Source organism: Meriones unguiculatus, chromosome 7, assembly GCF_030254825.1.
Source record: "Meriones unguiculatus strain TT.TT164.6M chromosome 7, Bangor_MerUng_6.1, whole genome shotgun sequence".
Classification (NCBI taxonomy): Eukaryota; Metazoa; Chordata; class Mammalia; order Rodentia; family Muridae; genus Meriones; species Meriones unguiculatus.
This window is the reverse complement of record NC_083355.1, coordinates 103,324,357-103,396,445: the sequence shown is the minus strand read 5'-3', so window position 1 is coordinate 103,396,445 and position 72,089 is coordinate 103,324,357.

Here is a 72,089-nt window from a genome sequence, read left to right as displayed (position 1 = left end):
ATCTCTTTGATCATGATCTTCTCCCGTGTCTTTCTATTATCTATACAAATGACTGGACTGAGCTTAACAACTGATTTTACCACAACTTTCTCCACTTTAATCAATAAAGGAAACAAACTCTAATTATTAAGGGATTTAATAAGCTTATTTATTTTTTCTGGTCTTTTTATCTAACTGAAACAATAATGCTTATTGTTTTTATCACTAATTTGGCTGTAGTTCTTTTCAACTCTGAAACTCATATAACTTCAAATTAAAGTAGACAAATTTAGAAAATAAAGGTTCAAAATGCCCAGTTATATTTCATTTCAAGTCAGCAATACGAGAGTTTTAGCATCAGTGTTCTCCCTCCAATATCTGGGGCACACTGTGACTAAAATTTTTGTTATTTATCTGAAATTCAAATTTAATTGGATATTTTGTCTGCTGACTCTGAAATGTATATCAGGATTTGCAGCCATTGCTGTAACAATTGCTTGATCCAGAAATATCAGTAACAAGACAACTCTAATCTATTACTCTTTGAAAGTTTTTCTACAGAGAGCTGTCACATTGTGGCCTGGTTCTCTGAGGAGATCACACAGTAAAAAAACACATCTGCAATCTTTTGGTCTCTTCTCTTTGAAATAATCCACAGGGTAGCAGAGAAAAAGTAACAATTTTTGTTTCATGGATGAAGGGAGTGTTACCAGCGTTGCTTAGCTTGCTCATTGTTATGTAGCTGAGAATCTCTGTCTAACTTTGGATATAAGCTTTTTATACTAAACATAATTTTTAATCTTTGTTTTTATTGAAGTGTGTGTGTGAGGTGTGTGTGTGTGTGTGTGTGTGTGTGTGTGTGTGTGTGTGTCTGTGTCTGTGTGTCTGTGTGTGTGTAAAAGATTGTAGGTACACAGAGAGGCCAGAGCAGGAAGTCAGATGACCTGAGTTTGCCCGATGTGGATGCTTGGGTAACTGAACTATAGATTCTGGAAAAAAAATGAGAGCAGCAACTGCTATTAACTGTGCAACCCACCCCACCAAAAAATAAATAAATAAATAAAGACATTTTAATTAAGTCATACATAGTAGCTTAAGTGTCCAGTGATTTGCTGACAGATCACTGGAAATTTAGAGAACTGTCAAATCAGAACAAACAATGGAAAACAATCAATGCTTCCCTAAGAAGGAAGAAAATTGATGTCAGAATATCCATCTTAGATCTCAAACAGGGCACCCTCAATGTCTCCCTTCATTGCATTCTCCTTACTAAAGAAGACTTTGGATTCAAATGCTGCAGAAAGCTGTCTCCTGGCCGTAGGTTAGGTCAGTTTCACATTCCCTACCTTTATCTCTAAGTTTCTGGGAATGGAATTGTCTTTCTTGGGTCTGTAAAATTAAGAATAAACATATTTAATTGTTGTAGAAATTAGTTAGGTGGAAAAAAATCACCAGATATTTAAACATATAGCAATATTCTACTGCTTTACCTAACTTGATTTGCATCTTTCTTGGAAATAAAGGGAGAAGCTCTGGAGAACAAGGAGAATAGTAACAACCTTTAGAATTGAGTGAAATACAATGTAGAGCTCTGAGATGTCATTTTTGACATCAGAACTCATCCAGAAGAGGAATGTTTTTGTGTAGCTTCTATGTTCTGTGCATTCAGGAATTTAATTTTCATGTGCCCCTTAAAAGCTTCCCCACTAAGAGGCTAAAACTAGGTTACATATTACCTCACTTTGCATGTTTATGGTTGCTAGGCCGTGCTCTTTTCCATTCATTTGAACACTCACCATCACTCAGGTATGGGATGATGGATGGGTTCTAAGGAATCAGAAATAGCCTTTCAATTTATTACAATTTTGAATAAGATTTCCTATGAATATTTCTACATAAGTATTAGCAGTTCTAAAAATGTATATTCACAAAGGAGTCTAATGAAGAAAACAGCCTTCAGTGGTATAAATGAAGCCAGGGAATTAAATGCCTTTCCTAATTTCAAACAATTTGTCTCTTAACAGAATCAAGACATCCAGATCCAAATATAGCTCAGGAAGTTACTTGAGATTTGTGTCAATTATGAATATACATTTTTAGGGCTGCATCTAGAAACCTCATCTTCTTATTACATAGGCCTTTCACTCTGAGGACCTCAGTGACATTTGTAAGCTTGAGCCCTTGTTTTGGCTTCTCTGACCAAGAAACAACTGAACAGACAATTTTGGAAAATTGACATAAAGTAATAACAATATACTTTGTACTTTGTATTTTGAATTTAAATGGGTTCTTAATATCTCCCACTTGTCACAGTGTCATAAACATTAAGGAAGATTTCCTCTTTCACTTTGGTTGACTTTGTAGCCATCTTTGTTGGTGAGCCTCACTTGTGATCTAGATGGAGGAACTCTAAAGTATTAAACTATTAAACTATTAGCTTAATATCATGCTAATATTTAAGGAGCTAAATATTTTCTCTTTGCAAAATGTCTCTAATTTTAAAACTCCTTGCCTTAGTTTGTTAGGTTTTTTTTAAATAAAATAAAATTTATGAATAAAATATATTTGTTATAGTTCTAAATTTATTTATTTATTTATTTATTTATTTATTTATTTATTTGGGGTAGGGAGAAGTTGAGACAGGTTTCCTCTTTGTAGCCTTGGCAATCTGGAGTTGCTTTGTAGACCAGGCTAGCCTTGAACTCACAGAGAACCAGCTGCTTCTGCCACCCTGAGTGCTGGGATGAAAGGTTTGTGCCTACACACCCAGCAAACATAAAAACTTTAAAATGAAGGTACCTTGATGTTGATTCACATAAAGAATGTGTCAAAGATTTCCTTGAGTTTTTTGTAAATGTAAAAATAACACTTATGAGTACTCTATCATTAAGACTGACCTCATTATCTCTCATATGCCACACCCCCTAATCTTATCATCCTAGAGGCTCAAATTTCAAGGCATGTATCTCAGAAGATACAAATGTTGGGTTTTTAACATTCCTTGAAACTGACAAAATTCTCTACACATAAAGGCAGGGGCAAGTTTATTGGAATTACGATTTATGAAGAAATGGAAATCTAGGAACTTGAGGATTAAGACAAAGTGGAAAAACAGCAAGTTGTATTAGCTACTTTTCTTGTTATAATAAAATGCCCCAACAGAAGCCCCTTCAGGAAGAGATGGTTTACTTTGGCTTGTAATTCAAGAGAAGTCTTAGTGGCAAAGGCAGGAGCAGGTTGGTCACATTATTTCATCAGTCAGGAAGCAGAGAATGATGAATGCTGGTGCTCAACACATGTCATCTTTTCTTTCAGCTGTGGCCCTGCCCATGGAATAGAACTGTCTACACTTAAGATGGTTCTGCCTGTTTTACTTAACCTGATATTCCACTTGGGCATGAACAGAGATTTGTTTCCATGGTGGCTCTAAACTCCAGCAAGTCTCAATCAAGATGAACTATCGCACAAGTTAATGCAAAATGGTCACCAGGCTGCTGCCAATTCAGGAGAAGCTGGAAAGGAACATGGCATCTTTGGGAGCATTTACCCCTGTTGGGTTCTTCCGGGCACATAACACACACAAACCACACACTGTGCAGGGGAGAGAGAAGGGAAGGGTGATCTCCTCGGTCCTTCTCATTTTCTTGTTTTCCATGGACTGAAGTTTACCCATTGGGAATTAGTGTCCCACACTGCATAGGGCCCCACGGACAGCTCTTCTCCAGGTACCATATGCAGCTCTGTGATGGGAACTAATTGAATCTACAGTGTTGCCTCCTCTTCAGTCACTTAACATAGCTCAAAGGCTAGAAAATGTCAGCCAGTGGCAAGAAGGAGTGGTTTAGGAAGATTTTTAAGTAACTTGGGTTAGGGGAACTTTAAACTTTGTTTTCTCCTGAGTTAGTTTGAAATGTTTAGAAAGTGAAATTTACTTTTTATTTACCTCTTATTTATTCGCAGAAACATGTACAAAGTGGAGAAATGAACCCTTTCAAGCAGTGCTTCTCAGCCTTCCTAATGCTTTGACCCTTTAATACAGTTCCTCATGTTGGAGTGACCTTCAGTCATAGAATTATTTTCGTTGCTACTTCAAGATTTTGCTACTGATATGAACTGTAGTATAAATATCTGATATGCAGAATATATGATATGTAACTCCTGTAGGAGCCCTGACCCACAGGTTGAAAACTACTGCTAATTATTTATTTATTTTGATGAAAAACTGTGAACATTGAAAGTTTCCAGGATGGATCTGTGTGCAGTTTGTATTCAGATTTCAGCATGAGTAGACATTTTTCTTTAACCTGGTAGATTATTAATGGGCATCATCACATCACTACTATGTATACTATATGGCAAAACAAAAAACAAAAACAAAACCCACTAAAGCATTAGAAATATTTTTTGCTAATTGCATAGATTTATGTTTCCCATTGTTGAATTAAAATTCTTACTGGAGTTTTCGCTCATCAGAATTTCATAGTTAATTATTTCATACCATTGATATATAGAGGTGCAAAACAGCCATGCTTTCTTGCATGGATTTTGATATGTAAACAGAGAACTCAAGTCTCCCAAGTGTCCACACTAAAGGAGAATTGGAGTATTAGGTGATTGATCTTGACAATGTGGTTATCTTATGCTTTGATGCAGTTAGATAAGTGTTTCCTGATGAATTAAAGCCAGAGAGGAAAAAAAGAAGTGTCTTCTATGTTAAATTATCCATTCTTCATGGAGAATGAAGGTGAGACATGGGTCAAAGTTACTGTCTTCAACCAAGTCTCTTATGCCAGCTCTGAATTCCTTGGGCCTGGGAACCATGCCCAGACAGGGGAACTGTACTCTTCATTTTCTGCTACCAACTGTCAGGCTCTTCTTCAACAGTGTGCTTTTCTCTTAGTTGGACTGTGTCTCTTGCTTTGTACCTTCCAGGTCTCTAATATGTCTCATGATTCTTGGACACCAATGAAATGGCAACCAATTCACCATCATATAAGAGCCAATTTAAAGTTCTTCAAGTCATATTTTGGTTCCTGTGTAACTGGAAGAACAGTTGTTTACAATGGCAGGAGACATCTCTCACCACGAGGTAGAAAGACACTCTCTGAGTTAAAGAGCAGAGACTCTGATGCTAGAATTGTAATTCTGAGGAAGGCCACAATTTTTATTGGGTTGCTACCATGTCCTGTACATTGTTGTAACTGAGGTATAACAGACAGAAAATAAATAAATAAATAAAAACCCCTGCTTTTATGAGTAGACTTTAATGAAGAACTTAATAGTGAGCAATTACACTTAATGAAGAATCTAAATGTGAAACATGTAAATTAATAGATATGTGCATATATAGTATGTTAGATGATGGTGAGTGATGATGAGGAAACAGAAAAAAGGCATAGAGTCTTGATGTTTTAGGGTAACTAAAAAAAGTTTCCTGGAGGAGGTGTTTGGTCAGGAGCAAAGGCATGTGCAGCATTGCTGAAGCTGATGCCCGGTTTTTGCCTACCCCATGGGAACCCATTGCTGGGGACTTTGCCAGTGTTTGAAGGATCTTAACTTGGTGCACTTCACTGTAAATGCACTCTTTAATCTGAAACTCACTATCTATGGGACTGATTCGGTGGCATCGCTCCTCAAAGTTTTCCCAGGTGTGAAATGGAGTTAATGAAGTCTTAGGTGTACCCATGAGGGCTGTTAGAAGGCTCAGAGAAAGTGCTGGACATAATGGCATTTGTTACTGGATTGGCAACAGGAAAGGTGCTGGACTACTAGCCTCTTAGGGATACGCTTTGTGTGGTTTTGGGTTTTCTGCCTATTTACATTTTAGGAAGATTTTGCTATGCTCCTGCAGTTTTCTCCGCCTATTTACGTATTTATCCATCTGTTTTATTCATTTATGTAATCAACAGTCTGACTTATAGTTTCACCATCATATTTTAAAAGGAAAATGTTAGTTATTACTCATTTATTTTGTATGTGTTTAATTCCCTGGGTTATTTATTTATTTGCCATCATACTTTTTTTGAAAAAAAAAAAAAAAAACTACTAGAAATCAAAATACTGTGATTTAGTTGAGTTCTTTATTTTATTCAAGGCTGAAAAAAAAGAGGGAAAACATGATGTGGCCAGTATATATTTACATGTATATATTTATTTAGACTCCTGGCTAGGAGTATGTGAAACAAACGTTATTAAATTCATGTTTTAGATGGAGACAGAGAGACTCTGAAAGATTAAATAAATTGCCTACTCACTTAGCTCACAGGGCAGAACTCAGATTCAGGCATAGATATGTGTATTTAAAAATTGATACCTTTCTATGAGTTTCGAGTGAATAAAGATCATCTGCAGAAATGAATTATTCATAAAGCGGAGGTAGCATTCTTATCACTCAGACTTGACCTAAAGGAAATTAATTATCAAAACAAAGCATGGCATTTACATATTGCTACCTGGCCCATTAAGGACTCAGAGCAGAGGAAATTTGTAAAGATAAGAGCAGACCTAAATTTGATGCTCAGGCTGAGTCATCATCAGTAAGTTTAATAAGTGCAAATAAACTAAGAGCATTTTCTGAAGAACCTTTAGGAAAGAACCTGACCTGATGCCACTGAGGGGTCTTTACAAAATCACTGTCCTCTCTAGAGTCTACACTTCAATCCAACATCCTCTCACAGGAATTGGTGCCTGGGAGCCCAGAGACAGGAGCCTTGCAAGCAGCCTACCCACGGGAGAAGGGCTATCTTCCTGCGGCAGCTGGTCTAGTACTGATTCCCACGGTGGAACCATCTGTGCTTTAGTCTCTAATGCCAGCCTTGTCCTGTTGAAGCCACTGGAGCTTGTGATGACCTTGTGGAGTCCACCTGACTGATCTTGTTAATGTGGTCATTAGGCTTGATGAAGAAGGCCGCTCTTCGGGAGCTGAGCTAGAGCAAAGAATGCAAAAGCAAAATCAGCATTTTAAGATTTTTTTTTTCTTTTAATTTGAGACAAAGTCACACTGTGAAGCTCAGGCTGAATTCTGGGAATCTTCTTCCCTAAGTGTCCTGATGTTGGAGAAGTTGAGCTGATAGTCATATGCCACCATGCTAATCCAAAGCAAGTATTTCTAATACGGCATAAACATCTCTGTAAAATACTGTCAGATTATTGGCAAAGAGAAAAAAAATAATGCCAATCTTTTTTTTTTCTTTTTGGAGGCGGGGTTGGAAATTATTAACATTAAGGTTTTTGTGTAATAAAAGTGCTTGAATCAAAGTGATTATTAAAATAAAAATATTATTAGGCTCTCCTACCCTTAATTTGTTTTTAAGGTTTCCTATATTTCAAACCCCCAATCTGAAACTTGACATTGTTTTAAAAGAAGTAAAACATTTCAACAATGATAGAAAACAATTAATGAAAAGAACATGAACTCTGTTAACAACTGTCAGTGAAAATATCATTCATAAGGATGTGCTTTTAAATACAGGGGAATTATAATATATACTATACAGAGAAAATAGTGATTTCCATTTTCTAAAGATGGGGAACCATGAAAATCTAAAAAATAAGCTGAGAACAGAATTTGGAAATTAGTCCTATATATCTCAAGATGGTCAAGGTTATAGTCATGTTGAAACAGAATAAATAATTTATGTTAATGTCAATCATTTTTTTTTGTCTCTGTGTGTGACCAGTAAGAACTCTAACTACAGGTTCATCCTTATAGAGATGAGCAAATGATGATATTGAATATTTTTTTTAACGTTTCTGTAAAAAGCCGGAGCTACCAGTGCCTCTTTAGCAAATGAACTCTGGCCATCTGCAGAATGCATTTTTATCTTACCCTGCATTGCTAATAGGCATGAGTTATGGAATCAGGGTGAATTAGGCTTGAATCCCACATCACACTGGGCAACTGTAAACAAGCTTATTAACACTCTTGTTATATTCAAGGATGACTTATGCGATTATATAAATAGAATATGCCAATGTAACAAGGTGGGGGCTAGAAAAAGAAGGGAAAGAAAAGAAAGTTGAATCCTGTCTAATTAGGTTCCGGCATTTCCAGCCTCCTCCTGAGTGTGTCTAAAGATAGCTATTAAAGTAGCCCAACACCTGTGCAGGGGTTCTAGGTTATCTCTATGCATGGTCCTTGGTTGGAGTATCAGTCTCAGAAAAGACCCCTAAGCCCAGATTTTTTGGTTCTGTTCTCCTTGGGGAGCTCCAGACCATTCCAGGTCTTTTTATCTCCCCCTTCTTTTATAAGCTTCCCTGCACTCTGCCCAAATTTTGACTATGAGTCTCAGTATCTGCTTTAATACCTTGCTGGGTAGAGTCTTTCAGACCATGCATGGAGATAACCTAGAACCCCTGCACAGATGTAGCCTGTGGCAGCTCAGTGTCCAAGTGGGCTTCCTAGTAATGGGAACAGGGACTGTCTCTCACATGAACTGATTGGCCTGTTCTTTGATCACCTACCTGTGATGGGAGAGCAGCCTTACCAGGCCACAGAAGAAGACAATGCAGCCAGTCCTGATGAGACCTGATAGGCTAGGGTTAAAGGGAAGGAGAGGGAAGGGGAGGAGGACTTCCCTGATCAGTGGATTTGGGGAGGGGCATAGGAGGATATGAGGGAGAGAGGGTGGGGGGTACAACTGGGATACAAAGTAAATAAATTGTAATAAATAAAAAATTATACTAAAAATAAATAAATAAAAAGGCAAAAAGGTGGCCCAACACAAAATCATACATGTTATCTAAAAAACAAGATTTTATTTAAATTTGTAACTTGAATTGATGCCCGTGTTGTGTTGCAGTGTAAAAGGTTTGACACACTTGCTTGTTAACAAAATTGTTCTTGGAACAATATTATCTTGCTGACCAAACAGGTGTGGCTGATATACAACAAAGACAGGACGGACGTGTGAATGCCTTTCTTCTTCCTTGGTCCCTCAGCATTTGGTTACTTAACCCATCCTGACTCCTTTGGGCTATATAAGTGCTTTGGTCTTTCACTCCGGTGATAATACCTTATACTCAGCCCTGGCATTTCCATGGCCTTGTCATGGTAGCTGTTCAAACTGTTTTTGTCATTCATTTTGCATGTTCTCATGCAGCCTCCACTACCAAATAATCACTAATGGATCTGACCTCATCACCCCTATAGGTTTTTTTGGGTTAATGATGTGCTTACACTATTACTAACAGATGTATGAGTATTTTCGTTGGGCTAAAACAGGACTTCCATCTACCATATAAAAAGAAACTGATCTGGGAGTAAATTTGTGATGGTTGGGAGGTTAAGGATTGGGGTAATGGAAAGTTAACTAAAATTTGATTCAGAAAACAGTCAACTTAAGAAATGAACATGTAACCAAATAAAAGTTCTCCAATTTTAATTTCACTCAAGTCTTGATTATGCCCCAAATTATTCATATCAGCATTGCTGTTAGCTTTAGCAATGCCCATCGTTTTATTTGGGAATTGTTGGGTTCTCTGGTAAATGCATCTCTTACAGATGTATGCTCTACCTGGGTTTTGCATCTCTAGGGGCTTTAACTCTGCACTGCTGTAGTTTTGAATTCTGACAGACTGATCATAGGTTGATAATCTCTAAATTTCTGCCAGTGAATTAGGATTTGAGAAGTTGGTTAAGATTCAAGTGTTTCCCTTTGACATTGACTTCTGGGATTTGTTCTCCAACTTTGCCACCAAAGTCTCCTCATTTTACTTCTATTTGGTTCCCCAATGAGAAAATCAGAGCTAAGAAGATGGCTCCAAAGGTTATGCACTTGTTGGGCAAACATAGAGATTCATAATGCCAGCACTTAAGTAAAAAGCCAAGCGCAGTAACACCCACTTGTGACCCCAGCACTGGGGAGACAGAAAGATGGGGTGTCCACAGGGGCTTGCAAGCCAGCCAGGCTAGCCAAAATGATGAACTCCAAGCTCAGTAAGAGACCGTGTCTCAGAAAATAAGATGGAGCATGATAGAGTAAGACATTCAGTATTGACTTCTGGCCTCTGTAAGTGTGTGCACAGCTTGAACAGGTCCACCCCACTCCACACACACAAGTATCCTTGCACAGAAATTTAGTCTGACAAATGAGCAAAATTACCCTTGTTTCACAGATTATTTCTTTCCTAGGGTCTGAGAGTTGAATGTCTGATCTTTAATGGACTACTATGTCTCCCCTCTTATTTGTGTGTGTGTAGTCAATATTTTTTTTACTACTTTGAACTTATACTTTACTTTTTAAAGTGCTGACCCATTTAATTCTTTTGTGGTTTCTGAAGTTAGAATAGATTTAGTGAACAATACTTAGTAATTAACAGTAACTAAATGCTGCTTTTGCTTACTATTGAATCATGTTAAGGGTTTTATTGATATGATTATACTTCAGAGTCAAGAAAATATGTATTTATAAAACTGTATCATTCGTAAGTAATCATGTGCCTATTGAAGGAAGGCAGGTGGGTTTGGACATAGACAGATAAAATCAAAATAATAAAAAGGATCATCACATTAATAACATTCTATATTTGTAAAGTTATTACCACTGTCAATTCCAAGGCTGTTTTCTCATACATTTACCTAATTTGATACTTTAAAGATGGAAGATAATAAATTATTAGTCTCATTTAACAGTTGAGAAAGCACTATTCCAGAGTGGCTACGTGATTTAACCAAGGTCATATACTTTGTATATAGTGGAGCTGTGAACAGAGCTTAAATCTTCCCAGGACAATTTTATAATACCTAAAAACCAGGTTATGAGTACTAAGAAAAAGATTACAGTTATGTGAGAGGCTCTGAGATGTATTCCAATATGGATTGCCTTCATTCCTTTTAGAGAATTGCTAAATTCTCTATTGCTAAACTATACAGCTTTCCAGAAGAGGATGGTCTTTCCTCAGCTGAGGCCACTTTGTCTTCTCATAACTTTCTGCACTAAGTAGAAGACATGCATCCGCTGTCCCCTTATTTTGACTCCATCTGTTCTTCTACCTGGAACAGGATGTGAAGACTGAAGCTCCATCTGGACTGTGCTCTTGAGGTTCCCACATGTGGAAGGGTACAGGGACAGCTAGATGTGTCCCAAGTTCATAAAATCATACCAGACCTGCTACTCCTTTCTAAACTATCTTGTTTATGCTACGATTGTGTCCGTTTTCTACTGTAACCACACTATAAACTTTGATAATATGGAATGTAATACAAGTTTTGTTTTCGAGATGATAGAGGGTATGTAAATCTGAAAACAGAAGAAGCTGGACAAATACTTTAAAAACCGGAAGGTTGACTTGAATGCCTTTGAGGAAGTCATGTGAGTTACACTGCTGAGGTCTGGGTACTAGACAGCTGCCAGACAGCCTAGGAAGGGACCTATGCTTCAATAATGGGCAGAGTGAGCAGATTTCCCATGCTTAGGAGCACTAAGATATTATTGAAGTTTATACTCTGCCTTTGTTAAGGAATTTGATGCAGAGAGAGTAAATAGAACAGTGTTCTTCTTTAGACATATCTATCATACTTAGGAAGGAATTTCACACCATGAGTACTTGAATGGCTTTGTACCACAAAAACACTACTCTTGCCTTTTGTTCATTTGAGTCTTCAAGACAATTTTTCTAAATTAGCTTAGACATTTGACATGTTTTTCTGTCAGAAAAGTAGAGACTTGTGCTAGTCTGATAGATGCAGAAAACATATTCTTGTACCCCACCATGTTTGTCCAAAACCACACCACACACAGGATGCCAGTTAGTCATTCTGCATTTATAATATGAGACTTTATTGTTTGGTCTTACAGATACTTCTATTTTCAACGTGGTTTATAACCATTAATGTTGTGAAAAAAGTTTCTAGACAAACCAGTTTCCCCATTACTGTTGTTTTAAATGTCAACAGTTTGTTATAATTAATGAAGTAGCATTGACTATTATTTTATATTTTGATCAAAATCTTCTAACCTTTGCCCGTGTCCTTGTTGCATTCAGTAACACACCTCCAGGATCCTCCACTACCTTTAGTTACATAATATTTCTAGGATCTTTCTGCTTATGAGAGACTCTCAGATATTTTCTTTGTTGTAGCTTTTAAGAGCTGGCAGTTTGAAAGGGTACTTATTGGCCAACTATTTTGTAGGATTCCCTTTCTTTAGCATTTGTTTGATGTTTTCATTCATGTTTACAATGGGATAATGGGTTTTGAGAACACCAAGGAGGTAGAGTACCATTTCAGCACATCCTATCAAGAGAACACAGTGTCTACATAATTTGTCACTGATGACATTACCTTAGTCATCTGGCTGAGGTCACTTTACCAGGCTGCTCTAACACAACAGAGTTTCAGCCATTCATTTTTAATAAACACCCTTATATCTTGCTTAATTTCTAAAGTAAAGTATGGTGCTTTTCTGTAAATAGCATGCAATATGAAAAGAACAGGCTATGCAATTGGTGGAATGAGAAAAGAGTGGTGAAGAAACAGAGCAGAAGAAAGGGAAGCTTACAGAAATATTCACAGGACATGCTGTACTGCCACTCAAAATATAAGGCATGAGCTAGCTTCGAGCTTCCTTAGAACCAGAGGATAAAAATGAAATGCTTATTATGGGTCTTGTGTTTAACTATGAATTTTAGTCACGTTTTGTGTAACTGTTTAATTATGCCCAAACTTTTCATGCTGGTCTCTCAGAATTATTATCAAATGTGGCATTAAACATTTTAGAAAGTTCCTACACATCCATCTACTATCTATCTACTATCTATCTATCTATCTATCTATCTATCTATCTATCTATCTATCTATGTCTATGCTTCTTTCTTTCTTTTTTCTTTCTTTCATCATCTGTCTATCATCAGCCTATCTATACTAATCCTTTCATGTAAGGTAAAGGTATGATAACTAAACAGTATTTAATATTTTAATTATTATGGCACTATATTGAATGCATGAATGTACTATTTTGTGTTTATGGGTGTTTTGGGTGCATGTATGTCTGTGCTTCCTGTGAGTGCCTAATAATTTGGCTACACTGGAAGAAGGCACCAGATTTTTTTTTTTTTTTTTTTTTTTTTTTTTTTTTTACTAAAGTTATATATAGTTGTGAGCTGCTATGTGGATGTTGTGAATCTAACCTGGGTCCTCTGGAAACGAAGTCAATGCATTCAATTGCTAAGCCATTTCGCCAGCGCCAAGTCAAGTAATTTTTAAAATCTAATTTACCATGGCTTTAGGAATGAAATTGTTAGTTTCAGACAATTCACATAAATTAAACAACAATTAAACAGCCTAAGCACCTGTCGATATTTAGGATGTATCTTCTAGCAAATTCAAAACCTGCGAAACAACAAACTGGAGTGTGGGCATCTCTATGACACTACGGCTTAGTCTCACCCTGAACATCTGAGGCCAGGTTCTGGAGAAGAGACACCTGAGTTAGAATACACTGTAATGGAAAATATTACAGCTAAAACCGCAGTGTCTCAAGGAGGTATTGATGGATCCCTGTGCTTCCTGAGCACTGTGAGATAAAGCCCAATATTAAAAAAAATTATATCCATGCTTTCCTTTGGGTGATATCTGTATACAGATCAGCATAGTTTATGCTTCTAATTGTTCCAGTGGAGTGTGCTTTAGTCAAAAGGGTCAAATATCCTCATTTTAACTTGACAGTTCAAAGCAGCATGGCCTCAGGCCCAAGCTTTGAGTCCGTTTAGATCTGTTTCTGAAGACAGGACCGTTATTTTCCAGGATCCTCTTTACTTACCTGGACCAAATGAGTATTCAATACATGTGTGCACTTTTATTTCCATTGCAGTTACTCAAAACAGGTATTGATTGACTATGTCAGTGAATGAATAAAATCCAGTCTTTGACATTTTTCAGATCTATGATATTCATCCATTTAAGAATAATAGCATATTAGCATCCCCTTGTGGAGAAAACTGAAAGAGATGAGACATGCTGCATCACCTGACACTTCTTTCGCCACCTAATAGGGTGCATGTTAGAACAAGAGCACATTTGCATACTCAAAGAAAATTGAAGCACATGTTTTATTTTAATCTCCGAAATGTAACCAGATAGTAACACATCAGTCTTTTTATTAGTGTCTTTGCAAGGGTTTAGAGAAGGAACGTGTAAGAGGCAGTCCAATTTCAGAAATGTTAAAAGGTAAGGGGAGGATTCAAAAAGGCTGATCAAGATGCATAGACCCTAAACAATGTGGTATTTTTTTTTTTTTTTTTTTTTTAGTTTTGAATTATTAAATTAAACCTTTCAGGATTGTAGGGACTGAAGTGGTACAAAGCAATTTTCTCCGGGACATATTACCCTTGAACAAACAGGCCTTGAGGTTTCAGCTTTAAGAGGTGAAAAGCTTAATTTCTGACCCTCTAGAGAAGTAGCAGTGTTTTTAAAACCTTGCCCAGTGATCACTCATCCTTGGTTATATCAGCATCGGGCAGAAGGGGCACAGATGCAAAGAGCTTCGGATGCATCCGTAAGAATTACTCCCAAGGGCATGTATGCACACTATGGTCTATTTGTGCTAAATGTATGAAAAAGCTGGTGCTAAATATGCAGTTTGCTTAATGATGGAATAAAGACTACTTAAATTAATGGATATTTGAAATCCATCCTTCCAACACAATTACTGGAGCAAGAGATGTTAATTTTTCCCATTAGTTGGCTTTCCCTCGCTACCTCCCAACAGGCTACTCCACTGACTCCTGATGGCAACTATCTGCTTTGTTTCCAGTGAACTCAATTCATCAGGTGGCTCTGTTTTCAAGCTCTTAGCACCTTATGTATTACACTTCAATTAAATCGAGAAGAGTAATTACTTAAAGTGACAAACAGAGGAATGCTAATTAACTAAAAAGTTCATGTCAGGGCACTTAAACTAGAATCCTGCAAAGTAGAGGGGTCATGATTTAATGTATTTTCCTGACTTCCTTTGTAAAACACAATTCTTCATTGTAATAATGCCCAAAGTGCCAAAGTATGCTGCATTAACAAAGAATTAATGACTATTAGTTACTGAGGAGATTCCATCTCTTTTCTTTCTTTCTTTTTTTAAAATTCGCAATGTTTTTACGATTCATGACAGGAGTAAAGTTAATGATCTTAGATTTTATCCATGTTACTTATAAATATATCAAGTTATTTTAGTAATGCTTAGTCTAGGTATCTAAATCTATCATATTAAAATTTTCCTTCAGTATCTCTATCTTCTACAATATGTATACAAATACATACACATATACACATACGGATACATTTGCAAACATTTTTATTTTCAGTAGAATTGTGTGTTTGTTAGAACATATACCTAAATACAATGAGTGTCTTTAGAAAATTAAACATTTAGATTTTTTAAAGAGAGCGCTTTAACTTAGCGAAGTGATGCAAATAAGGACAAAACCCATCCATGAACAAGTATTCCAGAATCAAAAGAAATGTAGTCTACTATTTGCCAAAAGAAATCACAGCATATGCTTTACTTTTAATTTGACAAAATATTTTGACATTAATCTGTAAGTATAAGCATTAAAATGCTTAGCACAGGACAGCGGAGAACACAAGAAGGTGAATTAATTAAAAGTGTTGTGCTTAGCTTAATGACATATTTTTAAGTTATAAATAAGCTGAGGCTCTCTTTTCATAAATATTTTGGTGTCTAGCATATGATAGGTGTTTGGCACGTACCTGCTGACTGAATTAGAAATGCCCTTTATGGAGTCAGATAATAGGGATGGAAATGGCTTTAGTGTTACCAGTGAAAATAAACTCCAGATAGCCAAGTGTGATATCATTTCAAGCTATTGGAAGTGACAGAAAGTCCAAGAGGTTGCAGCTATTTCTAGCATTATAATTATATCCAATGATTATTAGTCAGTTTCAAGTAGTTAGATCTTTTCAATGCTTCTTTTTCTTTTTCCTCAAAAATCTAAACTTCTCTTCTACCAGGCATCCTGGGCTCAGCCACATCACTCCAAAACAGATATTTAAGTATTAATACCTAGTGTTTGAAGATGTGACTATATTTGGAGGTCATATTTTAGATGAATAGTTAAATTCAAACAAAAAGGGAAGAGGTTTTCCTTATCTAATTTGCCTAGTCTACTCATAAGAAGGGAAATTTAAATTATACGAAGAGATAATAACAACTAGTTGATGATGAAGCCAGGCAAAGAAACTTGGGGAGGAGCTAATGTTACAGACATCTTTGTCATGTGTTTTCAATCTTCATAACTAAAAATGAGCCTAAACAAACAAGCAGTCTTCCTCCCCCCCAAAAAAAAACAACAAGCAAACAAACAAAAACACCATCCTGTAATTAAGTCAGCTGTTGTGACTGACAATAATCAGCTAACCTGCTCTCACTTTTTACTGTTCTCTCTCCCGAGTCATTTACTTATTTTCTCCACTTTGTGTATTTGTTCTGAACATTGCCTCCTGTTTAAAAATGTGTGTGTGTGTTTGTGCAAAGCAACATACTCCACATAACTTTGCAGCTTTCTGAAACTGTCATATTCTAGTCTTCTTTTCTTTAACTACATGTTTGATACATCAGGATCATTATTCATATCTAAATCACTTTGCGGCATCAGTAATCATGATTATGGCTAGAAACATCAGAAGGCCTAAATTTCTTTGGTCATAATTTCAGCCATTAACCATTGATTTAGTGTCTCTGAAAATAGTAAATTTAGTAAGCAGCCTTCCTTTCTATGGAGACTATGACTCTCTTAACTGGCCCTTATACATTGATTCTTTCTTTCCTTGGCTTTTTTTTTCCTTTTCTTTCCTCTTTCTTTCCTAAGCTCACACACTTTTTTCCACTCTTTAGTGATCTCATTCTGATCCTCTTTATGTGTAGAAGATTTTGTGTCAGTATTGAAGTATGATTCAAGATTTCATTGTGGGCTCTGTTTTTCAGGGACATTGCACCTCTAGGTGATCTTGAGGCTTCAAATAATTTTGCAATTTGCATTTACATAAACAATAATCTCATGTCTAGAATATTCTCCAGTGGCAGCCATTTTGTCCTGTTTTCTTCCTATGAAGATATCTAAACATCTAGGCGGCCAACTTTCTTTTTTTTCATTTTTTATATAATTTTTATTTTTTTATATTAATTACAGATTATTTACTTTGTATCCCAGCTGTAGCCCCCTCCTTCATTCCCTCCCAATCCCAATCTCCTTCCCTCATCTCTTCCCTGCCCCTCTCTAAGTCCACTGATAGGGGAGGTCCTTCTCCCCTTTCATCTGACACTAGTTTATCAGGTCTCATCAGGCCTGGCTGCCATGCCCTCCTCTATAGCCTAGCAAGGCTGCCCCTCCCTTGGACTGGGGGAGGTCAAAGAGCCAGCCACTGAGTTCATGTCAGAAATAGTCCCTGTTCCCCTTACTAGGGACAACCACTTGGATGCTGAGCTGCCATGGGCTATGTCTGAGCAGGGGTTCAAGGTTATATACATGCATGGTCCTTAGTTGGAGAATCAGTCTCAGAAAAGACCCCTGTGCCCAGATACATTTGGTCCTTGTGGTGCTCCCGTCCTCTCCAGGTCTTACTAATTCCCCCTTCTTTCATATGATTCCCTGTACTCTGCCCACAGTTTGGTTATGAGTTTCAGCATCTGCTCTGATACACTCCTAGGTAGAGTCTTTCAGAGGCCCTCTATGGTAGACTCCTGTCCTATTTCTTGTTTTCTCCTACTTCCAATGTCCATCCCATTTGTCTTTCTAAGTTAGGATTGATCATCTTACCCTGGAAACTCTTTCTTATACCATGTGTGTCTTTCTGCTTCTGAGATACCTCACTCAGGATGATCTTTTCTAGATCCCTCCATTTGCCAGCAAATTTCATGATTTCCTTGTTTTTAATTGCTGAGTAGTATTCCATTGTGTAAATGTACCACAGTTTCTATATCCATTCCTCCACTGAGGGACATCTGGGTTCTTTCCAGGTTCTGCTGGAGAGATTGTGGAGAAAGGAGAACCCTCCTCCTCAGCTGATGGGAATATAAACTTGTACAACCACTTTGGAAATCAATCTGGCGCTTTCTCAGACAATCAGGAATAACACTTCTTCAAGATCCAGCTATACCACTCCTAGGCATATTTCCAAAATATGCTCAAGTACACAACAAGGACATTTGTTCAGTCATGTTTGTAGCAGCTTTATTTGTAATAGCCAGAAGGACAACTTTCTTGACCACTCCGTTTCTCTAAAACCTTCTAAAAAATCATGGCCTAATCTATACATGTGGTCTATTTCTTTTCAGTTACAAACTGTATGTAAGCATCTCCTAAAGGTGAGTGACCAATTGCCAGGCACATTGTTACATGCCTGTGATCCAGCACTCAGGGAGGCAGAGGCAGACAGCTCTCTGTGAGTTCAGGGCCATCCTGGTCTACAAAGTGAGTCCAGGAGAAACCCTGCCTCTAAAAAGAAAAACAACAACAAGAATAACAAAAGATGACTGACCAAAGTAACAATTATAATAACTTTCCACTCCAATAAAGAAACACAAAAGTTTAAAAAAAAAGAAACATGAAAGAATAATTCTTATTCTATAGAGTCATGCTATGCTGCCTTGAACAATTTGAAACTAACTATGTAGCCCTAGTTGGTCCCAAATTCGTTATGCTCCTGCCTTAGGATCCCAAGCACTGGCATTAGAGGCATGTGCACTATACTTAACTCAATAATTCCTGACAGATTACCTCTGCTTTGGCTATAGTCAGGTGATGACATTCCAATGAGATAAGCATCTACAGTCCAACAAATATTCCTTTATCCTTGATGCATGCTGTGTGCCCTTATATTGTTTTTTGTTTGTTTGGTTGGTTGGTTAGGTTTTTTCTGTTTATTTTTTCTTTCTTCTTCTTATTTATTACAATTTATTCACTGTTGTATCCCAGCTGTAGTCCCCTCCCTCATCTACTTCAGGTCCTCCCTCCCTTCTCCTTCCCCCACTATGTAGCACCCATAGTCCACTGATAGTCCCTTCCCCTACTATCTGACCCTAGTCTATCAGATCTCAACAGGACTGTCTAATGATCATTAGCTTTTTTTTTTTTTTTTAAGCTCAGGGAAAGGATCAGAGGTTGAGGCCTCCATAATTAAAACTTGAGAATGTAATGCTTTAACTTAATAATTCCAAAGGAAAAGATGCGCCTTTCTAATTTTATACAGTCTACATAATTTTAAGTTCTTTCTCAAATAGTTATCAACCATTTAGGTGGGAATCTGGGACCAGATGAATGTGTTATAGTTGATTCTCCAGGTGTTAGGGAATAGAAGCTATTTGTAGTTTTTTTTTTTAATATGTCTGTCTATCACAGTAAATATGGAAAACTATTAGCTATACTGCTGGAAATGAGATAGGAGAAAAGATTAAAAATACATACACACATAGAAGAAGTCATGCCAACTGATAGTTTTCTAGAGTCAGAGAGTTATGGGGGAGTTTTGGAAACCATGTGACTTGTTTGTCTGGTTAAGTGAAACGAACTACTTATTTTGAAGAGATTGTACCTTACAACCTTACCACAGGACTCACTCTGAGATTAAATCATTGAACATCTAAAGCAAATTAGAAAAAAGAACATATTTGTGAGAGGGCTGAGATCACCCTCTTCACATTTTTCAAACTTAACATCATTTCAGATGGCACAACTTATAGCCTTCCACTCTAATCCTTTCTTTCTGAGTGAATTTCCTGCTGTGAAAGTCTACTGTGTATCACTATCTACTGGCTGTCCAAACTGAAATGCAGTGATTCAAGTTCAACATCCTCCTGTCCTGTATCTCCATATGCTGAGACTAGTTTCTAAATATTTCTTGAACTTGTGAAGTTTTCTTCCTCCTCATGGCCTTTGTTTATGGACTTACCATAGTTCTTAAAGGAGTTGTTTTACTTTAGATACATTTCACCACTTAATGCTTTAAGAGCAGTAGGAATAGTAGTTCAAATGTTTAAGTATTAATGTGGTACTTTCCAATCACTAGGAGGTTTCACTACAGGAAAAAATAAGAAAATCAAGGGCACATGTATTCTTTGTAGTTAGATCTTGCATTCTGAGCTTCTTAAGTCCACATCTTTATCAAAACCAAAGATAATGCATCATATCGTACAATGTATGTGGGAGTTGTCTGATGCTTGTATTTTGATGCTAATTTCTGGCCCTCAAGATCTGGTTATTACCTAGATACACCTATCCTTATTGTGTAAACCTGTGTAAAACATTATACCTGATTGGTTGATTTAAGGCCTAAAATCTGGGCAGGGAAGAATGGGGTAGGCATGGCTAAGGTTCCTAGACTTTGGGAACAGGAGAAACAGAGGAAACAGACAGACAGGAAGAGAGAAAGATAGGAGACTCCACATTGGGTTAGCATGTAGAAGAAACAATGTGGGCCAGGAGGAAGGACTCCATGGATGGCATGGATGGCAAAAACACCAAATATATGCAAGTATTTATAAGATTATGGATGGAAGGTAGATCAGATAAGGATGGTTAAGGCAGATGGCTTTGGATGGGGGCTGAGAGGTGGATGGTGAGGTTGCTGAGACACCATAGGTAAAATATCTGCCCAGCCCATAGTAAATAAAGCAACTATAAACTCTAACAGGTGTCTGTGTCTTATTATTTGTGATAGTGGGTTAAATAATACTGCCACAATAATTATAGGGCCAATAATAAATAATAACATACAGATCAACACCCTCTTTTTTATTTACAGCAGCAAATGTGTTCCAGCTCTCCCACATTGAACACCTCTCACAACCAGAGCCACACTTGTCCTTCTGTCCTTTGTGTTTCTCCTGGCTGTGAAGAAACTTTGTAGCCTGATATTAGAATTTTGTGCCACCACTACCAAGTTTATAGAAAAAGCAACCCACTGGTTCCTAGCATTCAAGAGACACTGCACTGGTTCAGTTTGTGTATTTGGATGCCTATCCAAAATGGTGCCTCCTCTGAAGGACCCTGACTCATCATACTCAACCCTTACTGGTAATAGTAACAATTTTGTGTTGTCTGATGACTCAACAAGGTATCATAGAGACTTGCATTAATAGTGCCATGTCTGTTTTGAGAACACATTCATAATGCATTCCTCCTACTACAGAGTGGGAAGCTTTGAAGTGCTTCTTATATAACTGAAGGGATTGTGTAAGTTTATTGTTAAATGGATTACTTTCAAAAAAAACTTAGAAAAGTTTTTAAATGGTTTAATATCCAATTTTCTGTGAATAGCTACATACTGTGCTTTGACAAATTACAGTGTACCTCATATCTAGTGCACAGTGTATCTAAAATTCTATATTCATTGTTCTCAGACATTTTTGATTATTACTGATATACAGATCTCTATTTTTTTGTGAATTAACTTTCAGTCTATAATTCTACTGACTAGTAAAGCTTAGACAGTTATTGTTGTAATAGAAGATATTTAGTTTCATCAAAGAAAGTTAGTATGTGCACATGAATACATGTTGAATATATATATATATGTAAAAATATATACATCTATATATGGGAATATATTCAGATAGTTATTCTCTTACCTCTAGAAAACATTTTATCTTTTAAGCATATGTTTTCATTTGACCTGGAAAGGCATCACCTTCTAATAGAAACTCTGTTTGTATGGCTACAGCTTCTGCTTTAATGGAAGACCATTTAAATGCAGTCCTTTTGTGAATGACTTTAGGGCCATCCACTTAACAAGCTATGGAAAGAGAACACTGTGGGAAGGATCTGGAAAGAACTGAAGAGGAAATGGGGGTTCATAGGATCAAAGCACGTTATAAACGTGCATAAATTTCTCAAAGAATAGAAGAAATGCTTAGTTGTAGGAATTTCACTTATGACACTTGTAACCATAGCAGATTTTGTGTTTGTAATCTATTTTCCTCTTATTTATGATTATGTAATTATTTACTGCCCTTTTCTCTTCAAATCCTCATTTCTTTTCTTCAAATTCATGGTCTCTTTTTCATTGTTATTGTATTCATATATGTGTATACATACACATATGTATTCATAAATATAACCTGCTCAGTCTGTATAAGGTTCCTTATATGCATTCTTTCTAGGGTTTGTATTTTGTTTTGGGTAACCAGTTGATGTGCTCTTTCTGTGGAGACTATTTGTATAATGTAATATATAAATAATATATATGTATGTTTATATATGTAAATTGATGTGTGCTTATAGATATGTCTCTCTATATGAATATATGGAGATACTTATTATCTTTTCTCTACCAGAAATTTTATCTTTACTTGTCCTGGAAAGAAAACAGGCACTTTAATTTGGAACATATGATAAAAATTTTATGAACTGGCTTTAACCTATAGTCAGTTACCTGTTCTTATTAGGCATGCATAGCACACTGAAGGTCCCTGTCGTTAATCAATATATCTGCACTAAGAAGCAGCTAGCCTTAAGCAACTATTTGAAATTCCTTTGCCTGAGATCATCCCCGGAGAGATGGAATATAACTAAAATTAGTACAATTTAATACTTGTTTATTTCCAAGCTATATTGGAAAAGGCTTGTGGCTTTATGTGATCAGAGAGTACAGCAGAACCTTTCTCCATGGTCCTGGAGACTATGTCCCTCACTTTCTTCACGGAATAATCTTGTGTCCTACCACATTTCCACAAGGAATAGAGATGCCTGACTTTAAGAAAGACTTGAAGTCATTCTTCACTTTAAGTAGGTGGCTATTTGGTCTATAATACTTGGGAATCTGCAAAGACCTTACATATATGTACCATTTCTTAGTTAATGGAAACATATCATTTTTATCTCTTAACTATCACAAACAAGAGCTGTGACAAATATGGGTGTGTGACATTTTTTAATAGCCTGAAATGGATTAAGATATCTACTTATTCCTCCTTTCGTGTAAACTTCTAGGCAAAGATGCTTTCCCAATGCAAAAAAAACAAAACAAAACAAAACAAAACAAAAAACCCAAAAACCAAAAAACAAAACAAAACAAAACAAAAACAAAAACAAAAAAACCCCACCAAGTTATGTGACTTTATGTTCAGAAAAGCCTTAGAAATAAAAATTAAAACTCAAGCATTTAGAGGCAGTGGTAGTGCATGCCTTTAAAATGCCTTTAATCCCAGCACTCAGTAGGCAGAGGCAGGTGGATCTCTGCTAGTTTGAGGTCAACCTGGTATACAGACCAAGTTCCAGAACAGCCAAGGCTACACAGAGAAACCCTGCCTCAAAAACAAAAATAAAAACAAACAAACAAAAAACCAGCAGAAAGTTCAAGCATTTTGATGGATACATATCACTGGCTGAAAAATGAATGAGAAAAGAGCAAACACTGGTCAAAAATAGGGAGTTGTAAGGGTAAGGACCAGAGTGATCCTTGAATATCTAGGAATTGCAAATGGTTGAGGTCTTTCAAAGAGAAGAAGCTAAGGAAGTAGCTTAGAGCCATGCTGGGGTTTGGGATGGACCGTGATAGGGTGTCCATATTAGTTCTTTCTGTAGCTCTTTACAGCTGGACCTGACAATGCAAGATCTCTGCGAGTGTTTTATGGAAGGGTGTGACCTGAACTGCATGGCTGACACTTGGAATATCTTGAAGCCCTGGAAGACTGGAGAGGATCAAGAGGCAGGTTACAAATCCGTGCAGGGGCTGATAGAATCTAGTATGGAAGTGCCTCCATAAAGAAAGACTTCATGTGAGAAAACTTTCCGTCAATAACAACCTCATTTCTTCACAAAGCATCTGTAGTTCCTTCATTTGTGTCAATGTCAATTTTATTCTGGAGCTATACAGCACACTATCCTTTCCTACAGTATCCTGCTTTGTTCCATTCATGTCCTATAAATCCTGGCTGTGAGAGAGAGATAGAATAGCCATTATTAACACCCCTGAATCCTAGGGATGAGTCTACAGTTCCTTCATCTGTTGGACGAAAGAATACCAAGCTTTTTGTGTGTCAGATGGCCTTACAGCCTAAGGTTTTACATTTTGTCTATAATCAGAAGGTGTGTTGTGCCATATTCTACTTACAGTGTACATTTAAACATCTCAACACTTAGAGTGGGAAAGATAGGCCAGTGTTTAAAAGCACTTAACACATAGTCATGAGGATCTGAGTTCCGTCTAGGCAGACACATAAAAAGCTGGATATGGCTCCATGGCTCTAACTGTGCTGTTGTTGAGGGAGGAGACAAGGGAATCTCTAGGGCTTGCTGGCCTCAGTCTATCTTCATAAGAGATCTTGCCTCAAGATGTAAACTTGAGAATGATGTCATAGGTCAGTTAATGTCCTCCACTGGCCTCCATGGGTGCACATGCACACACACACACACACACACACACACACACACACACACACACAATGTCCATGTCCTTGTCTCTCTAAATTTCTCAGAGACACATAACTGAATTTTTTATTTTTATTTTTTGCTATCTCAGCTTCAACTTTCAATAGCAAGATCTTAGAGATAAGATAAGGTACATTCAGAAAACCAGGAATTGCACATCCAAAACAATTTTTCATTTTTAATCTTGGTTTGAGTTTGTTAATACTGCACCAAGGGTGAGTTTCTAGGTGCAAACTGTGTTTCATTTTCCTTTTGGCTGAACAGACAGTTACTCAAGACCCAACTTGAATCAGTGATTATAGAACTCCCAGTATGTATTAATTCAAAAGTAGTACAAGCCTGCAAAGAGAAAACTAATGTTGCTCTGGGTAGCTCTGTCTGTGAGCAACAATCACAGGCTTGTGAAAGGAGGATTGAAACTGAACTGCCAGGAACACTTGTTCAGAATTCTAATTGTCTTCCCGAAAACATCAGCTTAAATGTATTTGGACAAGTTAAATGCTTCTACATTTTTTTTTTTCCTTTAGGAAGTTCATTTCTGTTTGGCAGTTATCATAGAGCAATCCACACTGAATTATGGTGCTGCTCACTCAGCCAATTGTTGGTGTGTGTAATGGAGCACCTGTTATCAAGAAATCCCTGGGATACAAAACTGTTCAGCCAAGCAGACTTCTTCAGACAGACGGAGGGCCTTCAGAACATTCCCGCTGAATTATGCAAGATTTTCTGGTTTACGGTCATTAAAGGCAGTGATAAAGCAGCTGTCGCCGAGAAGGATGTTGTCAAATATCAATGCAAAGACTAGAAATCGCTACCCAGACACCATTCATCTCATTACTGCGAGTCTTTTTTGCTAGTATTTCTCTTATAAATCCTCCTTTTGATAAGATTATAATTTGCCTGACTAAATATTTGCTCCGGGCATCACCTTGATGTAGAAGTATAAAACGAGCAAAATGTGCAATCCATATCTATGCACGGTAGATTTTAAATTGAGTTTCCCAAGAAAAAAGGCTTAAAAGTGATCTGCAGAGTAGTTTTTTTTTTTTCTTTTTCCATTTGCAAAGGCAGTTAAGTTGGTGCTTTTAAACTATTCTGTTCATTTCTAGTGTGCTTACCAAAGCAAACTGGTTTGAACTGGGTGATATGGAGAAGGGGAAAAATGAAATATTGCGAAGATGAATATCCTCTGTAATTTGCTAATGTGGCTGGTCTGGGATTCTAAAGATTATTTGTGTTTGATCTGCGAATGTTGGGAAAAGGAAATGTTTCAAGAGAGTCACACTGCCCAGCTGTGAGGCCTGTGAGGCACTGTGGGACATGCCAGGGACAGGATGGTGAGCTCAGTAAATAACAACTTAGGTTGACAGTGATGAAGCAAATATTTGAATGTCTCTGAGGTGCTAATCACACACAGAGGTAAATGTTTATTGAGACAATAAAAATAGAATCCCATCAAAGGAACAAGGTTTTGTATCATAAGGAGTAAAGATCTGAAGATTGTATGCTATTTCCATATCAAGTGGCCATGCTCTGTCTCTAACAAAAGGCCAGGGAATGGGCTTGAACTCTTTTGTTAAGTTAACTGCAGTTTCTGTTCCTGTGTTTTATCAAAGACTTTAAGGAAATGCATTGTATAATGAGGTCACGAAAAACAACCCCCCCAAAAAATGTAGGGATCAGTAAGCCCAAACAACAGGAAGAATTAGCAGTTACATAATTTCTAATTTCATCCCATGTAAATTTGGGAAGTAAGATTTATTAAACAATTTATTTATTTTTTTTAAGAACAGATACAAGTAGACTGGCGACATTAGGAAAGAATAAGAGGTTCATAAGGAATGAAAGGGAGTTGGATGCTGTGGCCCAGGTTTGTAATCCCAGCACTCAAGGAGGCAGAGACAGTGGGTACTCTGTGAGTCTGAAGACAGCCTGGTCTACAGAGTGAGTCCAGGACAGCCAAGGCTACACACAGAGAAATCCTGTCTTGAAAACAAACCATCACACTGACCAAGCAAAAAAGCAAAGCAAAACAAAACAAAACAAAAAAACAAAAAACAAAAACAAAAAAAAAACAAACAAAAAACCAGAGGAATGAAAGGGGAATAAGAAGGAATAATTGGTGGTGGATAAAATCAAAATACATTAGATACACATAGGAAATTGTCAATGAATTGAGTTCAATTCCAAGGAAGGGATACATCTAAAATACAACTCCTGTATCCAAAGCTCAGTGATCATTGAAGAAGAGGTAGCAGAAAGGTTGCAAAGGATTAAGATTTTGTCTCCCATGAATGTCAGAAGTTACACCTATAAAGTCTTACCAAAATGACTGCCTAAACATGAACTGAACAAGGATGACAGTAATAGACATGCCAAAGCAGACAGGAGAAAGACCATAAGGCCTCAATTCTAGACAAAGAACTAAAATCGACTAAAAGATGGTGAAAGTGGGAGGAACAGTCTTACCCAAGGAAGACCACACCAATTGGTTATCTAATATGAAATGACCCCCCTTGACTATATCCATACAAGTAATATTACACAATTAGCAAGCGGTCAGGTTGTATTTATGTATTTAGGAAAAAGAGCACACACAGAGAGACACACAAGACACTAATGAATGATAAATGGGGCCATAGACTTGAAAAAGAGCTGAGATGGTTGTATGAAAGGACTTCACAGGAGGAAAGGGAAGAAGAAATTGGTGCAATTATATTATAATCTTAAAAAAATTAAAAATGGCAATGTAGGAGGGGGACTTTGGGGAAAATAGAAGGTATTCAAATAGGAATAGGAAGGGAGATATGAGAATAATGAGGGTCGATACAACAAAAACATGCTGTATGCCCATCTGATATTGTCAATTATTAAATAAAAATAGTTTTAAAATATATATGCAATACAGTTAATGTGACTATAATGTGACTTTAATACTCTTTATATATTGTTGTTCTTGTAAAAGATTATTTTCAGTTATGGCAACTATTTTTTTTACAGTTTTTTTATTTAACTTTTATTAATTACACTTAATTACACTTTATTTATTTTGTATCCCCCCATAAGCCCCTCCCTCCTCCCCTCCCGGTCCCACCCTCCCCCCCCTTTCTGCTTGCATGCCACTCCCCAAGTCCACTGATAGGGGAGGTTCTCCTCTCCTTTCTGATTTTTTTTTTCTTCTCAATGCAGTTTATTCAGGAACCTTGAACAATCTTCTGACCCTGGGGAGAGCCAGCCCACAGCTTAAATAGCCTCTGGTAGCCAACCCCAGCGTGCCATGTGGGCAATGCAGATAGGTCCACATACATGGAAGCAAGCCAGATCCTCAGCCTTAGCCAAATATGGAGTTGTTTGTGACAGAGAGCACTCACCATCGGGAAGGTGGAAGGCAGAAACCAGCTCCATCTTTAAGGCAAAGCATTACACAACTCTCTGCAGTTCCCCCTTTTTGTTTTAGACGCATCAGGCAAGAGTAGAGGTCTGATCTCTGATATTAGAAATAAATTGGGACTTTGTACTGATGTTCATTTAGGTGTCATCCACCCAAAGAGCATCAGACCCGTCCAATACCTTTTTCTCAGAGGCGGGACCTGGGGCATCAACCCACATGCAATCAGACATGCTCTTCTCTGGGTCCAAAGTGGCTGACCCTGAGTGCAGTGCTTAGCCTCGCATCCTGAGCGTAACATTTTAGCTTTTTATGGTAGCTAACCATGCTTGGGGAGACTGTCCTGCTTCAATGGCTGTAAAGGCCTCAATGATCATGGTGTATCTTGCATATACACCACACGCAAACCAAGGAGACCAACACCAGAAGGCCTGCTAACGCTCCCATGCCCGCCCATTCCTTCAGATGATTCATGGCTGCAGCAATCCATGATGATAATCCTGTGGCTAGTCCTGCGTCCACTCTGGTAGAATTTACCGTAACAATGGCCACTCTCAGCTGCTCCATCGTAGTATCGAATTCTCCAGTCCAATTACCTAAAATATAGTTAGACAATTGTTTAGACAGATTTGCAGCACGGGAAAAATTCTCATATTGTATGCTAGTGACACAAAGTCCAGCGTACTTCCATTGACAGCCTACAACACGTTGAGTGTAAGAGATAATTGAAGCTGATTGTGGTAGAATTCACCTATAATCTCCATATTAGGGAGGCTGAGGCAGGAGGATCATGAGTTACAAACCAGCCTATGCTACATAGCAAGACTTAGTGTCAGCAAAAAGAAAGAAAAGGATTGAGCTCATCCAAAGTTGCGTTGCGTTGTACTTTGCTAGTAAAATTATTTGAAAGTTTCAATGAATAATATACATTTAAAACATTGCTAACAAAAGAGAACCTTGAGATAAAAATAAATTTTTGCTTGAAATTTTACGGCATTTGTGAAGAAGGAATTGTAATGATGTAGCAATCGCTGCATGACATTTGTATGATCATTCCATTTATCGAATGATCTAGTCCTGTATTGCCCAAGAAAAGGGAGGAATGTGCAACAGTATCTGTACCACATGGACAGTGGCATACTACATACATTGTGTATGTGTTTCTTTCCATGATGGTCATTTGTGTCTTAATGTGCTCTCCTCTACTTTTATTCAGTATTGTACCTTATATAGTTAGATACTTGGTCAAATGCATGTAAGGGCTAGATGACTAAACAGGCAAGAGAAGGTAAAACCAGGAGAGCAGCAGAGTAGGCATGCACAGCGTCATGCCCCTACCCACAGGCATCATGGGAAATATGAGAGGGAAAGAAACATTGAAAAAAGAAGTTGTCACCTTCAATGTCTGACAAACATAGTTGAAGTGTCCATGCCTGGTGGGTGCTAAAAATTTAATTCCTTAGTCTGTTTTCTTTTATTTATGAATATAAATGGTCGGAAAACAGGCTTTTATTGCAAACACGTGGGAAGCCTGTTTAACGGCAAATCTCATCTGATTCAAATTTAACCTCTTTAGGTTTCTTGATACCTTCTTTCTCATATCTATTTTCATATGGGTTTCAGTAAAAATAATGTGTTTGATGTTTAGGTACTATTCTACTTATTCATGTACATGCTATTTAATATGCTGCATACCTTATTCTAATCTAAAACATGTCCAATTTGTATTACTAAACATATCATAATGCCAAGAGTTTCAGATGAGAGATTATAGACATGTGGAAGGTCATAGAAGTGTCATGATATTAAATAGACTTGCAGAATCATTTAAAAGAGTCAAATAATCCCCAGTTACAATAGGATGATTTGAGATCCATTCTTTGTGAATTTAAAATGATATTTCCCTTCCTTCAAATAATTATGTGACCACAAAAAGAAAGAAGTCACCCAATCAATGATTATGTATTTTCTATTTCTCAGGCATTGTTCTAATGAAAGTCTCACCAAATCCTTCAGATGAATCCCATTTGTACTATTTCTATATTTTATTGATGGACTAAAACCTCCAGGGCCATGACGTGAGGAGCAGAGAGAGCCTTAAGCCAATGTATAAAAAGCAGATGAAGTACTGAGCGAATATGTGTTGTTCAACATGGGCATGATCAAGAACCAAACGCCTCCGGAGCATGACAATGGCCACAGCTTCACCATATGGATTAGGCTCAGAATTGGCAAATCCTTCCCCTAGTCTATGTGTAAATGTTGACAACATGTTTTTTTTTTTGTTTGTTTGTTTTTGTTTTTGTTTTTTAAAGTAGCAAATGCAGCTTTCTCCTATGGGGAATTGTAAACTGAGATTTCTTCCCTAGTAAGACCTTCTAACCAGTATAGCTAACCCATCCTTCCAGTGTTGTACATAAACAAACAAACAAACAAAACAACAACAACAACAAAACAGCTTTAAGTTTCAGTTTGTTGCTTAGTTTGTGTTGGCCCAGAAGAGTGAGCATAGCTCAGCTGATCCAGCTTGTCTGTGCATGTGTTAATTCTTTCTTCCTCACTGTCTCAGTCAGGTTTCCAGGACCAAGTCACACGGCAAACAGAAATATTAAGTCATCTGTCCAAAGCCACGAAATTTGCTGGTGGCAGAGTTGGAACTCAGAAGTTGAATACTACCACCCCCCTTTTTTTTTTCATACCAGGGGCCATGACCAATATATAGAACTCTTCATAATTCTAGGATGTTACACATAAAACAAGGTAATATAAAAGCTCCTTGGTAAAACATCTGTGGAAAAGATGAGACCTGGGACAATAAATATAAAAACAATAAAGATGAGAAATAGGCATAAATTCTTATTGTAAACACCAGGCTGGAAAGATCTCAACTGAATCCCTAAAAAAGAAAAGCTTAGTGGCTAAAGCCCAGAGAAAGCTGTATGGATTATAAACACCTAACTCCAAAAAGCTTCAAGTTATGTATTTTGCATAATTGGTTTATCCTTTATCATGGACATGAATTAGTTATTTTCCTTTCCAAATCATATATTAAAAGTTTCAACAAAATATTGCACTGACATATTCTGGCATACAATAAACATGCCACCTATGTCTATGTAACTAAAATAAGATATTCATGGGAGAGATCTCAGTTTGATGTCTCTGGAAGCAAATGCTAGGGTGGCACTGTTACTGTTCGACTAAGGAGTTGAATACCATGTGGCAGAAGTGAAGGACAAAGAAGGTGAGGCGTGGAAAGAGGAGGCGTACTGGGAAGATGCAGCTGATTGTGGCATTTTAACCTTTTCTCTCCAAGAAGTCCCTTCTGGGGAAAAGAAGTATGTAGTTCCCATCTCCACTTGGCCAGGCTTTTACCTCACTGGGTACCCGAGTGCCCACAGTTCCAGGTTGAGCTCATTGCTTCTGAATCAAATGAACCCATACAAATTTATTTTATAAAGTCCAGAAAAATATTGCAGACTGTGTTTTTAGTAGACTCTATATTCTTTTATTTTTTTTCTCATTTTGTTTTTTCTCCAATAAGTATAGTTTATTATTTTAACCAAGCTATCAATTTAAGCCATAAAATTGGTACTTTTTTTTTCTTTAGAACTTATTCATTATATATCTGAATTGAAGCCCCCTCCCTCACTCCCCCCAGCCCCAACCTCCAACCAGCTTCCTCCCTACCCCCTTCCCTTTGTCCACTGAAAGAGGAAGTTCTCCTCCCCTGCCATCTGCCCATAGCTTATCAAGTCTCATCAAGACTGCTTGAGTCCTCTTCCTCGGTGGCCTGGCAAGACCACATCACCAGAGGCAAGTGACTAAAGAGCAGGCACTATTTATCCGGACTTTTAGTATGGCTAATATCCACTTATAAGTGAGCGTATACCATGCATAACTTTCTTTTCTGGGTTACCTTACTCAGGATGATCTTTCTAGCTCCATCCATTTGCCTGCAAATTTCATGATTTCCTTGTTTTTAATAGCTGAGTAGTATTTCATTGTGTAAATGTGCCACAATTTCTATATCCATTCTTTGGCTGAGAGACATCTAAGATATTTGTAATAGCCAGAATCTGGAATGGCTATTACAAATAAAGCTGCTATGAACATATTGAGCAAATGTCTTTATGGAATCATGGATATCTTTTGGGTATATGCCCAGAAATGGTTTGGCTGGATCTTGAGGTAGAGTTATTCCCAATTTTCTGAGAAAGTGCCAGATTGATTACCAAACTGGTTGTACAAGTTTTCACTCCCACCAGCAGTGGAGGAGTGTTCCCCTTTCTCCACAACCTCTCCAGCATGTGTTGTCACTTGAATTTTTGATCTTAGCCATTCTGATGAGTGTAAGATGGAATCTCAGAGAAGTTTTGATTTTCATTTTCCTGATGACTAAGGATGTTGACCATTTCTTTAAGCATTTCTCCACCATTTGATATTCCTCTGTTGAGAATTCTCTGCTTTGCTCTGTACCCCATTTTTAATTGGATTATTTGGTTTGTTGGTGTCTAATTTCTTGAGTTCTCTATATATTTCTGATATTAGCCCTCTATTGGATATTGTGTTGCTGTAGATCTTTTCCAGTCTGTAGCCTGTCATTTTGTTCTGTTGATAGTATGCTTTGCTTTACAGAAGCTTTTCAGATTCTTGAGGCCCCATTTATTAATTGTTTATCTTAGAGCCTGAGCTGCTGGTGTACTACTGTTCAGGGACTTGTCTCCTGTGCCAGTGAGTTCGAGGATCTTCCCCAATTTTTCTTCCAACAGATTTAGTGAGTCTGGTTTTATGTTGAGATTTACTATCTACTTGGACTTTAATTTTGTGCAGGGGGATAGATATGAGTCTATTTACATTTTTCTACCTGTGGACATCCAGTTAGACCAACACCATTTGATGAAGATGCTATCTTTTTTTCCATTGTATGGTTTTGGCATCTTTGTTAAAAATCAGTGTTTGTAGGTTTATGAGATTATTTCCGGGTCTTCGATTTGATTCCATTGATCTACTAGTCTGTTTCTATGCCAGTGCCATGCCATTTGTATTACTGTTGCTCTCCAGCACAGCTTGAGATCAGGATGGAGATAGCACCAGAAAAACTTTTATTGTAGAGGATTGTTTTAGCTACTCTGGGTCTTTTGTTTTTCTTATGAAGCTGAGAAATTTTCTTTTAACGTCTATAAAGAATCCTGTTGGTATCTTGACGGGAATTACATTTAATCTGTAGGATGGCCAGTTTTATTACGTTAATCCTATTGAGCCATGAACATGGGATATCCTTCCATTCTTCTGATATCTTCTTCAATTTCTTTCTTCAGAGACTTGAAGTTTTTTCTCAAACAAGTCTTTTACTTGTTTGGTTAGAGTTACACTAAGATACTTTTTTTTGTGTGGCTATTGTGAAGAATGTTGTTTCCCTAATTTCTTTCTCAGTTCATTTGTCTTTTGTATACAGGAAGGCTACTGATTTTTTTGAGTACTTTTATATTCACCTTCTTCTGTAAGACTCCCTAAGCTCTGTCCAGAGCTTAGCTGAGAGTCTCTGCATCTACTTTGATTCCCTGCTGGTTGAGTCTTTTAGAGGACACTTGTGGTAGGCTTCAGTCCTGTTTTCTCTCTGCTACTGCTTTCAGTATCTATCCTTTTTACCCTTCTGAATGAGAAATAAACATATTCCCTAGGGATATGTTGTTTAGCTTCTTTAGGTCTGTACATTTTAGTATGTTTATCTTATATTGTATGGCTACTTTCCACTTACAAGTGAGTGTATACTATGCATGTCTTTCTGAAGACAACTTTTTTAACAGAACACTGATAAAGTCATTAAGATTAAAAATCAATAAAGGGGACCCTGTTAAATTAAAAATCTTATGTAATATTAAGGACAACATGGCATCATGCAAAGTAAAGAAAATATTTTCAGCAATTCTACATCCAGTAAAGGACTAATATATAAAATGTATAAAGAACTTAAGAAACTAGACATATCAAAATCTAATTTAAAATGAGGTACAGATCTAAGTAGAGAATTCTCAAAGAGGAAACACAAATGTCAGAGAAACACTTAAAGAAATGTTCAACAACCTTAGCCATCAGGGAAATGCAAACTAAACTACTTTCAGATTCCATCTGACACATGTCAGAATGGCTGAGATCAATAACACAAGTAACAGCGCGTGTTGGAGAGGATATGGAGCAAGGAGAATACTCATTCTTGCTGGGAATGCAAACTTGTACCACCACTATGGAAATCACTATGGTGGTTCCTCAGAAAATTAAGAATCGATCTATTTCTAGACCCAGCTATTCTTGGGCACATACCCAAAGGACACTTCATCCTACCACAAGGACACATGACCAACTATGCTCAATATGACTCTATTCATATAGCCAGTAACTGGAAATGACCTAGATGTTTCTCAAATGAAGAATGGATAAAGAAAATATGGTACATTTACACAGTGGATTATTATATAACTGTTCAAGCAAATGGATGGAACTAGAAAAAAATAATCATGAGGGAGGTAATACAGCCTAGAAAGACAAATATAGAATATATTCATTTATAAGTATATATTAACAGTTAACTAAATGACAATCAAGTTAAAATCTACAGTCCTAGAAAGGTTATATAAAGAGGAGGGCTCTACTGGGGACACATGAATCTCCTGGGGAAGGAGAAGTAGAATTGTGTGAGGAGGGGGGTATTGGGAATGGAAATGGGAGGGATCAGGTAGGAGAGTATGGGATGGAGGGAGAGAATATAGAGAGAAACAGCTGGAATTGGGGGAGGACAACTGGAGGTGTGGTGCAGTGGAAACTTCCTGGAATCTATGAGGGTGATCCTAGTGAGCACTCCAGTACTGGGAGACACAGAGTCTGAACTGACCATCTCTTATAACCAGGCAAGGCTCCCATTGGCAGTGCTGCTTTACATTCTCTGAAGTTGTTAGCCAAGGAGGTCCTGTGGAGATCCCCAAATAGCCCAGACTGCTGCTAGGACAGAGCATTGCTCCCTGTAAACTGACAGCAGGACCCCATTGCCAAGGATAATACCCACACAGTTCATTGAACAGAGAGAGACTGAGCTGGTGCCTGCTGGTGTGGCAAGGTACTCTGCATGCTCCAGAAAGAGAAATGTGAACACCACCAAATCGCAAAATCTTTGACCTGCAATTCATCCTCCTGAATGGGCCTTATATTCATTTAGACAACTGTTGGCTGTCACTACTATGTGCTGGGGGAAGGGTGTCACAGAACTTGTGGGAGTGAGCTAGAAATGTCTCATTTAACTTGAGGCCTACTCTGAGAGAGTGTCTATTCCCAGTACTGTTTGGATGGCCAGGAACTGCAGACAGGATAGCCCAGAGACATAGGGTAGAACCAAACATAACTGGTCTAACAAAATAATATTCTGCTATACTGATAACTCAGTGCCTTGTCTAGACTTCATCAGAGAGGCCTCCTCTGGCAGCAGACAAGAGTAGATTCAAAAATCCAGAGGGACATTATGAGGAGAGAGGATACATTGGAGATCTCCATTGGGTCCCGCCTTTTAGAGATTGGGAAATCCCATGGAAGAGAGGCCCATTGAATCAGCTAAGCAGGATTCACATGGACTTATTGAGAATAAAAAAGCAAGCATTGGATCTGCAAGGGTCTGCTCCAGGCCCTCTGCATATATGCAGTGACAGTTAGGTTTGTGGTTTTGTGGGACTCCTAACTGTGGGAACATGTGTGTCTTGGAATTTTTTCCCCTGCTCTTGGGACTCTTTTCCTCCAGTGCGGTTGCCTTCTCCAACCATGGTGTGAGGGCTTTTGCCTTACAAGTATTTTGTTGTGTTATGTTTGGTTCTTATCTCTTGGAGGTTTTTTTCTTTTCTGAAAAGAGAGGGAGGATCCAGGAGAGAAAAGAGATGAGAGAGCTGGGAGGCATGGAGGGAGAAGAAACTGTGCTTGGGGTGTATGCATGAGAAAAGAATCTATTTTCAATTAAAATAAACAACAAGAAATAGAATCACATCATTTTCCCTCCCACTTATCCAGCCCCTCAGCTACCTTCCCTAATGTCCTTTCCATGCTCTCTCAATTGACAGCCTGTTTTTCTTTGATTTTATATGTTATGTATGTATGTGTCTATATATACTCAAACACACAAAAATGCCACCTGCTGAGTCTGTTGTTTGTTTCAAGACTGACAGCATCGGCCAACCAATAAAGAAACTCATCCCTCCGTATGGCTAATGCCTCTTCTCTGAGCAGTCAAGAGTTCTTTGACTAGGCATGGCACAGTGTGAAAATCTTCTACATTAACATGTCACTGACACTGTTTTTGCTTTTATTTGTGTAGCCATGTTTAGGAAAGCTGTTTCACAGCAGACTTCCTGGTATTCTGGCTCTTACATTCTTTCCAACCTCTATTTTATGATGCTCCTTGAGCCAAAGATTCAGGAGGTCTGATATAGATGTAGCTATTTGGCCTGGTTTCCTAAAAATCTGTTGATCTCTGTATTGTGTTCAGTTGTGGTTTTCTCCAATAGTTTCTATTTGTTGTACATATAAGCGTCTTTGATGAGGGAGGTTAGCTACACTTATCTGTGAGTGTAGGGATAAAATAATAAAATAACCGACAATAAATTTTGGCAAGGTTGTGAAGAAAAAAAATCATGGTTGCTAAAAATGCAAATTGCTATATCCAATCTGAAAATATGAAAAATCCTCAAACAACAACAAAAACAAAATCTACTATATGGCCTAGCAATAACACTTTTTGACATATCATATGCCCAAAGGATTCAACACTGTACTCCGTAGGTACTTGGCCGGCAGTGGTCATAGGTATCCTTTTTACAATAGCCAGTAAATGAAAGAAACCTGACTGTCCTGTGACAGATGGAAGGATAATGGAAATGTTGTATATGTATGCAACACAATACTATTCATCTGCAAAGAAAAGATAAATCATGAAACTTGAAGGCAAGTGGATGGACCTATAAGAGGTTAGACTTAGTGATGTAACCCAGACCCAGAAAGTCACATGACATATGTTCTGTTTCATCTACAGTTCCTAGTGCCCAATCCTGAGATGTGAATATACCAACACAGAGTAACCACAGAAACCAGGGAAGTATAAAGCGACCACAGGCTAGGATGGAGGGCTTGGAGTGATATGAAATGAAAGCTGCAGCTTTGAAGGAAGGAGAAAGAGATCAATACAGAAGAGAAAGAGGGTGAAATAACATCAATGTTGTCTAATAAAGCCTCAACAAGTCACGTAATTTTACATTTACTTAAAATTATACAGAATACATGTTTTTTTTGTGTGTGTGTGTGTGTGCTTATGCATGCATGTGTGTGTGTGACGCACATGCACGTTCGTAAGCTTAAAAATGAAGTGAAGTCACTTGGGCTGACAGTGCTCTTTACAAGCTACGTAGACAGACAAAACTCCAGTCTCAAACTCGAGAAACTTTCTATCGAAGGGTAATCTAAATGATTCCAAAAACAGTATAGATTACCAATGTAGCCCTTGGTTGCCTCTCAGGAGTTAACGGTAAGCTCCTCTTGCTAAAATCAAGATGCATTTAGTACATAGGACTTGGATGACTGAAGCTGGATCTAACTTGAAAGCCTCTTTTCTTGTGATCTAGATTCCATGGTTCTAGAAAATACTGTGAAGCTGCCAAGGGAGAGGAGCAATTAAACTGTTCTACCACGGTGCAACAACCACGAACTAGAACTAAGACAATGGCAAGATATGAATGGAGGTGTAACAGTGGCACATACATGGCAGTGGCAACCAGCAGCCGTCTGAATGAATTTAAGGCCCATTCAAGAGGAGGGAAGTCAGGTCTGGTACTGGAAACCTAGATTTCTGGTGCTTAGATCACAGACATTTAGAAATGAATTTACTACTGCGACCTTGCTACTCTAGCACAATTACTACATTCTAAGCATTTTTAATTCTGTAATTGCATTTTTGCAATTTTGTTCATCAATTTTCTTTTTTTTTAAATTTTTTTTATTTTTTTATTCAAGTTGGTATTCTGCCTCCCTGTGCGCCTGTGTGAGGGTATCAGATCCACTGGAACTGGAATTACAGACAGTTATAAGTTGCCATGTGCGTGCTGGGATTTGAACCTGGGTCCTTTGGAAGAGCAGCCAGTGCTCTGAACCACTGAGCCATTTCTCCAGCCCCTCATCAATTTTCTTAACATTAAACAATGATTGTAACTAAAAAACAAAGCATTTCACTAAAAATGATTAATAACTAATGTTATCTGTGTTTTAGCATCTTGGCATACCAACTGTTATCTTCCATCTGGTAATATATATTTTTTCCTGGCCTTGATATTCCTTTATGATGACTGGTTATTTGTTAACACACCAAGGGTATTGGAATGAAGATGAGGGTCACTTGGATACCAGCAAGCAAATCTTTAAAATATGTGGTTTTTTTTTTTTCTTTAGTAGAAATCAAGAAGTATAATGACTCACAATTGTCAGTTTATCAGATGGGACATCCTAAATTGCTCAGCAAAGTACTTAGGTTTTGGTACACACTGTTTACCTAGGTGCAATGGACAGAAGTTCTTATAGGCAACTGGATTATGTTTGAAGAACCCCAGGTGAAATACTTGCCTCTGGAAAGAACCAATTAAATTTAATGCCATTGAAGTGATAAGGCCAAGAATTATTCTGTGATCTACCAAATGTGTGTTGGGAATTGTATTAGAAAATCCTTATCTGTGTGATTGTTTTTCTTTAACAACTGTATCACACGCACAGCAATACACTGGGCAATGAGCTGCAGCAGAATCGCTATCGTGGTTGATAAAACCCTAGGATTTGATATGAAGTTGAGCTGGGTTTGGATCCCAGTTTTCCAACATAGTATATCTCCTTATCTTAAGTAGGCATATTAATTTCCCTTAACCTCTACTGGGTTTAATTTTATCCTTGAATTGTATTTTATAATTGCAGAGATGGCTTAGAAATATGTTTGAAATTCTTATTTATTCAAAATTTCTATTGTTTGAGAATGTCACACCTGCTTACATGTTTTCACAGAGCCTGCTCCTACTCCTTCATTAGCCTATCCCCAACTTTTATCTTTTTTTTTTTTTTTTTTTAGAAATCAAATGAGTCCACTTGGTGCTGCCTGTATAAGCACAGAATGCCCTACAGGAACATTTATAGCTCTCAGGTGATGTATCCCTGAAGGAATCTGACTCTTCCCCCTCCAGCAGTCATTGACAATAGCCCTTCAGGTGGGGCTGAGCCTTCACGTGCCCCTCAAACACTATCTTTGGATTTTGGTTGGCTTGGTCTTATATACATCTTGTTCATGAAGTTTCAATTAGCATGACTTCATGTGTGCAATGCTGATGTTAGGTCTGGAAAATACTGTTTTGTTGTAGACACCCACTGCATTTGGCTTTTCTGTTTTTCTGCCTCCTTCCTCTTCATGATCCCTGAGCCTTGGGTATAGGTCATATGATGTAGCCATCACATTTAGTCTTTAAAGACATTCACCGTCTTTAATTCCCTATGCCTTCTTTTACACCCCAACAAATGTTTGTTAGCATGGTTATAAGAACTAGATTTACTTAAATAACTTTAGTAACAGATCCCACATTTCAAGCTTTTTGAAATTTTTATATATTCAATTCAACCCTCCTTTTATTAGAAAAAAATAAATGAAGCTAAGTATCACTGTGTAATAAGAAAGCTTTGAAAGGTGTTCTTTAATTTATTTAGTTACCCACGCTAACCAGGACTTTGTTAAGCACCAAGTAATACATTTCTGCTGAGATAATAGTCGCTATGATAAAGCAATTTAGGCCAACTTCAGTTTACTGTAAGACATATTTCAAAGAAAGCTATTTCAAACAAGGAGTCAAGAGCTCCAAAGCTTCTTAAACTAATCATTCCACCATGTGATAATGATGTTTTATTTTTCTTCTTCAGCAGATTCCCCCCAGACAAGAGTGACATGATTCTGATCAATTGTGGACTTTCTTAATTGTCTCTTTGTGCTGTGAAAAAGAAAGCTTATTTGATGAGGGGTGAGAGCTTCATCCATCTAAATACAGGGGTATAGATAGTTACAAGGCATTTGGGAGTTATATTGGTTTAGCAGAGTAGAAGTGGCAGGTTCTCCTCTAGATTCCATAACCTCTCCAGTCACATGTAGTTGGCTGTGTTTGTACCACCAGGCATGACTTCTTTCCTATTGAACATGCCTGAAATCCAAGCAGACAATTAAATGACTGTCCACTATCCCAAGATACTCTGGTGCCCATCCACATTTGATACATTTGCAATACATCCTACAGTTAAGGCTCAGAAAACACCACAGAGCAGGGAAAGGAAGTTTTGTAAGAGGTAGAGGACCAGGATGTTTGTTGCCAGATTGTGTTGACATTCTGGCATGGATGGGGGAAATCTCACTGGGCTCCACAATCAGATGAAAAGTTATAAGCAATTGATGGCTCTCCCAAGAAAGAATTAGTCACTTCCAGGAATAATCCCCATGAAAGGAAGCATGTGTGGTCTTTATGTCTAGAGCCTGCTGTAAATATTCGAGCTAGTTAATCTAATCTCACTTCTGCTTCCTGTGCTCTTGCCTGTCAAGACCCTAGCCGTGATACTTTCTCACCTTTCCCCTGCTCTCTGTACCTACTGTAGCCTCCTCTGCTTCTCTGTGCATCCCCTCGTGGTATGAACTTCTTTCTTCTGATATGTAAGTATAATAAATGATCTTGTGACTAATGTTGGCCTTACAATGCCTAAATAGTGATAAACTTCCTGTTGAAAGTTGACAAAGAAACTTCTTAGGTTCGGGTTGGAGTTTTAGTCCATACTGTACTACAGGAATGGTGGTAAATATTCTATTTATGTTTGTGCCTTTTCATTTATCTGTCTAACCACTCAAGTTGAATGAATAGGTGAGTGGATAAAACATGATAATTTGATGCCAATTTAGGAATATATTTAATACACTGCTGGCATATGTTTTCTATACTTCATTTTGATTATTAAGGAAATATGTCTAAGATAAATTATTTGACTGTAAATCTTTTACATTTTCTTCTCAATTATGTATTTACAATATTTTATTTGACTTTTATTTTAAAGTCCTTGTTTCTTAGTTGGTAACTTCTTTTCCTTTTTATAGTTTGATTGCTTTGTTGTTTAACAAAACATTTGGTTGAGAATAAAATGTATTTCACGATGGTAGATAATTCCAAGTACTACTTGCTATGATCATACCTAAATATAATTAAATAGAGCTTCAACTGTCTTGTGATCTGACACAGTTGTAGGTGATTTACATGTAAGATTATTCTAGGAGATGAAAAGAGGCAAGGACAGTCTATTTTGGATGTTTGAGCTGGCAACACTCACTTCTCTGCTGGTCACACCTGCCATGTGTTGGCTCCTCTTTCCTTCCAACTGTTTCCCTCCCTAAGAATGGCTTCAAGGCAGGAGACATCACTTCCCACTTCTGTATCTGAGAAGTGTTAATATTTGCATACCAAGCAATTTGTTTTTTATGAAGGATCTAAATGTGTGTTTTGATCCCACAGCCCTTTCTTAGGGTAATTGAAATATTCATCAGTAAAGCCACTCTCTCCCAGTGCCAAAAAGCAAACATCTTTTTGCTTTCAAATCTATCATTGAGGTCTTCATCTCCTAAGAAAGATTGGCATTGTTGGAGAGGCAGATTGGGTTCTTTCAGAAGATGAAATAATACTTTCAAGGCTATATTGTAGACAAAGATGTGAATTCTGTAGCCTGTACTAGCACTATAAATCTGCCTGTGATGGGCCATATTCAGAATGGAGCAAGGCAGACAGAAATAAAAACAGAGGTATATTAGAGGAGCTTTTGTCACTGATCATGCTTTTGAATTTAAACTTTGTCAAAGTTTGAATTTCCCCCAAGCTAGAAATGAGTACTTTAGATGTAGACTAAGATATTTCATAGGTTCCTTAAAATAGTTTTCTTTGATCTTTTTCAGTATAACTCTCACTTTCCCATGCTGACATTTTATTATTTCTTCTGCTTGCTACAAATGAGTAAGTATAAAACAAATTCCTTAAAGCCTTATAGTTCTTGTAAATAATAAGGAAACCATTGAAAACAAAATAGCTTGAAAACACATGTATTTTTCACTTATAATGTTAAAATTATGAACACTATTATCAATAGCCACCAAACTGATTGAATATTTTGAGCCTTCTTAACAAAGGAATGTTTCAAGGGAATTGCATATTTAATGCTGTTCCTCTCTGTGTCTCAGAACCATACCTTTAGGTGAAATATGTCTATCATCTCAGATAACAATGAGTAACAATTCATGGTGGGATTAATTATCTTGGAATTTAACAAAAATGCCTGTGAGAGTGCAGGTATGAGTTGACATGTCTCAGCTTCCAAATAATTTATCATCTGAAAAGAAAGAGAGACAAGAAAAGAAGTCCAAATTAGGGGGAAGTTTCTTTAAAAGCAAAGAAAGCCCTAGGAGATGTCAATGCAATATGTTTTGAATGCAGTGACTCTAACCTCATTCTCGAGCCATATAAAAGAAGCTGGTTTGAACATTTATTTGTCTCTTTCCAAGATTTTTTTTTCATAGTAGTAGCAAAGAGGAGAGGAATTAAATTTAAAGGATGAAATGTAAACTATATATGAGAAACTTGAACATAGCAAAATTTAACAGGTACATGGCCAATCCTTTGCCTAAGATGATCTCATGGTTCTGGACTGTTCTACCATCTCCTTTTATTAGATTCTTCTTCAAGATATCTACATTATCTGTACTTTGCTTTTCTGGATGAATAGTATATTTCAACCCTTGAAGAGACAATGAGCTCTGCTAATTAAACATATTCTTTTTTTGCTGTTGTTGTTTTACATTTTTTTGTTTCTTTGTTTTGTTTTGTTTGACATAGGGTTTCTCTGTGTAGCCTTGGCTGTCCTGGACTCACTTTGGAGATTAAGATGGCCTTGAACTCAGAGCAATCCACCTGCCTCTGCCTCCCTGAATTCTGGGATCAAAGCCATGCACCACCATGCCCAACAAATACACATTTCCTAGACTTTCTTAAAAGACAGTTGGCCATGTGACCTAAGTTCTTGCCAATGAGATCTCAAGAGTACCAGTTTGCACTGATTCCTTCCTATTTGATATTGGCTGGATTATACATTTAATGGCTGGTTAAAATCCTTGTTGGCCCTTATGCATTAAGAAATAATCTAGATAATATAAATCACTTAAACATAAGCAAAAATATTTAAGAAGCTGAGACTATTTCAGTATGAATTTTCCATTAGTTCATGTACTAAATATTTGTGATATTCTGGAGGCTTTAGGAGAGGCTGAACCAAGTCACCATCTTTTCTTTCACCTTTTTGGTAATGCAGTTTGGTATGGTTCTTTCTACCTATATCACTAGTAGTTTGAAAGCTGACTGAAGAGGATCTTGAAGAGTTCCAGCCCAGCCCAGGATATAGGGTGAGGTTCTATCCTGAAAATTTCGAAGGGCTTTAAAATGAATGTTTTTTTACAGTCAAGGCGTGCGAGCAGATATCTTGCCCACTGTGGGACCAGATGAGTTGATCAGTCATCTCTCTTCCTCTGTTTACTCACTTGCAAAGGATGAGTAGGCGAGAACTATGCAAAGCACACAGCATAACACCTGAAACACAGCACATGCTCATCATCATAAATATTCAGTAAATCAGAACAATTACTATTGAGTAACTGTAGTAATATAATGCTAGAAAGAAAAATAACAATTTTGTGGACATAAGTAACATATTAGTACAGTTAATATCTGCTAGAATTAATTTCATAATAAGAAAATTGTTAAGAAACAAAGGAAAAATGAAAATGTAGACATTTTTTCTTTGTCTTTCGTTCTCTCTCTTTTTTTTCCCATTTTTCTTTCCCCCACAGACACATGCTCAGATTGCTTTATAGAAGGGTTTAGGAGAAACTTTGTTAAAACACTTTGAAGAAATAGGATATGCAGAAATGAACAAACATTTATAAATTAGGAGACAAGAAATCTTACACATTTAAATTGAGCTCTGTTTGTAGAAATTCTGATATTTAGAAATAGGTACAGATGAAAGGAAGGCATTCTTAATTTCAGCATTAGAAATTAGTATTAATTAGTGTTAGAACTATGATTTCAGTATTTTAAGATTCTCTCAGAATCTTAAGGCAAAAGGAGAAGGCGGATCTTCCAGGCAGAGAAAAGGATGATGGGAGAAGATCAGATACAGAAGATTCACTAACGGGACAGGGAGGTAACTGGACATGAACAGGGGCAGAGAGCTAAGGAACTAGCCATGTGATGGGTCACGGGCTAGTATAGTCTGGATAAGTTAGATTAGCTAGCTGATAATCTGCCCAGCTAAAATGTCTAAGCTTTAAACATTAATAAACTTTTCCTGTGGCCAAGCCAGTGGCACATGCCTGAAATCCCAGAACTGGGGGAGGCAGAGGCAGGTGGATCTTTGTGAGTTTGTGGTCAACAAAGCAAGTCCAGGATAGCCAAGGCTACCCAGACAAACCCTCTATCAAAAAACCAAACCGAGCCAAACCAAACCAAACCAAGTCTCCTGTCATTTATTAATCGCTAGCAGGTCCTATAAGTCCCATTATAACTTATCTAATAAAATGATGAGTTTATCAGGAAGATGTATGTTTGCCTGTTGACACACCCTTGAGATTTTCTCAATGATCCACAGAGCAGAAGGGATTTTAATAAATTTTTTCCCAGGCGGAATCATTGGCATTACAACTAGAAAAATACCTAGAACTGCTATTTAAAAGTTAGTTTATTTTTGAGTCTCTTGTAAAAGTGAACTTTTCTTTTAAAATGGAGGAATTATTGTTTTATTCCTTATGGCAATACCACAAGTCTTAAAAATGTTATACAGTTGTTTTTGTTTTTGTTTTTTAAATCATGGTATGGACAACAGAAACAAGTACAAAAAGTGAAAGAAATTATTCTGTTCCAGAGAATTGGGTCTAAAAGTATGAATAATAGAAGAAGAAAAGATTTACTTTGATCTAGATTTTCCTTGTCCTTAATGGGTAACCATTACCTCAAAAGAAAAGAAAAAAAAAACCGTAAAGTCCCAAGGTAAAACTCTTGTATTAAGTCTCAGATCAAGTTGTGAGTCCCTGTGTTTGTTTCTATCTACTGCAGAAGAAAGTTTCTCTGATCATGGCTGAGTAAGGCATTAATCTCTGAGTATGGCAAAATGCCCTTAGCAGTCATTTCATTGCTATTTTCCATGAGCAAAACAGTGGCGACTTGCTTTCCCCTACTTCATGGCATGTCTAGTCTCCACTTCTTGGCCATATAAGGGGTGCCTGGCATAAGTTCCATCTCATGGAGTGGGCCTTATGTCCTGTCAGATAGTGGTTGATTACTCCCACAGCTTCTGTGCCACTATTGCAGCAACATGCCTTGCAGAGAGATCACTCCTGTAGACCAGTGTGTTTGTAGCTGGTTTGGTGTTCATTTTCTCTGCTGGTAACTTGCAGAGTTCCTTCTAGTTCCATGAACACTATGTGCAGGCCCTCAGTAGACAGCAGATTGATTTCTCCATGTGTCTTCAGCAGTAGGGTCTTATCATCTGTCTGTGGGGTGTTATTGGTTAATAACTTTGGGTATAGCATGGGTTGTTTTGGGGGGGGGTTCCATGGGACTCCTTTCACCAACAAGTTAATTAGAGGTAATCCGGAATTCCTGGCACTGGAGGTTTCATTTAGTGATAAGAGATGTCTCAGTGGGGCTTTGTTTCCCCATTGTTTGATGATTCCATTTAGGTTTCTTTCATATGTGTATATATTTTTTAAGAAGCTTCTGTTGTAGTAGGTTTCTATGAACTCCCTCATGACTCTTAGCTTTAGCTGTCTCTCTCCATATTCAATCCCCCAATTCCTTCCCTTCCTTTTCCCCTCCCTTTTGATCCTCCAGTTCCAGTCTTCACTCTTTTCACCCCCATGACCATAGCTATGACCATAGCTATTCTATTTCCTCTTCTTAGCATGATCCTTCTTTTCCCACTAGCCCTTTATTCTTTACTGACTTTTTGGTTAAATAGATTGTGACTTGCTAATCAGGTATAATAGGCAACATCCTAGTCAAATTGCAGAGTGAGAGACCTTGGAACACTCAATCCTAAATTGAATGTTCCCGTCAAATACCTCCCCTTAGTGTTCAAGGAACTAAGTGAAGAGCAGGCAGAAAGGTTGTAAGAGGCAACAGGGATGGAAGAAACCGAGGAAACAAGGCCTTCTAAACACAACAGGACTGATGCACATATGAACTCACAGAGACTGTGACTTCATGCACAACGCTTTTACAGGTCTGAGCCAGATGGAGTCCCAGCACTGAGAGGGGATGCAGACACAAGCCCCCCTTCATAACCTACATGCTGTGTTCAATTGATAACCGCTTGCAAAGGAAAAATTAGTTTCTTCCAATGGAGTCCTACTTAGTGTTCAAACCACACTTAAGGACAGACCCCACTCTTAGCAATAGACGGCCAGCACAAAACAAACTCACTTATATTTTTGGAGAGGTTTGTTTTTTACGATCTCATAATGTTTTGTCTGAGCTTCCTGCAAAAACCCTAAAAGTTTTATTATATATTTATATAATATATATTATAGTTTATAATTTTGTGTCTATATGGGTTTTCTATGTAAGCAAATTTATGTTTCTGTCTCTGTACATATTTCTTTTCTTTGGCTCTTTTTTTTCTGTTCATTTGTTTGTTTTCTCTTATTCAGGATTATTTGCTTTTATTTTATATTATTATTATTATTACTTATGAAAGACTGCTTTCTGATAAGAGAGAAAGCAAAAAAAGTGTGGACTTGAGTAGGTAGAAAAGTGGGGAGGATCTGGGAGGAACTGGGGACAAAGAAACCATAATCTGAATATATTTTCTGAAAAAAAATTTTTTTTTCATTAGCGAAAATCTCAATTCCAACTCAATGGTATTTCATATAAAATGTAAACTTTGTCCAGTGTCTTTGACAAGATGGCATGTGAGGGAGAGATGAATTCTTTGCTTTGGAATTATTCTTCTGTAATAGCAGCTACTGGCTAGGCTCTTCTATTTCTGATAGAATTTTTTTTTCCGCATATTGGCTTAGGCAGAAAGAAATGCCATATCAAGAGTGCATTTCTAGATCCCCACAACTCTACTGTATATTTTGCGAAAACCTTTTGAAGTTATAAGTAACAAATGCTAGCAAATAAACACACCAATGATGTCTATGGATTTGCTATATTTACAAACCTACAAACAACTGCTCAAGATTTTTCTAACACAGGAGACATAATATGATTAACATGCTCAAAATCTGAAGAATTTAGGGGCTCCAACCTTCTCAGGGTAGTTGCATGCACATGAAGAATTATAAAAGTTTCTGAAAAACAATGTTGACCCACTACATGTGACTGTAGAAACCAGTTTACTGTTATTTTTCTTCTAAACTCCTAGGCACAATCGGTTTTGCTGTATGATTGACAGGTGTTAGAGTCTTCACTCATACTGTACTACTGCCTCTAAGATAACTGAGTGAATGAGTTAGGCTTAAAAGGGAAAGAAGTCAGATGAGAATCATTCCACTTGTCTCTGTGTTTCCAGAGTTTGATGGGCAAAGAAGATACTGCAGCTGCTATTAAATGTTCCACAGACAGAAAAAAAAATCTAACGGCCCTATCTATCAACAGCTTGAAAGCACATGAAGAGCTCTAGAAAGCAGCACCCTGGAGCAGAGACTGAAGAGAGCTAAGGCTATGAGAATGAAGGGCTGTGCAGAGCACGGACTGCAGGAGACGGGCAGGACCCTGTCACTGAAAGCTCCTGAGGAGTATTAGCTCTTGCTGTGGATGTGCTTCAGCAGTAAAAGTTGAGGATGCTGAAACGGAGTTGTAATACTAGCTGTCAGGGTCTTGAGGAACAGCACAGCTGCATTACCTAAAATAAGGGCCCTGACACCGTGAGTCTAGAGATGCAGATACCGAGAGAGTCACACTCTGCCTATTTGTAGTTCTCCTCTGCACGGGGCAAGCAACACTTAGCCATCGATAACAAATTGCAAATTTCCTAAATTTTCCATGATTTCAACCTGCTTCATGAACAAAAGTAGTTCCAGAATATCCTGAAGGTTACTGTTATTTACCTCCACCACCAACTGTAATGTCCTTATTCACTGGTCTCATTTCTAAATTAAATTTATGTGTTAAACCTGGTAAAGAAATATCCCCAAGATTTATGCCAAATCCCTGCTGAGATTCTCAACAGGGGAAGAGTAGTAGGGAGAATAATAATATCATTAGCAATGTGCTACTTATAATAGCAACAATACCAAAATCACTATATTAATTCAAGATAATTTTAGTTGAACCATCGTGATACATATGATAGGAACTCTACATTAGCAGGTAACCTAGATTGGAAAATGGTCACTAAATAACTTGGTGATGTTAGCATTTATAACTCTTCAGAATAGAAATAACACCCCACCCTTATCATATGGAAGTCCTGTTTCTACACGCAAGAATACAGACATAATTTAAGTGCATTTTTATATAGATACCTTTTGAATATACAAATAATTTGAACACCCAAAAATGTACAATTAAGTTTGAAATCATACGGGAAACCAACAGTACACAATTTGAAAGGTGGTTGTGTGCACACATGCACATATATGTGTAAGTGTGTACGTTGTATACATGTGTGGGGGGAAGGCGAGTGCACCTGAGAACACGCTTGCTGAGGGCAGAGGAGAATGTCGGGTGTCCTCCTCTGTCACTCTTCATCTTAATCCTTTCAGATAGCATTTCTTGGTGAACCTGCAGCTTTTGGCTGGGCTGACTGGCTGGTGAGTCCTTGGGATTCAAGCTGCCTCCATCCCTTCAGACTGAGGTTACAGAGGCACACGATCATGCCTGGCCCTTACATATGTGCTGTGGATCTGCAGACTGTGCTTGAGTAGCAATAGCTATTAGTCACTGGTCCATTTCAGCCAAGGAAGCTGCATTTTAATTGCATACATTGTTGCATGGGTAAGTGGCGGCATAAAGGTTTCAGTGCAAGGTGGATCTACTCAACAACGGCAGCAATTCACAGGACTGAGGCTATTTGCGGGCTGGTGTTGTGGCTTGTCATGGAGGCTGAGTAGAGAGCAGCGATGTCTTGTTAATGAGGATTACTTAGAGAAGAAGGCTCTCATGGTAATAAAGTTAGGTGCACAATAGAGTCACCATGGAAATGGGGCTGCATAGAGTAGGATTTTCTGTCTTTTGTCATTCCCAAAGAAATTTTTTTGGTGAATCATGTGAGTGGTGGAGAACTGTCTTTTCCAGTAAATCAAGAAGCCTATGTCTATGCTTTAAACATAAAAGGAATGACATTTGTTTAGTATATCTCTTTTTATAGTATATTTCCAGTTTGTCAACAATGGTGACTGCTCAAGACATGAGAAAAAAAAAAAACATTCTGTTCAAGTGACTTGAGGAAAAGTTCAGATTCTCTTGAGTTTAGAATTAACTGGTTAAATATTTACCCTTATCACTCCACAGTACTCCTTTCTACTCCAATTTTTGTTGTTATTGTTAGAAAGAATGCTGGCTAGATTCACAGCCAAACTTTGGGCATAGTTCAGGGAGTCTTATGGAAGAACAGGGGAGGTAGGGTGGTGGAAGGAAGGACCTGGTCACAACAGAAGCTCCACAAGGAGACCAACAAAGCCAAAATATCTGGGCCCAGGGTTGCTTCAGAGACTGATGCACCAACCAAGGGCTATGCACAGAGAGGACCTAGACCCCCTGCTCAGATGCACCCATAGGCAACTCAGTCTACATGTGGGTCCCCGAGTAAGGAAAAAAGAGACAGTGTATGACATGAACTCACTTGCTTGTGCTTTGATTACCTCTGCTTGGTGAGGTGGCCTAATTAGACCACAGAAAAATAGGATCCAGACAGTTCTGATAAGACCTGATAGGCTAGGGTCAGATGGCAGGGGAGGAGGACTCTCTTTCAGTGGACTAGGGAAAGGTCATGGGAAAAAGTTGAAGGGAGGGTGAGACCAGGAAGGAATGAGGGATGGGGTTACAATCAAAAGATAAAATGAATAAATTGTAAATGAATAAATATAAAAAGGATGATTGATAAAACATGAGTTTAAAATACTTTAATAATAACATAATTGTGATAAATAATCCTCTTTTCTTCTCTTTACTCTCTTTTGTCCCCCTTATTTCTGATTCTCTCCTTGTCCTGACTCTTCCTCTCAGTTCCTTTTTTCTACTCTTCTCCATCCCCTTTTCCTATCCTTCTTTTATTTAGTCCCAGTTGGTACTGTTTCACTGGGGAACACTGACCAGAAGGCATACAATTATAGGAGGTCTTCTGTGTGAGGAGTGCAGAGACTCACTCCACTCTTACAACAGATTGTCTGTGAACAGCAAATTTCAGTGTATTGGTCCTTAGGGAACATGGTAATGTCATTATTTCCTGGGATCTGAGTCTTTAGATTATGGGTGCCTTTCTACTAGGCAACCTGAGATTATTGGGACACTCAAGTTTATAATTCACTTACAAACAATGGCTGTAGAATGAAACATCCCAAGATTGTGTAGGAGGTATACATTGCTGGAGTATGGTAACCAGAAGAATTAAGAATTTCAAGTTTTAGAGCAGTGACGGTGAAATAGGATATGAATCATTTTTTCTTTTACCATCTGGTTCATATTTTTACAACAATAAAAGTAACTTCTGGATGAGAAAAATAAGATTTAGAATGCTGAGATGGTTGAAATGCGTTAAAAATCACTCCATTTGTATGAATCATTAATCATCTTCCACTGGACAGATTTTCTTGTGATTTTGTGCTTATTCCTAAGACCACCCCTAAGACGTGGTTCCCCACCTTCTTCTGGAACACTGTTATGGTGCATCTTATGCTTTGCAGGATCTTTGGCATCATTCACTTACTAATGCCTCAAACATTTATCCAGCCTGAGTAACAGCTCAGAGTCAAGACTATGAAAAATCTGGATCTGGATGTATAAAGAAACCCAGGAATAAAGCAACTCTTCACAGAGAGCTCACCACTATCTAAATGACAACAACAACAAAGACATTTGATCAAATTTGTATGTCACAGCAGAGTGCCACTGAGTAATGCATTAAATGCATGGATGTTTTTAAGGTGGTAAACTTATAAAGCATGAAGGTAAATGCTAGTAAGGAAGTTGATATAAAATTGACCTAAAATACTAGTCATAACCTTGTAGGAATGTCTTACTTCTTTAAACTAGAGAATGAGCATGAACATCATTTTTGCCTTATGAGGTAAGGATAAGAGTTAATCAAACTGATAACATGCATATAACAGCCCAAATATAATCAGTGCTTCGTAAATAAGTATATGAATTATAATTATTCATTATATTATAATTCATTTAATTATATTATTATATTTACATTTATAATAATGAATCAAAATATAATTTGAATGAATTATATTTTTCAAGAGTTATAAATAGAAACACACATTTATTAAATGTCTACTGTATTTCATGCAGTATATGTAAAGTATTTTATGTATGTAGTTCCATCAAAATAGATTTATAATTTACACTGCCCTCCAAAGGATCAAAGATGTCATCAGAATTTTTTTCTCTAAATTGAAAATAGAGCATGATTTCAAGAATGGTAGCTCATACCTTCAATCCAAGCGTGCGGAAGGCAAAGGAAGGTGAATCTTTGTGAGTTCAAGGCCAGCCCTGGTCTACAGAGTGAGTTCCAGGACAACCAGAACTATACAGAAAGGCTTTTTCTCAAACAAACAACACAAAAATAGAAAAGATAATAAGAAAATAAAAGGAAAAGGAAAGGACAGAGAATGGAATATTTTGTGTTTTACTTCCTGGTAGATCTTAGTGAGCCAACTGAAACATATTGGAGCCCCATTCATCTACCACAATTACTTTACATCGAGATGGTCTCATCTGTCCCACAAATGAGTTTGTATGGTAGAGATTTTCTACATGCCAATATAAGAACTAACATTCAAACGTATCCAGGCTATGATGAGGCACTGTAATGCAATGTATTTTCTCCAGAAACAGTCTAGTTTTTCTCTAAACCTGCTTCCCCAGGTGGAACTTGTTGCTAAAATATGACGGTGGCATGTGTGTAGCATGAGCAGACTGCAGAGCTGTGGGACTGGATGATGCTAACTGTAATATTCAATTCCTACCTTTACTTTTGGCATTAGACAAAACATCTGCTTTTTAATTTAAATTCCCACCCAGAGACTACACTGTCTACCTAATAAATATTAATTAGAGCTGGCCAGATTCAAAGCAAGAATCAGCTGCATATTTGCATTTTGGGTATTTTGTTCATCATCTAGAGAAGGGGTCCCTGATTCTGTGCATTATTCTGTCACTCATAACTACATTCAGTCATATAAGCATCTATTCATTCAAATAAATACGCAATCAATAATGATTGTCGTGTATATACCCAAAGCTGCTTTCTGTGTGATACTGAATGGTGGAGACCTTCCTCAGGTAGCAATGTTCACGGTGTTATAAAAACAACAGAACTTCTGATATTCATTTACATGCATAATGAGATTCTGGGATCTTTTTCCCAAGAGGAGAAGAAAATCAGATTAAGCAGCTAAGATAAAAATCAGATCTCTAAATTCTCTTTGAGGCTATTTTGCCTTCAGTTCAGGAGAAATACTAATATCTGTTTAATATCCAGGGAGTTACTCATAAGACAACTACAAGAAATTTTTAACTCCTCATTTATTTGATCACTCAACAAATAGCTATTAAGTGGTTTTGTGGGTACTCGCTTTGCCAGGGAGTTGACATGCAGTAATATATAAAGAAGACATGAGCTCATCTTTCCTACAATGAAGACCTATGAAAGGTAAACAATTAAACTAAGAGATAAACGCATAGGCATACCAATTTTTGATTAATAACAGACTCCATATATGACAGTGCAAAGTCGTAGTAGGCATCCCAATGGCCCGGTGATGTCTTGGCCATGCTGCTGCTTTGTAATGATAAATATTAATGTGTATTTGTGGTGACGCCTGTGTAAAGGAACCTACTATGCTTCCAGCCACATAAAATATGACACATATAATTATGTGTAATGCCTAAGAGATAATACTAAACTCACTGTTTTCCTGGCTTTTGCATTTATCTTCATACGATTCTTATTCTTATTTCGGAGTGCCCTCTAGTCATACAAAATACTGTGACATATTGTGTCAACAATAGCCTCATTCATCTCATGTTTATGTGCTTCTTGGTCACACAGTTTTTTTTCTTGTGCTCTATATAACCTTGGACTATGTTGCTCAGACTAAGTGTACAAAAGTCCCCCATTAATGTTTCAGTAGGAGACAACACCATGTGATTGATCTGGGGATGACATAGAAAATGATCAATGGTGCCAAGGGGAGAGAATCAGTAATGGTTGCTGCTATGCTCATCAGTCAGGTATGTGCCGTTCTACCATAACTTTGAACTTGTGATATTCTCACAGCAATGAAATTGTCTAGCAATGCAGATCTCAGACTGTATCTCAGTTGTTAAACAACACTTGACTATGGACGTATTTCACAAACATTTCGAAAGAAATAAAGAAGATGCTTGGATAGAGTTAATATACATCAGGTACAAAGGCTTCAGAAACAAAAGCTGGTCTTGGAGTCATAAGAAAAATGTAGATAGTCTGTGTGTCAGTGTGAACGTGTGTGTGTACATGCATGTATACACATAGGAGGGCCGTGCAGGAGTAACAGGTGTATATTATATTAAAGCTGAATGGGAAATTACTGACCTCTAATGTGTGTTAGAGTTTGTCCCCTTCAATACCTTCACATTTGATTGTCATTTCTTGGTTTATAAGAAAATGGTTCCTAAGCAGTGGTTTCGTTTTTTTTTTTTTTTTTTGTTTGTTTGTTTGTTTTTGGTATATATGTTAATGTAAAAGGAATGAGTTCTTTCCACCTTCATGATATCGGCACTTTGATGCTCAGTGTCTTTGTCCATCTAGAGATATTTTCCTGAGGCTAATGGGGCTGAATAAATATTTCTCTGGGATGTAGCCTCGGCAGACATTTGCTTTATAATTCACCACAGTAGCATGATTCTTGGCTTTTTATCAGGAGAGAACATTGCTCCTTTTACTCCAAGGCCACTGACAATGTTCTCATAAGGTCAAAGCCACTGTAAATGGAACTCTTTCCTGAAATAACAAAACCCAGAGATTGAGCTTGTTTATATGTTAGATGTTTCATTACTGTCTTTTACTGAAAGCCTTTCATGCTCTTTAGTAGCCAGCATCCGACTCTCCTTAAGAGCACATTTTAGCTGGGGGTACCACTCTCTCATTCCAATTGCTCCACATTTATTTTCTAATCAATAAATACAAGGACTCCCTGCAGTCTTTTTCAAGATTTTTTAAGACTGAACTTTGATTTATAGTTATATTCCATTGTCTGTCTGAAAATCACCATTCTCTTCAGGATGCTATTCATTTTTTTTCTAGAACCTCATTCCCTATTAAGGTAATAGAGTTGTGTGTTTTATTATTCATAAACAAATTATTCCTTGCTTGAATACTCATTAACTATACTCACTAACTTTTTTTATAACCCAATTCCCCTCTTTTAGGAAATTCTCTGGAAATTTCCAGCAACCAATCAGAGTTATCTTCATAGACGTAATTCTCAGGTTCTGAACTTCACTTGGCTGTGATAACACTGTACATCAGCAAGCCCCCCCCCCCCCCTTTTTAAACTTTAATACATAGTTAGAAAATTTAAGGATAATGAGATATGTTCCCAAGTTTGTCTAGCCCACAGTTACTTTGTATAAGGTAGGTGCTCAATGGTATCTGTCTTTACTGTATTTGTGTAAAAAAAAAATTGGCATTATATCTTCTTAGATTTGTTTGTATAGAATTTATCACCACCTAATGTGGAACAAAATCGTAAGGCTTCAATTTAGGCAGACCTGAACTTGCTAAGCACTGTTCTACATTAGTCCACTTACCAAAAGACTAAGATCTCATTGCATGTCTGTGAAGATATGGAGATCTAGAGAGAAATAAAACTTCTCTCTTTTCACACTCAGTGTTCCCTTCTAAGACTTGAAAGTGCCATGGAGTCCATCATGATGAAAGAACAGGTAGCACTGAGCTGACCCTTTTGGTTTTTTTTGTTTTTTCTTCTTTTTTTATTGAATTTTATTTTTTTATCAGTTACATTTTATTAACTCTGTATCCCAGCCGTGTCCTGATTCCTCATTCCCTCCCATTCCCTCCCTCCATCCCTCATCTCCACCCTGCCCCTTTCCAAGTCCACTGATGGGGGGGGAACCTCCTCCCCATTCATCTGATCCTGTTTTATCAGGTATCTTCAGGACTGGCTGCGAAGCCCTCCAGAGCTGACCCTTTTGTAATGTCCCTTGGCAGGTAGGGTTTTGTCCACAGCCCGGGGGGCTGGTGTTGAGTAGAGACTACTGGTCTATATATTTTTGGGGTGGTTGTCTTTGTTCTCATCCTTCTCTTTGTGCTGCTTGCTTCATGTCTATTTTTTGGGACTACTTTTCCAGCATTTAACAACTCCTTTTTAAATTTAAGGTAACCAGAGTTGTCTTCTAGGTCAGCAGCTGACAGTAATGATTGATACATTTGTTTAGGGAAAAAAAAAAAAAAAAAACAAATATGGTAATACTTATCCCTTTCTAAGAAACTAAAATACAGCATGAAATCACATCAATAGACTACTTTAAATGTCCTAATTTATTTTATTACTGTGTTCTCATTCAAAATTACTAATCTTAGAATCTCTTCTTATTCTCTGAGCATCAAGATAAAGTTTGGGAAGTCAAGAGATAAATTGAGTATTTTGTTGTGTAACTGTATTTGTTTTAGCCAGAACTAATTACATTTGATGGGAGCCAGCTTTGGGGAAAATGCTAAGCTGTATTTGTTCCCAGCCTACCTTAACACACCTCCTGTAGAAAGCCCAGAGAGCATCTCCTCCATGACATGACTGTGAAACTGTAGGATTCCTTTCTTTCCTTTTACTATGTGGGTGCTAGGGACCAATTTTAGATTATTGGGTTTGCTTCACCCACTGAGCCATTTCACTGCCCAATTTTCTTGTTTGTGCATACACAGAAACACAGATATATATATATAGATATATATATAGATATATATATGTGTGTGTGTGTGTGCATGTATATATGCATATATGTGTGTGTGTTTGCATGCATATATATTACATGCTATTTAATTTTAAAAATTAAAAATAACCATGCTTTTTATGGAAACTATCAAAATAGTGGTCAACTAGTTGAATCATACAGTGGCTTTCCATAATTACAATAATTATAAAATTGTGTCTTTTCCATCATCAAAGGTTGTCATAATTCCTTTCAGATACCTCAGGAAAGCAATGCAGAAATCTCCCTTTCCTTTATCCTCTCCATCTTAACTCACGTGGTGTTTTTTTGAAGCGACCTCACTGAGATAAAATTTATACACCATAAAATTGACTATATTAAGTCTCCAAGTCAGTGGGTTTTAGTAAGTTTATTAGACACCATAAACCAATGCCATAAATCACATTTAGACCTCTCTGAGTACTGCCCAGTATTTAGAGGTAACCTACATCTCAACCCAACACCTGATAACTGGAAGCTCCTTCCCATCGGAATGTGCCTACCTGTTCCGGGTACAGCACAAAAACGCAGCTATGCAAATAGTTGACATGTCTTGTGTGCTTTCATTCCTGACCATGTTTTTTTAGGCTCTTCAATTTCATTGTACAATTCAGCAAGTTACTCTTCTCTATTATTACATATGTTCATTTTATGTAGATAATTATCTAATAATTGTCAGTAGAGGAAAAAAATGTATATATACCCTCCCCCATCCCTGTGTCTCGAAAACTGTAGGTATTTCATGAGCATCGTTTACAGTGTACTGTTTCCATGACCTAAGGAGCGAGAAACACGGTGATTCTGTTCCGTGTGGCATTTACCTGACATCATCCTCATTGTCTTCCTTTACCTCCTTTTTACTTTCTTCCCTTCTTTTTTAATCCAATCTTCCTTTTATCAGTTTTCCTTATCCACAGTTCTCCCAGTTACACTTTTTACACATATTTAAGGTAAAGGACAATGTGATTTGCAAAGTGAAGAGAAGTTGTTTATATAAAACACAATGTCTTCATGTGGTCTATTTGCTAGAACAGTTTCCAGACACAGCTAGAGAATACTAATGGTGAAAACGCAGTATGAATGAAAACCCTCAGTCTCAAAATATTTAAGTATTTAAGAAGAGAAAAATAAGACTGTGAAGTAAAGCTAAATTCTTTGGATAGTTTAAACATTTGGCTTTGAATCCTAACAATCAGCAAAGAATATTGGTGTCTGATTCCCTGGAGCCCTGAATGAATCTGTCTTTTTAAAGATTTAGTTTCTTTTCCCCTGCATTTTGGTAATTACTCATGCTGCTATGAAAATCAGATAATAGCCCACAATGCATCCTGAAACATAGAAGTATGCAAGGGAAGTAAAGCAAGCAAACCCATAAAACGGAGTCATGATCAATTCAGGCTCAATCAAGCTTCACAGGTGGAATCAGCGATTCAAAGGGCCCTCTCCTCAAGAGATTGAGGCAACTGACGCTCTTCTTTGTGCCCTTTCACAGCCATTTTGGTCCACACAATCATAGCGTGCTGCAAGTTTGAAAGCACAGCTTCTGGAAACATGTAACAGGACATTGAAATGAGAAAAGGGAAAGAGGCAGAGAAATGTTTTATCGAAGAGAGTATTGTAGAGCAAAGCTTAAAATGGGACACTTGCCTTTGATGGGTCTGCTTTTAAAATTGGAAATTGATTTTCAGTTAACCAAGTGAAAGGGAAGCACACGGTGACAGTTGTGTTCTTAATTCTGCTGCCAGCCCTTCCTTCCTCACCACTTTCCCTGTAATGTCATTTGAATACTTTGCAAGTAGAAAGCACATCAGGCTTAGGCATGCTGTGCTCTGAGTGACCTGTCTAAATTTATTTATTCTTTGGCTTTGTTTTCTCCAAGACTGGAAGAAAGAAATGTGTCCATGAAAGCAGGAGGAGGCTCAGAGGAAACTATGTGTGCAGACCTACACAAGTCTTTGAAACTGGCAACACATAATGAGTGAACTACATTTTAGCATATAAAATGTGGCACATGCTAGTTCATTACTGATAGGAGCTTAATTTATATTAAATTATCAGTGATCTGTCATTTTAAATTATCTATGAAAAATTATTCTGGTTTATGATCCAATTATTCTGGCTTATGAGGGACTTTAAGCAAACTATCCCATGCTAAAAAGTAATTTTTCGTTATTTTTATCCTGTTACTGTAAGCACTTCTAATGAGGGAGCAATGTCCCTCCTGCCTTAATTTTTTTTCTGTACATGATATAGTGGGGAACACACAGTTGGTTGTCAAACTTTAGTTTGGACAAGTGATTGAATGAATAATTTATTCTGACAGATTCTTTATTTCACATTTTGTTTATTAATCCGTAAAACTGAAATAGAATGCGCATTTGATCCTACCTCCCCAAATGTGCTATTGTATGTGCTAATCAGCTTTCCATGTTGTAAGGAAATATCAATAATGAGCAGATTATGAAGTTCTACCTCATAGATTTGGAGGTTTGGGTCTATAGTTGACTGGCTTCATTGCTTTTGGTCTATTGTAGGTCCTCACATCATGTGGTAAGGTCAGGGAGATGACTTAGTGTCTGAAAACACTCACCCGTAGCCTTACAACTTGAGCTCAATCCCTGGAATCAAAATAAATGAGGATGAGAAAACTGACGGCATAAAATTGTCCTCTGACTTCTACACATTTGTAGTGATGTGAATGCCTAAACACACACATACACACAGATAAAGATGCACACACATATCATACTTACACAATAATAATAATAATAAATGATATTATTGGCACAAAGAAGTAAAGCTAAATTTTCAGCATTGTCTTTGCTGGCATACTGTGATGACCCAGCTTTCTTCAAACAGACCCTACTAACCTCCTAAAGTTTTCACTACATACTGATGGTGTCATAAGATGTGGAGCAACCCTTTAACATGTAGGTATTTAAGAGGCATTTGCAGGCAGATGGATAGAACTAGAAAAGAAAATCATCTGAGTGAGGTAACCCAGATCCAGAAAGACATGTACGGTAGGTACTTATAAGTGGATATTGGCTGTAAAATACAGTACAACCATTCTACAATTCACAGATGCAAAGAAGCCAAGAAGAGCCCAAGGGAGGATGCTTGACTCTCACTCAAAACGGGAAGTAAATAGTCATATGATGTAGATGGAGGGAGGGAGCAGGGTGGGAGAGGGTGTGGGGAGAGTAACAGGGGTGAGGATCAGGTGTGGGAAGAGCTGGGGAGGCGGGGCTAAGTGGAGTGGGGGAGTAGACTTGGAGAGAGAATGGAAACCGGTGGAGGGACATCTCTGGGACAGGGGAGGCTCCTGGGAGTCTAGGAAGGTGACCCTAGCTGAGACTCCTGACATTCGTGGCTGGGGGAGGAGGGAGTTTAGGAGCCAGGCTGGACTTCCAGTGGAAGAGAAGGACACCAACTAACCCACAAAATCTTCGACCCAGATTTGTCTCACCTACAAGAAGTGTAGGATAAAGATGGAGCAGAGATTGAAAGAATGGCCAACCAGTGATTGATCCAACTTGATATCCACCCCATGGGAGACAGCTTGACCATCATGTGGGTTCCTTAACAATGAGAGTATAGGCTCTCTGTGGCCTGCCTTTAGATTCCTGTCCCCCTAGCTGAGCTGCCTTATCTGGCCTCAGTGGCATGGGAACTGCTTAGTCCTGCTGCACCTTAGTCCTGAGGTGCCAAGGTGGTTTGGTACCCCTTGGAGGGCTCTCCTTCTCTGAGAAGAAGGAGAGAGGAAAACAGAGCAGAGAGATGTGAGGGTGGGAGTGGAAGGAGAGGAGGGATGGGGCTGGGATCAGGCTATGAAGTGATTAAATTAAAAAAAAAATATATCTATTATTCCTTCTCTCCTGAAACTGGCCTTAACACTTAGAAAATAGTTCCCCTTTTCGTTTTCCTAAAGTGGGACAGAAGATGTTCTTTAGCCGTAAAGAAAATAAAATTATAAAATTTACAGAAAAATGGATGGAACTGGAAACTATTAGGTGATGTAATCCAGGCTCATAAAGATAAACACCACATGTTCTCTCCAACGTGTAGACTCTAGATTTCGAGTTTTAAATATATGTAGAGAAGTAGGAATAAGTGTGGGCTGGAGCCAAGAATCTAGAAAGGGACCATAAGATAAGAGAACAAAAGAGTTTTTAAGGGTGAAGGGTAGAGAGGGGGATAAAATGAGTTTAATATGGGAAGTCGAATGCAGGAGGCAGAGGTCACAAAGGAGATAGTTGGGTCCAGTGAGATGCATCGATGCAGAGGAGGGATGGAAGAAATATTAAAAGTTTCAAGGAAAACAAACAAACAGAAAACAAACAAACAAAAACCACTGAACACGTTAATGTCATTAGACATTGTGGTTTATATTTAATTTCCCTCTACTTTAAAATAGCATTTTTCTTCTATGAATAAAGGTGAACATAAGCTTAAATAAGTTGTAAACTCAAATACTAATTAAGCAAGATATATTTTTGAAAAAAAAATGTGAAGAATTGGTCTCTTTTGTAGTTGTGGTTTCGAGAGAAAGATTGCCATTGGTGGCCTAATAATTGGCTGCTATTTGCCTTTTCTCTAATACACTTTTATATACTTATGCTGAACTGGCCTTACAATTTGTGTGTGTGTGTGTGTGTGTGTGTGTGTGTGTGTGTGTGTCTGTTTTGCCCTTTTCATTAGAAACACCATGACTAAGGTTTAACTAAAGTAGCTTCCGGCTGCACTAGCCAAAGTTGAATTGACTTTTCACAGCGTGGGTTCTTCAAGTCTTTGGATAATTAGCCATGAACAGCTAGTTCCTGGGGGTTGGGGCCATCAGGCTATTTTTAAAAGTTCTCATATGTCAAAAGAAACCACCATGGGGGCAGAGCCCATGCATTGCTTTCTACCATTTTGTGTTTCCCCAGGCTTTCAAAAATGCACTCCAAACCTATCTTCTATAGAATTATGTCCTAAATAAAACCCTGCTACCTATGGTATTTTGAGAACCTTGCATGTAACTTATCTAGGATCTTGTGTGTATCCACTGGGCATGCTTTCTTTCTTTTATCTATTTTATTGTTGTTGTTATTTTTATTTTTATTTTTTTACCTCTCACCGCCCCTCCTATGCTGCATGCTTTATTTATTACTGTATTATTGGATTGCATGTAGAGGGTTTTGGCTAAATAAAACTGATACTGGAACAAGGTCATTGTTTTAAAAAACAGTCACATTTAAAAGATAGTACATAACTAAATATTCTCGAAAACAAATAAACCTTAAAATATCGGACAGGCATGCTTTGTGTATGTGGATGCACATAAAAATCTCCAGAAGTTTATTTCAACATATTTATATATAAATAATAATAGAATCACAGGCTTTTGGTTGTCATGCATATTTGAAATTTATACTTTGTGTTTTACTTTCCATTTCTCTTCCACACCTTACAAAGACTTTTTTTTAAATCAAATATAGATTTTTTTTTTCTGAGCTCTGCGGTCGGCTGTTTATTCTTAATAATCTCTGTTTTGTTTCTAGAGAAGTTTTAGGGTCTCGGGGAACCTGGGCAGGAAGCACAGAGAGTTTCCGCATACTAACTGTCTGTCCCTTGAAGATGTGACCAGTCAGATCTTGTACCACAGGGCACCTTTATCACGCCCTGAAAGTTTGGAGGGATGCATCATGTCGCTTGCCAGGAGGGGCATGCAACCATCCAGAGAAACTATTCCACCCAGGCCCCTATAGAATACTTTTTAAATGTCCATTGAATTAAAAAGAAAAGCACATAATTACAATGATAGAAGGGTGTAAACCCTTCTCAATGTCCTAGCCCCATAAAGCAAACAAAAACACAGACACTCTTCCTAGTATATTACTGGGCAAGGAAGGATATGGGAAAGACTTTTTCATAGCAATGCTGAGAAGAGATTGTTTCTAGAAATGAAAGGTGCCGATTTGACAACAAAAATGAAAATTTTAGGAAAGGATGCCCATACTTTGAACTAACATAATTTTTTACAGTTTATATTTTTTGTTTTTTATTATTATTATTAATTATTTTACATCCCAACCAAATTTCTCCTCTCTCCCCTCATGCAAGCCCCCCTACCATCTCTCTTCTACCTCCCCTAATCTACTCCTAATCTGTTCTGCTTCAGTAGAAAAAGAACAGCCTCCCTGGATATCAACAAAACATGGCATGTCACATTGTGGAAAGACTAGGCACCTCCCCCCCCATATTAAGGATGGATAAAGCAACCACTATGAGGAAAAAGTCCCCAAAGGCATAAGAAACAGCCCCTGCTCCTATTGCTAGGAAACCAAACTACACAACTGTAGCATCTATGCAGACGGCCTAGGTAAGTCATGCAGGCACCCCGGTTGGCAGTTTAGTCTCTGTAAGCACCCACGGGCCCACATTAGTTGTTTCTGTCAGTTTTCTTCTAGTGACCTTGACCCCTCTGGCTCTTACAATCATTCTTCCCCCTCTTCCATAAGATTCCTCAAGCTCTGCCTACTGTTTGGCTGTCAGTCTCTACATCCGTTTTTATCATTTTCAGGGTAGAGCCTCTCTGATGACCACTGGAGTAGGCACCATATGAATATAGCTGGATATCATTTCATTCATATTTTTCCTTTTTTTGTCAGTTGTGTTTGATTCTACCCTAAGGGTATGGGTCATCCAGCCTCTGTGTACTGGCCTTACAGGCAGTGTCAGCTGTGGGCCCCCTCTTGTGGCATAGGTCTGAAGCTGGACCAGTCATTGGTTGGCCCTACCACAATTTCTATGCCACCTTCAACTCGTCACATCTTAAAGGTAGGGCAAAAGTTTTGTGGCTGAATTGGGGTCCAAAACCCTGCACTGGAAGTCTTGCCTGGTTACAGGAAATGGTCAATTCAGGCTCTGCATCCCGCATTGCTAGGAGTCTTAGGCAGGGTCACCCTTGCAGATTCCTGGGAGTTTCCATTGCACTAGGTTGAACTTACGTCTTTAAGGCAATGGGTAACAGCATGCTGATATACACATGGAAGGGAGATCACTACAGGAAAAGATGTGGGAAGAGAAATATCTAATCAGGTGTGTAAAATATCAAAATAAGGTTTAAAAAAATCCAAATACTCTCAGTTTCTCTTCCATTAACAATGTGGCTCCTTCCACTGCATCAATTTGTGCAAGAAAACACCCTCCCAATGCCTGTGGTCATTTCAACTGACACTGAAATTTTAAAGGTTCTCCAATAACAACGACAACAAAAATTGTGTACTGCTTATTTTATTTAACAAGTATGTTATTGCACACTGCCATATTTTCCTTTGCTATCTTCTTTTATCAATTCAACTGCCATCTGATTGAATACTTGCCATATTTGTCTTCTGACTACTACCTTCTACTTACATCAAAACTCTTAGTTATCATAAGCCAACTGAGATTTTTTTACTGACAGGCAAAAAAAAAGGTCCATGGTTCATTTTCACTCTTGTAAATCTGCTTCAGCACAGGTGTTGTGTTTTATTCATTTCCATGTCTTCAGCTCCTAGCAGAGACCTAGTGTCTAAGAGATGCCTATTGAAACATTTATGGATGAACATAAAAATAAATGAGTGATTAAGTAGATGCCTGCCCCTATGAACAATTAGGTGTAACTTAGTGCAACTTGACCATATAAGAATAGGTATAAAAACAAATAAGTAAGCACGTGATCATTTCAGCAAGCCTGGGCTGCTAAAACACTGCAGACTTTAATCTTTGTACTCTCATTGCTAGGAGAGGAGACAAACATCTATGGCCAAGAGGTTACAATCTTAGACTTAGTCTGGTGGGATTCTAAGCAAGCAGAAAGGACTTGGATTTTTGCCTTAGGCAAGTTTTTAAAAAGTGAATATAAGATGAATAGGCAAAGACATGTCTATGCATAAATTGAAAATGTAGGACAAGGAAGAACTCCTCCTCTGTGCATAAAGATATCGGCTTGGGCAGTATAGGGTGAATTATAGGGAAGAACCGGTGCTTTATAATCAGCACTGGCTGCAATGACATTGAACTACTGGCTTCGCTGCTATCATTTGAAAGTTTGTTTCTTTATTTTTTTCCTCCTAAATCACAGTGATTTTTTTTTTAAAGAATATATCAGTGACCTGTTACCAGCTAGAAATGGATGTCCTGGTAATAACCATGGAACAGTAATGGTCAATAATTTTATCAAGTTTTAAGACAATATAAGCATCTTTAAGAAATTTTTATATCTTGCTGCACCTGATTAAATTGTCAAGTTAATAACGACCCAACATTAACTGGTTTGGGCTGTTTTCACATAGTAGGTGGCACACTTAGCCTCAGTTTAGAGAATGGTAAAACCCACAGCTCCCATTATGACATTGGGCATGCCTACCTATGTTTTATGTTTTAAATATAAAAAATTTATTGCTGGAATATCTTACTATAAAATGTCCTGACAACAATTTTTGTACTTGCTACCTGTTTTCAGATTTTCCCCACGTGTTTTCCTTCTTCTTATATGGAGTTGTAATCTCCAACAAACAGCTGTAGACTTTCACTTTAGCTATTGTTTCAGTATAGGGGACAATTGCATATAATTAGCTGTATGGTACCATGGCATTTGCCTGTGGAATTTGCTATGCATGCGTTTACGCCTTCGGGGAGTTGCTTTCTATTTCCTGCACCACTGTTCACACACTGTTTAGAGAGACTTACCTTTTCCCCCCTTATTTATTGCTTCATTGGTCTAAAGCTGGAAAAATGCGTATGAAAATCGGTATGCAATAGCCTGTGAATTACTGTCGCAGAAGGCAGAGAAAAGGCTGCATAATAATTACAAAACACCCAAGAAGGCACTGGGTTAGCTTTCAACAATATGTCTAGCTGTGGGGGAAGAAATCCAGGCAAATTTGCGTGTGATATTTGTAGAAATCACATTTGGTAGCATGAAAGATGTATCTTGAGGACACTATCTTATTTGCACATCATAATATGTTGCACATAATTTGATTTTCACATATTTGAAGGTCACTCTTTTGTGGATTCTAAAGTACTTAACATCTAAAAAAAGAATTTCTAAATTGAGTGGTTTTTTTCCTTAAATATAATATTCAGGTCATAAATGAATATAGTATGAATATTCCCAAAACATGTTCCCAGAGTAAATTTGTTTGTCATTCATCTTGAAGAATGAGGGTATATCATTTAGTATTCCTGCTCATCATGTACTTATTCATTTTCCATCCCAGGAGAGTTTAGTTTCTAGTATATTTTGCAGGAGACGATGCCAATGATAATGTTTGGATACAGTGGTTTGTAATCTACTGCTTTGTCAGTGTGCTTGTGTTCTTTGGATCATGTCAGGATGGACAAGGAAGGCCCTATACAGAAATAATGTACCCTGTGGCCTATGACAATGATTTCCACAGAATCAGATGCAAGGACATTATCACCTTTATTTCCTCCTACGCTACTAAATACACTGGTGAGAACATATCCGCTCCCTCTTTAGGCATTTTCTGCTTGGTAGGCAACACAGTCTCTGATTAATATTACTGAAGGCTTACATTTCAGTTGTTGGTGCAAAGGAAAGCTGTGTAAAGAGCTAGAGAGTTCACGCCTTAGAAACCTTATAGCTAAGCCAAAAGCCTGTCCTGGGAAGTGGTTGCTCTTACTATGAAACCACATGGGCTGGCACGTGGCTCTGGATATGCTCTGCTCTTATAAGTGTATACCTTGTTCCTCTGCTTGAATCCATCTAGTTCTTTACCAACTTGGCCTTCTTTAATCATGGCTTTCTCCTTTAGACTGTGATCATGTTGATCATTAGCCACCTTAAATATCTTGTGGACTTAGATTGCTATTTCACTTTGACCTTTCAAAGGATTTGGTCTGTACTGTATTTCAGACACGATCCCAACTGCTTATAATTAGATGAAAGGTTTTTTGTTTGTTTGTTTGTTTGTTTGTTTGTTTAAGATGATGTGACTTTTCTTCTTAATTCAATTATTTTTGTTCTTTAGAACGTTTAATTCTGTTGACCACTCCTGTCTTTAAAATGATAGAATATGTTACGTGAATGAGTTGAAGAGGGTCATAAACATTGTTTAATGAACTATTCTCATTTGACTTACGAAAAGACTGGGGAAGCTAAACAATTGACCAAAAGGTACGACTAGCTGGTAAGACTCAAACTCATGCTTCTTAATTAAAGCAGAGGTTTTTTGTTTGCTTTTTTGTTATTATCCAGAAATCAGTTGTGTTTGTGAATGAGTGTACATGTCTACATGTGTGCACATGCCTGGTAGTATGTATGTATGTGTGTGTTTATGCATAGGCCATAAGTTAGCCTCAGATATAATTCCTCAGGCGCAGTTCATCTGTTTTTTGAGATGGCATCACTAACTGGAATTGAAGATTACACACTAGTCTAGGCTAGCCAGACAGTGGGGGCCTGGCATCCTTCTGCTTCTGTCCCCCACAAACACTAGGATTACAGGTATGGACCACCATCTTTGACTTTGTGCATGACGACTGGAGATCAAACTTGCATGGCAAAGACTTGACTGACTGAGCCATCTATCCAGCCCACACAATCAGCCATTTCTCTAGCTTCTATTCTCTATTTGTGCATTAACTTCTTTACTACTTCGTGACTCTTCCGGGACTCATCATTCCTTTTAATGGATTCTTTCTTGATCAAAATACAGAATTACAAAATAGTGTAATCAGACAGATTTTACATAATCCCAACTCTGGAACTCACTCAGAAATTGAGTATCTACTGTGCAAGGGATTTTGTGGTTAAAAATAATTCACAGATTTGATTTTCTACATTTGTACTTGCTGCTTTTCCTTGCCTGAATGAATCTTTTTATATTTCTTCAGTCAAATGTCCTTCCAAATCAAACACAAATTATTTATAGAACCTCTACTTAACATTGACTGAATTCTTCATTTTTTTTGCCACTTCTCAATTTCTTATGAGTAGTACAATCTAAGGACTCTCTAAAGTAAATAGAAACACTTTTTTATCTGAAATCTTTGTATTGATTAGCACAAGCAGTTCTATAGGGAAAAATAAGAATAAACCCATTAGCCATGCTATTTAGTTATGGCAAGTTATGTTGCTGCAATTCTTGTACTTGAAACTAATTCCTATTGCAGAAATTTAGTATTTTCTTTTTTTTAAGATTTTATTTATTTATTTTATGAATGTGAGTAATTTTTCTGAATGTGCATCTACATGCTAGAATAGAACATCAGATCCCAGTATAGATGGTTGTGAACCATCAGGTGGTTCCTGGGAATTGAAATCAGGACCTCTAGAAGAGCAGCTAGTGCTCTTAACCTCTGAGCCATCTCTCCAGCCCCTTTAGTATTTTCTTTTTATTTTTTTTCACAATTTATTCATTACATATCTCAATTGAAGCCCCCTCCCTCAAGTCCTCCTAGTCCCAACCCTCCCTTCTTCTTCCCCTATTCCCTTCCTCTTTTCCACTGAAAGGGGGGCAATTCAGTATTTTCTCTGTGAATTTTTGTTTCCACAACATAAGAAGAAGATTGACCAGGTCCCTCAAAGCATTTTACTCAGCATTCTAGTGGTCTCAGGTCAGACTCCACGATGACAGTTAAAAGTGCTAAAGGAACCAACAGACAAGGTCAGCTGAAGTGCCCCTATGAATTGTCCCAGCTGGAGAAAGAGACTCTGATGACTCTTTGAAAAGATCTGCTCTATGTGACAGCTTTGCTTTTGACCAGTTGTGCAACCTCAAAATGTCACTTTCGCTCTCTAACTTTCTTTCCTGTTTACAAAATATGTTGAGGAACTGTACTTACAATTTTCAGTATCACTGTAGGAATTGAGGTATTCCCATAAAGTTTTGGCCATATATTTTTTTTTAGTTATTAGGGTAATAAATGCCTGTTTTTATATCCTTGAGTATTACAGTTCAGTAAAATCTAACCAAAAATGCTTATCAACTAATAAAGCATTAATTCTATCCAATGTCCTAAAATATGAATGTGCAAAACAACACGGAAAGAAAATACAAATAAAATGAATGGACATTATCTTTAAGAAACATAAATCAAAAATGCATTTGCACTGTTCTGATGCTTTTCTTTATTTTAATAGACCTAGAAAAATTTTACATTTTTTATTTTGATTTCAGCCTTTCATTAGAAAAATATTATCTTTCAATATTAATTCTTTTCCCTTCCCACTTCTTTTTCCAGTTCATGTCTATTTGGCAGCATCACAAAACCCACTTCTCATAGGTGTTGTTTATTTAAATTTCATTTTATTATTGCAATCTATATAACTTATCCCCAGCCATAAGTCTTATGCTCACTTCAGTCCCCAAGTCAGGCCTAGATGTTACGAGACAAACCTTCATTTCCAATGGTAACATATGGCAAATTTCCGGTGCTCTTAGTGGTGAGCTGACCAAGTCTCAAGTTCTAGCCATTAAGAGGGGCTTTTTACCTGAAGCCAAGGCAGAGCAAGGAAAATATTCAATAATACATTTCTTATGCCTTTGAATATCAGTCTAAGAAAAAGAAAGAAGTTAAACACTTTGTTCAATCATTTATTAAAATGAAAGTAGCACCCTGGCGTTGCCGGAACCAGGGAAGCCAGTGCCAGGTCCAATTTATTTTTAGCTGTTGTGAATTGTCATGAAAAAGTCCCCAGTGTGCAGCCCTGTCCCGCTGACATTTCCACTAGGTAATGTACCCTTTGCTCCGCTCCTTTTGAAAAACTCTCCAGTTATTTTGTGAGATAAACAACAGGCGCCTCTGCTTCAGTGCATTTTTCACTTGTGCTTAATGACCTGCTTGCTCCAACCGGATGGGGTCTGCTCCTACAGCGAAAACGAAAATGTTAGAACTGCACTTAGAAAATGTTAGAACTACACTTAGAAACTGCTTCTGTGTTACCAGTTTACTTGGTGCGGAGATAGCTGTATGCATTTGCTTCTCAAGAGTTTCCCTCTTAGATACCTGGAAGATTCTGGTGGCAGACTGTAAGCATGTCAGTGAGAGAGCTTAATGGGACAGAAGAAATACAATTGGCATTTCAACTGTCGCTGGATCAGCTGTTGGATGTATGATCATGACCTTTTGGGGTTTATTTGAATTCGAGCCCAGTATATCTATCTACCTGAAAATAAGGAAAATCATTACGTTTACATTTAGAATAGAGGGATTATACAAGAGTTTTCATAGTTTTGTACATAATAACTATTCAATGATAGTCACCTTCCCCATGCTACTTGCTGTTTCGGGGAGTCTGACATTCTGAAGAGTGGCAATCCTTGTCTTCTCCTCCAACAGGCATTTACTTCCTGAAATTGAAAGGGAAAAGGGGCTGGAATTTTGGAGAAAGGTGCGTGTAGCATGTTTAAGATTTTCATTTAAATATAAAACACAATAAGTAGACCGTCAGACAGGAAATGCAGTGAACTTTCATAAAGTAGCACATCACAAGTTTATGTATAACTGCCCCTCACATCAAGGGCTAGACAGGTATTGGTACAGTGGAAGTCAGGACCTCTTCTAGAAACTAATCCCTGTATCTTTTCTATTGGCTGTGATGATCTCATTTCTAAATCTCTGCCTTTTACTCGCTGGGTTTCCTCTGTATGCAACTGGAGTTCTTTAAGGAAGACACTTTACTCTTTCTGCCTCTACCTAAGTTCCAAGTGCAAGACTGTGCTGTGGTTTGAAGCAATAGAATGATGTTACTGATGTCTACTATTTTTTGTGTCGTTTACTTGAACTAATTCTGATGGACATTCAAGCTCCTGTTCAATTTTAGATGGTTCATGCAGTGTTGCATGAACATCTATACGTTCCACTTCATAAACCTATGTGCATATTTCATTTGAGTGTATGACTAGGAATAAAATAAGTTACATATTCACTCACAGTAGATTCCTACAAACGCTGCCAAAGTCGTAATAATTTATTTATTTCATTAACAATATATTAAAATCCCCTTCGCTTCTTTATATGTTAGTTGTTTTGTTTCAATCGCTCCTGAGGTACGTGAAGATGTGTCACTGATGGTTTTAGAATTATTTATTTTTTAATTACATGTGTGATTCATTGCATATATGGGAACTGCTTGCATGCGATGCCTGTAGAGGTTGTAAGAAGGGGTAAGATCACCTTGGACTGGAGTTACAAGCTGGTGTGTGGCACTCAATATGGGTGCTGGGAAGCAACCCCTGACCCTCTGCAAAGTTAACAATTGCTCTTAACCACTGAGCAATCTCTCTAACCTCTTGTTGATGGTTTTAATGTTCATCAAACAACTTTTAATAAATCTCTTATTAGATTTATTATCTCCTATTAGATTAATTAATTAATCTCCTATTAGATTAATTATCCTATTATCACGATTCTGAATTTCATATTTAAATGTCTTGCTCATGCTTTTTTTTATATAAGCCATTTTCTGTGGAATTACTATATGCGCTAGCTACAGGTTCTGTTTTGATTTATGTGTTATATGTCATTAACTGATCAAAGATATGATTATGTTATGCCTCATTGGTATATTTTGATGTATATGTGCTCTTAACATTCCAAGTTATTGCTTTTCATGTTTGTGCTACTACTTTTGTGACCTATTAAAAATCATTACACACCTCAAGAGATGTTTTCCTCAGATATTCTATTCCACAGTTTTTAATTTTACTTTCCACATTTTTATCCATTTCTCTATAATTAATTTTTTTTTGTCTGCTGCAAGGGAGGTGTAAAATGTAAATTTTCCATGTGAAAATAAAATTAACTGTGCTAGATACCAATTTTTAAAACACGGAGTGCTACCTCACATCTGTACGGTGCTGTTCTCTTTGACATGTGTTAATTGCCCGTATGTGATGGGACTATTATTTTTAAAACTTACTTTATGTGGATAGCCATCTGCATGTGTGTGTATGTGTGTACCATATAGGTACCCAGTGCCTGAGGAGATCAGAAGATGGTGTCAGAGACCCTGGAGCTGTAGTCACAGAGGGTTGTGGGCCACCATGCAGGTGATCGTAATTGAACCTGAGCCCTCACCAAGACTAGTTAGTTTTATTAGGTATTGAGCCATTGCTCTAAATTTGGACCTATTTCTTGATGTATGTCCGTCCTCGTATCAGAGCCATATTTTGTTAATGACCTAGAGCCATAAGTCTGGTTCTTCAATAGAATATGTCCTAATACAACAGTTCTTCTTAAAGGTTATCCGGGGTCTTTTACCAACCTTTGTGTTCACAATACAAATATGTGTGATGGTTTAAAGTACACAGACCTCCCAGCACATACAAAAGCATAGAAACAAAATAGCAATCCCATGTGCCTAAGTCACTCCACTCAATGCATTTATGGTCATTCTTGGGGAACATTTACATCAATGTCTATGCTCTACCACCCCGATATTATTTACATCTAAATTCCACATACCAAGTAATTTCATGTCTAATTACTTTTGTGTATATCCATAAAAGAAACCTTATTTCAGACACAAGAGTGTGTTCTACTGAGAAACCTTTTTAACCCCAAATGTTTTCTTACTGTTCAAACTAATGATTGTATGTTTTTCAAACGTCATATCTAAAAGTATGTTTGAATAAGAAACTAATGAGGTTAATATAATTAGTTGGCGACATTCTTGCTTATTTTTTCTCATCATCTTTATTAGTTTTTGAGATTTTCATACCATTTTCATACCATTCATACCACCCCCCACCTGATCCCAGATCTACCCTCCATTCCAAAGCTTAAAATGAGCTTTCCTTTTCACCGCCTCTATTGGTTACCAATAATTGCTTAGCTTGGGGTGGTAGCTCGCTCCTACCTCCACTCTTCTGCTTGGACTTTCTCTGACTTGAGCTTGCTCAGCTTTACATATGCTGTCTTAACTGTCTGAATCCGTCCATTATTTGCAATTCACCCTGCTGTGTTCCCTGAATGTTGTTTCCTTCTTGTCATCCATTGCTTTTGACTCTTACAAC